Source organism: Convolutriloba macropyga, chromosome 11 (genome assembly GCF_964194025.1).
Source record: "Convolutriloba macropyga chromosome 11, txConMacr16.3, whole genome shotgun sequence".
Taxonomy (NCBI): domain Eukaryota; kingdom Metazoa; phylum Xenacoelomorpha; order Acoela; family Convolutidae; genus Convolutriloba; species Convolutriloba macropyga.
Window position 1 is genome coordinate 7614568 of NC_134478.1, and position 72089 is coordinate 7686656.

General features: G+C 36.3%; 3 protein-coding genes across 3 annotated transcripts in view; 1 reads left to right on the forward strand and 2 right to left on the reverse strand.

Annotated features, from left to right (window-relative positions):
- Window positions 1-9269: 9269 nt before the first annotated feature.
- LOC142349634 (uncharacterized) lies at window positions 9270-42085 on the reverse strand. Its single transcript, XM_075401340.1, has 8 exons — window positions 40963-42085; window positions 40803-40879; window positions 40603-40733; window positions 40348-40450; window positions 15480-15553; window positions 15241-15310; window positions 11558-11761; window positions 9270-11082 (listed from the first exon to the last, which is right to left on the reverse strand). The coding sequence occupies exons 1-8, from the start codon at window positions 41154-41156 to the stop codon at window positions 9611-9613; spliced, it is 2325 nt and encodes a 774-aa protein (XP_075257455.1). The 5' UTR covers window positions 41157-42085; the 3' UTR covers window positions 9270-9610.
- Window positions 42086-44990: 2905 nt separating this feature from the next.
- Window positions 44991-48548, reverse strand: LOC142349734 (uncharacterized). Its single transcript, XM_075401477.1, has 2 exons — window positions 48378-48548; window positions 44991-45410 (listed from the first exon to the last, which is right to left on the reverse strand). The coding sequence occupies exons 1-2, from the start codon at window positions 48546-48548 to the stop codon at window positions 44991-44993; spliced, it is 591 nt and encodes a 196-aa protein (XP_075257592.1).
- Window positions 48549-62102: 13554 nt separating this feature from the next.
- The window catches only part of LOC142349735 (chymotrypsinogen A-like), a 14700-nt gene continuing 4713 nt past the window's right edge, over window positions 62103-72089 (forward strand). Inside the window, exons 1-2 of the mRNA XM_075401478.1 lie at window positions 62103-62547; window positions 67972-68062. Coding sequence (XP_075257593.1) covers window positions 62310-62547; window positions 67972-68062 — 329 coding nt within the window. The 5' untranslated portion in view covers window positions 62103-62309. The remainder of the gene's footprint in view (window positions 62548-67971; window positions 68063-72089) is intronic.

Here is a 72089-nt window from a genome sequence, read left to right on the forward strand (position 1 = left end):
TCATAGCCTCATAACCAATAACCTATCCCCTATCTGAGCCTTTTCAAAAAACCCAGGTTCACTGCAGCAAAAACGTTATAACTCGCGAAAAAATAGTTGAAACTGCCCAAATTTTCGCGCTGCAAGGTTTTTCGAGCCGATAAAGCGATTCACCAATTTTGAGCTCAATCGGAGCATTTTAAAAATTGATTGACGCTGGGCCCCTCAATTTTGGAGACTTTTTGAAAATTCACGCACATGAAAATCCGATATTATTAGCTTAAAACATCCGCATGCTCAAGCTTTACACGCCCATATTAAAAATATTGAAAATTGTTTAGTAAAATGTTGAAATAATAGTAAAAAACTGAAGCCTACCAAACTCTTCTCAAATTTGCCAAAATAGAGCCAGATTTAGAACAGAAAAATAGTATCAAATAGCCGAATTATGAACCCATATCCAATATTCAGTCTCCCTAGTAGTTGTCTAAGCCTAATAAATCCATACAATCGCATAGAAATTCATAAATGTTGAAAAAAGTGAAAAAATCGAAAATTGCACATATTTCACAAAATTTGTTCCGAAATTCTAAAGTGAAAAACTCAATATATTATAGTCAAATAATGCATTAAACCACACCAATAGCTGCCACCAACATAGTACTCACTAGTATGACCCACAATTACTGTCAAAAATCAATTATCTTCAATCTATGTCAACTTATGCACCAAACATGACGCTCCACAAGTAAAAATTCAGTACATTTCACAGAAAAACTGGTATAAAACCTAAATCAACTCCAAACCTACCAAAATACTACCACTGATAGCCACAGATATCAGTACTAACAGTTAGCACCTGATTTAGGCCACTAGAGAATCACCAGACTGACACATGTTTCGACGAAGCTCAATTAGTGGAAAAATCATGCCTGAAAATTAGCATTTTGGACGCAAAAATCAATGTTCTGACCCGATAAATAGCTTCAAACCCTATAATTCACTAATATACATTAGTACCAAGCACAGGCAGTACCATTTTAACCATTCAATACCGATAATGTATGAACAGTGACGACTTATTCAGACCGAAATTTCATGATTCAAAAATAGCCAGGTTCAGATCACGAAAACAATCATAACTTTGCGAAAAATGCTTAAATTGCGCCAAATTTTTGCGCTGCAGGGTTTCTTGAGCCCCTGAAACGATCTACCAATTTTGAGCCCAATCGGAGCAATTTAAAAATTGAGTGACGCTGGAGCCCTCAATTTTTCGCAATTTTCGTTTTTTCAGACATCAGTAAAAAAGTTGACCCAAAAGTGTCCAAAAACCTGAATTTATTGCATAGTTATTCCCCACCGATGTCTACTGAGTGGGCCAAGCCAAAAAATTTGCCCAAAGTTCAATAAAAATTGAAAAATTCACATATTTACCACACCAGCCCTGATGCGGAAAAATCACCAAAATTACGAAAAAATTACATGTGAAAATTAGTACCAAATACTCTTCCAAACCAGTTCAAATTACACACAAGTGCTGCTAACAACCAGATTAAGTATCTAGAACCATTAGAACCAGTCTATGACCAATAATTGACAAGTAAACTAAAGTTAATGCCCAAAAATCAAAAAAGTCGTTGTCACCAAAATTTCACTTTCACAAATATGTCATTATAAAGTCACACACTGCAATTCAAATGTTACCACACGTTCACACACTTCACAGCTGCTAGTCCCAACAGTCAAATCCAATTAACAAAGCTACAATTGACAAATAATAAGTAAAAACTCACCTATAGATGAAACTAAACTACATGATGAATATAATTGCACCGACACTAGTCAATTCTCATCGGTGCTATCCTCAGCTACGGTACCACGACCACTAGTACACTAACCGGACTGACCCCTTGTCCTAGTAGAATGAGTCACGTACCGCTCAGCATCGTCCAACCTGTTTAAATGTCAATATAATGAACAAAAAGCCCGGAAATTACATAAAAAACACGATAATCTGCACAAAAAACAGCTAAATACTCACTTTGGAAAGTCCACAATTGGCTCACAATGGTACCGATACTCATTGTCGATGAATTTCCCGATGCACTGGATCAGTACAGCAGGAGCGGTGGCTTTAGCATTGATCGAATGCCTGTAACACACCCAGCCGCCCCCCATTTCCTCAGTATACTGCCAATAAATATTGACGTTGCATCCCAGGAAAGAAGCCATACCGACAAACTAAACAACAAAACCTCAAAGAGTACCTACCTACACATGCACATATCAAAATTTACAGTAATTACAATAAAACTTTACCCAGAACTCGGCCAACGACCCATTATCTTCACTCTCAGCAATCTCATACTCCGACACAAAGTACACTAACTGGTCCTTTACAAGCTCAGAGAATCCAGGCGAACGCATCTTGGCCACAATAGCCAAGCGTAGAGCGCGAACATTATGCTTGGGAACCTTCTTGTCTGCAACAAACCAAACAAATGTGAATTAAAGTAATAAAACTTGGTGAAAATTGCGACAAAACACAACAAATACCTGACTTCCGACCAGTTAAAGTGTAGTACAGAGCACTGAGAGCACACAGACCACCAACTTCGGCCCTCACACCAGCCGCACCAAGCAACTTTGGAGTTTTGAATGACACTATGTCCACATGCTCAGCATAAATGTCATTGTAAAACTCGTACCCCAATTCGGCACACACATTTGCACGAAGATTTGCACGGAAAAAAGTGCAGTGCACCTCTTTGCCGAACATCTTCTTCACGAAACATGGCACACACTCACGATTAGCTCTAAACAATAAGCATACACCACTTCACAACTAGTAAAATACTACAACTACTACACAAACTAAAGAAAAACAAATAAAAATATAATTAATTATTATAAACATATGCAATTACCTCTCAACAGCGGCCTGCAATCCTCCCATTGACCGTGGAAAGAAGAACCCAGCAGCTTTCAGGCGATCGACTTGTGACCTCACACGAGTAATGTGCTTTGCAGAAGCACTAAACCCAACATGAAGCGAAGCCAACTCCTGAGACACCATCTGCTGAGTTGGAATTTCCTTCACCTGAACTTGCATCTCGCTGCCCACCTTCACTTCCACTTTGTACATCAACACCTCCCGATGTACGGCCAATTCTGATGTTCCCACGTTCTTTGTCCCCAGTACCATATGTTCCGCTTTGTCCCGATAAGCTCGTCGCTCCTCAGATGACCGAACAAATGATGGATACATCCATTCAGACTGAGACAACGACTTGCTTCGCAAGAAAGTCAGAAAATCCTCATACTGGGCAACATCCATGATTCACAATAACTATCTGAAAGTTTCAAAATTGAGTCAAACTAGTTATTAAGCGAGCAGAAAACTAAAGTGTTAAGTGAAAAATGAACAATCACAGGAATGAAAACACACAAACAGAACAAATTACGCAATAATTGCCAAGGACATTTAAATACCATGCTATAATGACCGCTAATAGTTAATAACACATGCCGCAAAACACACAACAACGCTCTGAACACACAATTACACCCTTCACTAGCATTGACTTATTTACTACGCCTCTCTAATTCTTCCTTTTGTCCTCTACTTATATCCTCAACCCCCCCACAAAACAAGTCTTGATATACTAATTACTATGATATTAATAAGCACCTTATTAAATATTAGTAGCACCAAGTATATTAGTCAAAATATTAGGCTATATTACACCAAACTACAACTAAACATATACAGCTAAAAGTCAGTTAATAAGTTAAATAAATAAATATAAATAACTAGTTATACTGCCGTCTCCTCCATCTCAACTCCTCCCTCATCTTCCTGATCATCACTCTCTTCCCTCTCCCTCCTTCTTCCCACACATCTTCCTCTCCTTCTCCTTCTCCACAACCCAACAATCCCGAATAATATGAAAAATAATATGAATACTATCATTAATATTGAGTCCCAATTCCAACTACTTCCTCCGTCTTCTAAGCTAATATCTACAGTTGAACTATTATTGATATTACACCCTGGGTGCCGCGAACGAGACCAGTGAACCCGGTTCCTTGACACAAACCTGGTCCCGTTGCCGCAGCACCCCAGAGTGATATTATTCGGCCCGGCAGTAATATTGAAACACATATTGATATCAAATAATCTGAAAAACTCGAAAAAACATGTAAAGACTGCATAATTCGACCCCCCCAACCACTATCCCCATCATTAAACACCCATTATTCAACCAAATAACCACACTTCAACATTTTTAAACACCATACTCAGTAGTAATATCAATAAATACACACATCAGCACACATCACCTAAAAGTAGAGTACACCTGAAATAAACAAACATCACATAAACAAGTGCCATATTGAGAAAACTAGATCTAGAAGCCCGAGTAAAGTAACTAAATGAGCAAATAAACACCGGAAGACCAAATAGAGCCAGTTGAAACACTCAGAAGAACCACATCAGTAGAAGATTGTCCTGAAACATAGTCGATATTATTGAAATATGAAAATGTTACTCACAATTGCGTTAAATCTCTTACTTTTCGGCCCCACTTTTGAAACCCCGATTAATACAGAAGCAGCTCTGGATAAAGGCATCATCTTCCATAAAGAAGGAAAGATTCTGATTACCGAAAAGTTCATAAATGTGGAATTTTTAGTACCGTTTCCTCGCTATAATTTCACTATCAGACAACAAGTAGAGACTCTACTTAATGAACTCTCAAAAAATTGGATCACGCAATCGGAATTTTGCAACCTTACCCATAGCACTACTTACCGGAACCAAACAGCTGCCTTCAATGTTGATTGGCTTTACACAAAAATACTCAATGAAACCATAGAAGCCGAAATTGAAGTCCTCAAATTGTGCAACGAGACTGAAAAACTCCTTACCAGAGTCGAAGAAGACCCTCACACTCGACAAAAACGAGCCGCCCCGCTTGCAATAGCAGCCGCAATTGCTGGAATTGGACTCTTTGGTCCAGGAATTGCAATGAGTAGCGGAGGATGCGGTGGAATTACAGGAATTTTCGGATCTTGTCAGCGAACGTCCCAAAATGCTGAGAACATCGACAGATTAGCCAACAGTTTCAACAGCCTCAATGACTATGTAATGGAAATCGGCGCACAAACCGATGAGAAATTCTTCCTAGTTGCTGACGAACTTTCAAAGGTTTACAAAGTTCAAAACGAAATGCAAGAAAACCAGAACAGAAACTGGAAACTAGTAGAGGAACAGTTCGCAATTATAGATCATAATCTGAACGCACAAGCAACCTGCATGGAAATCCAATTATCACAGCAACAATTGAATTTTAACTTTGATACAGCAGCTTCATTACTTCTCACTCTTTATGCAGATATTAAAAGTTACAGAGCAGCCTTATATTCTTTTCGAATTAATGTTATAAACGCAATTCCTACTTTGCTTGACAAACGTCTTCCAATCTCCTTAGTGCCTCGTAAATCTTTGATAAAGATCCTTGATTCAGTCCATGATAGCCAAAAGAACGCCCCAGATCGTCTAACTTTGGCAATACCCATGACTGACATACTTTCGTACTACGATGCGAAATTAGTACAAGAGATTTCGACAGTTGAAGACGGACTTTTACTGACACTAGCCATTCCCCTAGCCTCTAGCCAGACAGTGTTTGAAGTTTATCGTGCAATAGTAATCCCTATGCCTCAGAAGGACTCCGTAGACGCCTTAAGATATCTAATAGAGGGAGAATACTTAGCAATCTCAGAAGGACAGATGGAAACCACAGTACTGACGAAAGCTCAGTATGACAACTGCCTTGGATCGCCACGATACAGAATCTGTCATGAGACAATGGAAACCCACCTAGGATTCTCCTCGTGTCTAGCAACCCTCAAGTTTCACCACACAATCTCAGCATTGAAAGTATGTGATACAGAGAAGGTTGTGTTACCCAACCCAGAACGAGCACAGAACCTCGGATATGGAATTTGGCTCCTCACATCAGCTTCAAGTGATTATACCCTTAGTGAGATTGGTATGGACGAAAATGGCCGACACATCAATGTTCCTCACAAAGGTTGTAACATCTGTTTAATCACATTAAAATGTGGACATACAATGTTCAGTGACAACATTAAGATTCGAGCTCATTTACAAAGTTGTCAGTACCTTCCAGCAACCAGAATTAATGTTAAATTACCAGATCCACTTGCCCATTTAATTGATTCAGTGCCTAACATACATGAACTTCCGAAATATGACTCTCCCACCGAAGCAAATCTCGATTTATTGAAGAAAGTTAAAACGGAATTTATTTACTCGAACAGAAAATTATCAACAGAGTCACTAGATGCCATAGCAAAGCCAATTACCACTGAAATGAAGACATTCAAGCCAGCACTAATTGATAAACTTGAATCTTACGTACCGATCAAACTTTCCCTTTCATTAACCATTATTGTTTTTATCGGAAATCTAGCGTTACATATTCTCTTCATGTTCTTATACTATAAAGTAGCCTTTGTACGAAGAATGGTACCAAATTTCATGAAGCTCAACGGAACCAATGTACCGCTAAACCCAGTAGTTTCCGTGCCCAAACATCTAAAAGCAGATGTAGTCACAACTCTTGCCAAACAACTCAAGCAACCTCCAACAGTCATATCTCCAGACCAACTTGGAACACTCAAGCGACGAAGACAAAATTCCATGCCAACAACTTCGGCTCTCTCATTGAACACCCTGGAACGGTTCAATACAGAAGACGAACTGGAGAATACAGCTCAAACCCAGAGGAAAGTATGCTTTGAGTTCTTGATAGTCTTATATAAGTTTGACAAGTATTATTCCTCTCACACATTAAGTATCCCTTCATTCATTAAGTTCTATAAATCAGTGCTCTATCCATGAAAACAACTAGTGCCTTAAACCATTCATTCAACCAGTATCCTTCTTATCCTGCTTCTAACAGTTTAGAGCCATTATTCAAAGAAATAACCATGATTATTTCCAGTGCTAATTCCCACTGTTCTTTTAACCGTCACTTTATCTTATGTCTTCACTCTTTTCTTCTGAATTAGCGCATTTTATCTCCCCTAAATGTTTCTTTAAAGCCTTTAACCTTGTCTCAACTTTCTTCATTTTAACTTTATTTTAACTTAACCTTTATTTCCCTTAACTTCTTTAACTCTTTTTAACCTTAAATGCTTTCGTTCAAAACTCTTTTCTAAGAAAACATAAATTGGGTGGCTCCAACAAAAATATGTTTATATCCTTATACTCGTGCAGATTATACGTTTTATAGAAAAATTGTAAAAACCCAGTTCCTTCTCAAAATTTTCATGGAAAATTTTCCTAAAGTCGGGTAGTGTCACGCCCCTATTTCGTCCCTCATAGTTACGTGATGATATTCCTTAAAATATCCATAAATAAGTGCTTTATATTAATTAATATTCATTTAGTTTTCAAGGCCATTTATAGCTAACATTTCCATCTAGGCCTGTAACCTCTAATTTGTTTATGTTTACAAAAAACAACCGCAGAGTGACAGTTTTACCAGCAAACATATCAAGTGCCTAAAAGCCTCAATATTTACTTTTTTGAGTTTCTTGAAGATAAATTCACATAATCAGTAAATAACTTCATGAGAGATTATGTACTTGGTGAAGTAATTATTCTGATAAAGTAGGTGCTAATACGGAATTGTATATGTACTGAACAAACACCAAGAGACGTACAAAAGCCGGAAATCGCCCTACTTGAAAATCAGTAAATATTTGCGAAGGACCAATACAACTGAAGGCACAAAACCTGCGGAACCCACTATCACCAGAGCACCAGCGAACCGACTCAGAAATCAGTTGATAAAAACTAAAACTTTCTTTCAATTATTGTGACATCTTTCTTAATTCTAACAGAGGAAATAATAAAAGATTGAACTGGCAATTCTTTTAAAATTCTTTCCAAGTCTGAGACTACTCGTCAGAAATAATGTTGAGATCATAGATACTCCTAAACCAAGGCAACTAGTGGATATATCGCACATCCGAACCGCTCAGTAAAAGGCTTTTCCTAGCTAACTTTATTAAAATATATCTGCTAAAAATCGCACTGTGAAACATCTAAATAAGACTTCGGAAAAATGGCAATAATTACTCTAGATTACCTCCATAATTTGTATCAATAACAACCCACATAAATACTCTAAAAATCAGTGCGTAACACAAGATTAAAAAACTGAACGGCAAGCCAGACATTGAACAAAACAAGTTTTTTCATTTGGCCTCGGAATACTGAAAACGTTCTATTAATAAATGAATACATGTTAGAAAAAGCATATACCTAATGAAGAAATAAAAATTTGAAAGAATGAAGGAACAAAAATTGGAAAATTTCAAAAATTTCCTGTGGAAAAGTCACCGATTAAAAAACAGACCATCATTACTCTTCGAATCTTAAGGACAGCTCCAACGTGCAATTTAAATTCATTGAATTGGGGAAAAAACTGAAGTACAATAAAAAAGCTACTCTCAGTTTAGAGTTACCAATTTCCTGTGGATGTAAAGTCACAACCCGACTTCGAGTGATTTTCACAATTTAATAGCAAACACAGTTGTTAATTGAAGTAATAACATGAACTTAAACCGACCAACGTCGTTCGACTTGCTCTCGAACGACAGCCTGAGCCATTTGATTCAGAGGGGTATGTAGCCTAGATAACTTATGGGTGCAAAAACAACCGGCTGGGGATTAGTTCGAATCACCGACCACCCGGATGGTAGTCTGAGACCTTCACCACTCAGCTAAAATTCCTTTGGTATCGTAATTAATATCCCGTCTTTATTAACAACATACTTCATTTCTGAATGACAGCAATTCAGATCACTGAAAATCAAGAAGTCAAGCGCAAAAAAATCAGAGAACGGTCTAGCAAAAATTTTGCATGAAAACCACACGCGATCAAACTTCGTTAGAGAGCAACTGAAATGAAAGTACACAATTTTTCGGAACTATTGTTTTGGACCACATAGTGTTTTTTATGCCCCAATTACAATTTGCGTTGTTATATAGTACCTTATGTAAAAAATAGCACGTGCGCCTGGGGGAGAAAAATCTTAAGCCCACTAAGCGGTGGGGTGAGTGGGTGGGAAAAAGAATATATCGAAATTTTTTCAAGCAAAAAAGTTTTCTTGAAATCGTTCCTTTCCTTATCACTCGCGTCTAGAAGTCGATGCTGTACGACTGCTTCTACACTAAAAATTACAAAATCTACACAAATTGTCAATTTCCTTCATTCGATAAATTAGCATATCATTGAAAATTAAGCATCGAATTGAAAATGATAACTAGCCCAGCTAGTGAATGCGATAACACGATAGAACTGAAAGTAAATACGAAAGAAATGAAACATAATTCCAAATGTAATGAGAAACAATTCAATGATTCGACGATTTCAGATAATGATACAAAGATAACAAATTTCTAGTAAACTGGTTGCAGTTTGTCTTGATTAGCACCCTGTATTAAATAAATTGTCCCTTTTTTCAAATTTTGACTCACTTCAAATTTATTTCCAGTTCCATTTTTTAAGTTGAAGTCGTATTGTATTTATAAACTCGCGCAATCGCTTTCAGTTTCGAATTCTTCAACAGTCTCTTGAACATTTGAAACGCCATTTTGCATTTGACAATCGTTGTTACCGATTCTCAACTCTTTCAAACTTTCTCGATCAAGCGTGACAAAATTATATTTAGTCAGCTTCTCAGCGTCCTCTTTGTCTACCGCCTCGTTCTCGTTAGAATTCACCAAATTATCCACCGAAAAATTGCGCATTTCATTTTCCGAGTTGTTCACAAATTTTTGCAGACTCACGGCAAGGTCTCGAACACAATTGTTTCTCACGAAATCAACCTCGTTTACATCGATATGATCTGAGTTTCGAAAACATTTCTCTGAGAAATAATTTTGCTGTGTATAATTAACCGCCTGAGTTTGATTAAAACTGCTAGACTGAAACCCACTTGAAGAGACGATTCCTCTAGAAAGCGGTAACTGCAGACAATTTTCTTCAATTCTAGACATCGGATGAAACTCGTGCGCGTATTTTGAACTTTGACCTGAATAAGAAGCTTCACTGGGAAAAATTGGGGTCACTTTTCGACAGTAGCCTTGAGTTGCAACTAAGTCATCCGGTTTTTGAGGGACTTCAACGTGAAAAGATTCTGGCTCTATCACTTCATCGTTTTGATGGCAAGATTCCCAACCGGCATTGAAACGTTCTAGGTCACTTTTAGCCAATAGTTCTGCAAAATTTGAGATGGGTTGAGCTACGGACTCAACACCCACAGGGAAACGCAGTACGGGATCATTTACAAGTTGCTGGCTTTCCCAGGGCGAAGTTTGCATAAAACTCGGCAAGACTGGTTGCATGTAAGACGAAATTGGGGGCAACGTCGCTATTTTCATCTGGGGATCTATTTGGCGATCTTGCTCCAACAACATAGCATTGTTATTTTCAAAACTGCCGATGTATGGGTTAAGCATTTCCATAGTATTAAGACCCGAATCATTTGAGTAGGCGGACGTCATCGAAAACGGTAGCAACGGTTGTGCGGTAGCAATTTCAAACGAGCTTTCGATGTGGTTAGTTTCGGTCAACGCTTGGTACGAGCTCACACTTTGCGAACTTGTAAACGAACTCTTATAGCCACCAAAAGTTCGACAAGATTCTTCAGTTTTCATAAGTTTTGCCATTCCATAGCTGATCAGATCGGGGCTTGTCGCCGCTTTTCTTTTGTTTGTTCTTTTGCAAATTGAAATGTGCTCTTCTATCTCACAACGATATCCAAAAATCGAACATGGAAGTGGAAATTGCAAATCGTCCGTCGTCCCTTTCTGACAGCTGTTTGAAGAGATCCCATCATTTGGAGACAAAGTGTTCTCTTCAAAATTTGAAGTTGGAACAGGAAATGAGTCGGTAACAAAGAGACGTTTGATGATGTCAATTCCCAATTTGAATTCCGGCCGGACCTTATCTAGATTCTGCTTTTTGAACCCTGCGTCTCGCATTGTCTCCCATTCTATAACCATCAAAAGGGAAAATGATTAAAAAATAGAATCCTTGAACTTGACGCTTGAATTGAGTAAAGAACTCTTAAATTGAAGTTTTCTATGTTTGTCGTCGAGAGAAAAGTAGGATTTGGAAGGTCCCGTGGCACTACTTCATTATGCCGGAAAGCTAAAACTTTGAGGCTTTTGTGGGCAACCAAGACAACAGCTTCAATAAGCCAAAAATGGATTTCTATTTTTTTCTTTTCGCTTAAGGTTAAATATAGAAACCAGAAACCAAATGTTTTCTTAAAAGCCGTCTCATCGAAAAGTTATATATTGCAATTTGTCTTTCTTAAACCTCAATTTGTTAAATAAGGGCCTTTTATGCTTTCATGCAACTACTTTCAACTTGGGCTTTCTTTCAGAAGAGACACGTTGTTAAAAACTATCGTGGAAAACAAGAAGTTTGAGAGTAAAGGTTCGGCGTTATTTCGAATAACTTACCGATATCTCCCAGGTCGTACATGGGAATTTCAGACAGACGACAGGGGTAAATCCACCGTAGATAGAACACGCAATCATCAGCAGCCTCTTTCTGCTCTTTAGCTGACAGGTTGCTCTTCATCACTAGAGGCCTGGACTCCCGTTTCAAAATGTGCAAACACTCCAATATGCTGCACAAGTCGAAAATGCGACGCTTCAGCTTGGCTGAAATCGCAGAGAAACCCAATTATACACATGATTATTTGTCAGATCAAAAAAGGCAGTTTCACAAAATAAGTGGGAAGTAGGACCACAACGTCTATAATTAGAGCATGATTACACGGCACGTATTGCTATATGAAATGCACGTTCAATAGCAATGTTAATATTTATAAAATGAGGAAAGTTAAATAACGCCAACTGGAAAGCCAGTGAGACCTCTATATTTGGCATATGTTGACCTGATAACAAAGACAACAGTAAATACGGCCAGAACAAGAATCACCTCGTTTTATTATATTGTCGAAAATATATTGTTAAAATAATAGAAACAGTAAACACCGTTTTCTCAACTGATATCAATGAACAAGTTCAGTTTAGTCTCTATAAAAAAACCAAGGTGACGAGGCAAAAGCATAGGAAAAAATGAAGAAAAATCTAAAACAACCGACTATCGCCGACCCAATTGCTCTCAAAAGACCGGCGAGCGGTTGGCTTCGTCAGTAGCCGGCTAAAATTTAGTGAGGCTAGCTTCAGCTTAACAGAAGCGGCGTGAGGTGAGTGGAGCGGGAGGGGGTCTTTGGCTGCACGGGTTGAGGAGACTGCATGGTCCTTATCAATGAGGGTCGACGGGGGGGGGGGGGGGTGTACCGCCCTTCACTAAGAACCGCCCTTCACACCTTGAAATTGTCTCATAAGAGTTTCAGTGAATCGCATACCTGGAGACTAATGAGCTGAAGGGCTCTAAGAAAACAGAATGCCCTCTGTGCGCTATCTGTTATCCTGTTTTTGAGGACGGAAATTCAAATGGTTCAGACGAATGTGTCAAATCGGTCAAGCGAAAAATTGCGTTAAAAAGACCAAAAAGGCTAATATAAATGATACAAACTTCTTTTGAGAGCAATTAAACATAGCCGGCAGATTGCCTGAAAATAGCCGCCGTTGACGCACACCGCGATTGAAAAACCAAAAGAAGCGATAGAAATTGACAATTTTTTCCAAAAAAAATGTTAGATTCGGTAAGCAGTTTCAGTTAGATTCCAAAACTATACTTAACTCAGCTGCCAAACTGAAAGTTTTTAAGTTCTTAATACTAATGTCAGCTAGCATTCGCTCCAATAAACTTAAGTTTACCTAATGCCTCAATGACCGGGCTTTATCGGTTTATCCTGTGTATTTTGATAAGACCTTGTTGCTCTTTTGGCATTGACCGTATTCACTACATTGCGTAACCCCCGTAACTCAATGGATGAAACAATTTAAAATCCATTCAGTTGAAAACAGTGTGTGAGTTATGTAAAACTTACGTAAAACGAAAGACGAAATCAAAAGATAGTGAATTTAAAAAAGGAGAGCGCCAAAATAACCGTTGAGAGGCTGACGGCGGCTATTAAAAAATACAAAAAATGGCGTGCAAGTAATGAAAACTAACCTCTAAGTAGCACATCAATTCAGTAGTACGACTTGTCTCTCATTAGAAAACCCACACACATCTCATGTTCACGCAACTTGCTTGCAAGGAAATGAAACGAAAAAAATTATTTGTAGAAGCAAAATTCAAAGAAAAATATGAAAACAGTGTGGGGGAAGTCAATAAAACAAAAATTGAGAAGACTTATTTGAGCCTAATTCCTGAAACAACAGTCAATTAACCTTAATTCAAAAACCCATTAAGATTTTTTTTGAAATCAACTCAAATTCAAAATCCATAAATTATAAACTGTAACCAATTAATAGGTTTCAAATAACATCAATGTGATGTCCTTACATGGCGCAAAAATTTTCAAAAACAATTATTCTGAAAACAATCGCATGCATATTGGGGGATTGAATGATTGAAAGGTAGCCAGAAAACGGCCTCAATGGCACTTGAGATCTGCAGTCTCAAAAAGATAGTAAAAGAAACAGACAAAAAGAAATTTCTTTCCTTAAATGCTGAAATGTTATAATCTGATTATGAATATGTATAATATTTTGCTGCTTCTATTAGGTGCTCTTACATAACCTTCAATTAGAGTGACACACATTCACTTGAACCTATCTCTGAATTAAAGTTAAGAAAAGTATTTAAGAGTGAGTAAGTCATTTTTGAGAGGTAAGTTAGGTTTGACCAGAAACTTCATCACGCGACAAAAACTCGCTCCACGCAGTGAAAAATGACGTCACGCACGCAATTCAGTAGCAATTGCATGAACGAATGATCAAAAAGCAGATTTGAAGTAGTTGTGACGTCATATGGTTGTAATAAAAATCTTGACGAGGAAATAAAAAAAACAGAAAACGAGGAGGCCAATAATAGCCCCAGCTGTCGCTGTGCTGCTATTAAGAAAGCAAAAAAATTGAAAACATTAAAAAATTGAAATTCAGATATCTTCTTTTGATAACTTGATCGTGATTTGTTTCTGCAAACAACACAGGCTGTAGAAAATAAATTTGAAGTTTTTTTTACCAAAACAGATTTAAGTTTTGAATACTCATGTTAGAGGAAAAAATATTGACGAGGAACACCACAGCCAACAGATTGCCGGAAAATAAATAGCCGCAAAGGTTCTTTCTAATTATAACCAACCACCCTCTCCTCAGATTAGCGGTCACATGAAGTATAGTCCCCACCCAATCATGGCAAACATAACCGACTAACGTTGGGCGAATTGCTTTCAAACGACCGTCGAGCAGATGGCTTCGGTAGTATTAATAATTAGGAAAAACAGCAAAAACAAACTCACTTTACGCTTTTTCGCTCCCTTTACTACGTGATTAAAATCACTAATCTAATTTGACTCCTAAGTGACATTAAGAAGTGGAAAAAAGTGTGAACAGACGATAAAGAAAGAGACAGCGCACCAGTAGAATCCAAACCCTCCGGAATGTAAAAAAAGATTGTAAACAATAGAGACTTAGTTTAACAAGAGCGCTGGGAACAAAGGCTGAAAAAAATGTGATTTCAAATTATATCCCCATTTAAATCAAATTTTGAACCAATTTTTTTAAGCAATAGAGCTTTATAATACTCTAGTTTCATTTAACTCTATTCAATTGCACACTTCTTAGTGCGTGATCAAATGCTCACAAAAAAAGAACGCCAAAAAACACAATGAAACCAATAATAAATAGCCGGCGATATTTATTATTGGTTTCATTGCAACGTACGTTCTGACAAAATTTTGGACACTTCCAGCACAAGCCGAGAGAGGAAAATTTTGAATACTCCGACAAATGATTACTTAAAATTCTTCAAAATTCAGTTATTATGCTCGACGAAACTTGTGTATTAGTCCTAAGCTTTAATCCAGGAAAACTCAAAAACATTTGATACAATACAATTAAGATTTTCAGGGTTCAAAGGATTACTTTACTTTGCAAAGGAAAATTGATTGTTTTGTAAAAATTGGCTTTACAAGTGACGAGGCTGCTATATAGTTGCACCCAATCAATACAAAGCAAATTAGACAATGAAATTGGACGGGTGTCTGAAGCAGACGTACCTTTTACTTTCTCATTTTCATTTGGTTTCCACATGGCACAAGAAGCCAAATGCATCGGAAGAACTTCTCTCTGTAATACAGATCTAAATTCTACAAAATATAACAATTCGGGGGGGGGGGGCGAGGAGGTTCAAGGTAGTCACTAATTAAACGGAGAACGCCCCCTTGTATCACTAAGACTTCAGTCTGTAATAAACATTTTGGTGAATGCGTTTTAGGAAAAAATATTAAATTCTTACGTTTGAAGAGAGAAAGAGCATGATCAGCTTAACACAGGATCCAGACATCAAATTGGACTTCGAAGCGTAGAAATCTGAAACGAGAAAAACAAGAAAACTTTCTTTTATGTCTCTTTGCTTTTGAATATAATTGGAATGTTTATTTGTTAGCACTTAATACGACTTCATTTGTAACGATTTAATAAGAACTTTAAATACGAACTATTATGCAACAGTGACAATTAATGAAGTCAGTGTTGCATAGTTCGTTGCTTACACCCCTTCAAGGCAGATTTACGGCAGGGGAGGGTGGGAGGGGAGGCTTAATAGAGGGACTGCAACTACCAAGTCAAACACATGAACACACGTGACATACAGCGTCTCGGATGAAATCACAAAATGCCAGGTGGCTAATCGTTTAGTATATCAATTTTGTCCAACTCTAATTTTTAGCCAATCTGTTCAAATTTTGTAATCTACTTAATTTGCTCAAGCGAATATCTCCTCAGACAGGAAAAACTTGTTTTCAGTATGATAGTGCTTTCTTTCAATGCAGCACCCAGCTTCCACGTATGGTTTCATATTTCATCATTAAGACGTAGTCCTCATGAGACCAAGTCTAATAAAAAATACACGAGAAATGTCAGGTGTTCACCTATATTTGAGCGCTTCAGCAACTATATGTGAAAAAGCAGGTTAGATTTGACAGTGCAGTTGAGTTGAGATGTTAGAAACGATAGGATGAGAGAATTGCACATATGATAGCACACACCACATGCTTACTTACAGGTTTATCCACTTCGGCTGGAAATACAGATACATAAAACGGACTATCAAATGACTCCAAAAGCTCCCAACGTTTTGATTAAAAGCGCTCTTGTATTCAGTTTGGCGTAAGTTAAAGATGAGGCAAGCTTTTGTCCAGGTTTACATGAACAAATGACGCATCACGTTAGGTGAATTAAATCTTGAATAATTTCAAAATAGCCTGTTTATTATTTTCACGACATAAAGACATTCGTAAGACTTTTTGTGCTAGCCCACATCCGAGGAGTCATATTAAATAATGATACGGGAATTACTAAAGATTTCGTGGGATTTCTCTACCAGACTAAATTTATAAAGAGCAGGCATTAAGCATAGCTGGTTAATCAGCCAAGAGACAACCTTTGACGCTTTGAATTGCGAATGAAAAAATAGATTCACAGCGTCAAGATTCTAAATTAAAGATTATTAAGTTTATTAGTTTTACTAATTACCACTTGGTATAATTTTTCACAACAAAAATAACTCAATTAACTCCTTTGTTTGACATATCTTTATGAAATCTTAGTTAATCGCTCAGTTCAAATCCTGAGCAGATCAATTTGTCATTTGGACACAACTTGAATTTGTAACCTACACAATGCCGCAGTATGATCCTCATGACCAGTCTGATCTTCGGTAGGTAATTTTAGTCTACCCGTACATTGGGTGAGATTACGAGGTAAGAAATATCCTCATTGCTTTATGGTTGTTGTCTGGCAGCCTTCATTAACGTATCTTCGCAAGCTGAAGAAGTTTCAATCCAGCGCTTTCTGATGGACTTTTTCTGATCGCAAATATGTTTCTGCTTCATAGACTTTCTTTCCTATCAATTTGCTACCAGAAAAAAGAGTTCGACATGGTGCTGCTTTGAAAAATATTAATTAAACAGTATTTATTAAAACATAGTAAAAGTTTGAATAAATACTGTCGCTCTTAATTTTTCTCTGATGTCTGTACTAAATGATTTCTTCACTCCTATTTTGGAATTGAGTCTTTTGTTACTAATACACTACATTTCGATCCATTGTCGACTAAATTCAGACCCAATACTCCCCACTATTACAACGGTGTCAGGTTAAAATACCCAAAACCATTTTACCCAATGCTATTATACCCCATGCCATTTTTCCCAACCAACCATTTTACCCAATACCAAATTAGCCTAAGAATTCAACATTTATAATAACCTGAATATTTCGCTACCCGTCAAAAAACAACACAGTATTAGGTGACCAACTGCACTTACACAATGATGCTATCCGTTAGGTACCAATCAACAATTAACAAATTATTATATTAGGTAATCAATTATACTGATTTTAAACAAGATGCAAATACCACAGTAAAATTGTATTAATTAAACCATTTTGAGGTATTGTTCTGAGCAACAGTTTGACAAAATTAAACGCACATAATGATAAATTACATGAGGTACATCCCAGCGAGATAGAATGGATTTGATCATTGACGGCAATGATTTCCACAGGAAATAAACAAAAACACATTGAAACTGTTCAAAATGGAACTCATACAAATGTAAGACGACTGCCATTACCGCACCGCTAAAGAACAATTATTTTACACACAAAAAATATTCCTGGGCACGCTGAACCGAAAAAAATTGTGGCAAAATGGGGAAAGCGGCCAGAACAGAGCAGAATCAACAAAATGATCATTGCGAGTAACTTTCAGCAAATTGCGTTAGAATTTGCAACACAATTGTCCCACCGAATGCGATCATCAATCAACCGGAGCCTCAGTATGCAAAAAGTAAAAGAAAATAAAAGCGAGTCGACATTTTGATATTCAGACATTTTGATAGACAATTTGATATTCCCGTACAACATTGAGAATTCTGTCTGTATGACACTGGTAAATTAGATAACGAGCCAATGTTTATTTTTGGAACCAGAGAAAATCTGCACTCACTGACAAACAACTCTTCGTGACTGTCCAATGACCCTTTTAAAATCACCCCTACTCAATTCTACCAGCTGTATACCGTACATAATCAGATTGGAGGTTCGTATTCTCCTTGTATTATTTGCCCAGTAACAAAAGGGAAACTCATATCAAAAACTACTAGTTGGGTTGAGTGAGTTCACGGTGGGCGTTGGATATCAAAAATTCTACTGAATTTCGAAGAGGCATCAATCAAAATGTTTGCTGAACATTATCCAACAAAGTTGTTATTTTCATCTTCAGGGTTTTAATAGAAGGATATCTGATATCGGCCTCAAAAAGTATGAAAACTAACGGTAAATTTAAACTTGACCAGCGATCGACCTCAGCTCTTATCTTTGTCTCCAGAATATACAGTTTCTGCCTCTCTCGATTTGGTTATTGAAGATACAAAAGTTTCGGAGGTCCTCAAATTAGAACAAAAATGTTTACAAATGATCGACTATCTGACTTATTATTTCCAGAAGACCAATATTAAGGGCGCATCACAAAAGAAGCGCATAACCCCTTGGAGCTTTTGTATCATAGCAGAGAGGCAGCTGAAGGCTTAGCAAGGACAAATGCTGTAGAAGTTCAGCATCTGGTGCCACAACTTTTTCAAGCCAACCATCCCTGTATCAGAAGATTTCATGAAAAAAATCTCTCGACGCTACACGTCAGAAGTTCAATGTCATTAAAGCGACAAGTGGAAATGAGACAGAAGCCGCAAAAAGTATCGGGTGATAAATAAAAACGTTGAAAGCATTGTAAAGAATTTGAGAGCCGAGAACTTCTTATTTGCGATCTTTGGCCTATTATACTCATTCGTTGTCTTCAATGCCATTTGTATGCTCTTTTCAATTGGTATTTGTCAATATAAAGTTAAGAAAAAACGCACCTCTGTAAGAGCTACAAGGCTTATTTTTTGACAAGAGGATGGGTACCAGTAGTTGTTTCATCGTTCTTTCACTAGCAGAGAGCAAAGAGCAGAGATCAGACACAATGCCCTGGAGTCTTGTTCAAGCTAAGGACTAACTTCTTAATTCAGTTGATCAGTCACCAATTTAAGACATTCGTAATTTATTTCCTAGCAATTGCATTGTAATAGTTTTAAACGGATGTAAAAACCGGAGAAGTCAATCAAATCAATGCTATTTGCAACTAAACAAGGGTAACTATGGAATTTGAAACTTTGAAGATAACGTTTCCCATGGATCAAGCTTTACAGCTTTAGTCCAATTTAGAGGCCATAAACTCAAAACGACAGCCAAAAACTGGATTCAGCCAACAGCTGAATTAATAAAGTTCAGCAGGACCCAAATAATTGCGACAAAGTTTCGTTGAGAACAATTAAACGTTTATCTTAGAATCCAAAGCCAAATTTATTTCTTAGACGGCTGCCCCCACCCAGCTTATTGGATGCATATTAATTTTTACGTGCCACAATTTTCCATAATGATTTACTATGTAAAGGAACGTGTTCTGTAACGGGGGGTATGACGTACTGGGGGCACAAACGGAAAAGATCCAGCCAATCTGTTTGTACCCCACACAAATTCGATGTTGTTAATTATCGATAATTGTATTGGTAACAGTAATTCGTCGTCAACAGATGGGATTTGTCGTCATCATTGAAGGGATTTTTGCTCTCCATAACTGTCACGCCCCTATTTCGTCCCTCATAGTTACGTGATGATATTCCTTAAAATATCCATAAATAATTGATATAAATTAGTTAATATTCATTTAGTTTCAAGGCCATTTATAGCTAACATTTCCATCTAGGCCTGTAACCTCTAATTTGTTTGTTTACAAAAAACAACCGCAGAGTGACAGTTTTATCAGCAAACATATCAAGTGCCTAAAAGCCTCAACATTTACTTTTTTGAGTTTCCTGAAGATAAATTCACATAATCAGTAAATAACTTCATGAGAGATTATGTACTTGGTGAAGTAATTATTCTGATAAAGTAGGTGCTAATACGGAACTTGTATATGTACTTAACAAACATCAAGAGACGTACAAGAGCCGGAAATCGCCCTACTTGAAAATCAGTAAGTATTTGCGAAGGACCAATACAACTCAAGGCACAATCTTGCGGAACCCACTATCAGCAGAACACCAGCGAACCGACTCAGAAATCAGTTGATAAAACTAAAACTTTCTTTCAATTATTGTGACATCTTTCTTAATTCTAACAGAGGAAATAATAAAAGATTGAACTGGCAATTCTTTTAAAATTCTTTCCAAGTCTGAGACTACTCGTCAGAAATAATGTTGAGATCGCAGATACTCCTAAACCAAGGCAAATAGTGGATATATCGCACATCCGAACCTCTCAGTAAAAGGCTTTTCCTAGCTAACTTTATTAAATATATCTGCTAAAAATCGCACTGTGAAACATCTAAATAAGACCTTGGAAAAATGGCAATAATTACTCTAGATTATCTCCATAATTTGTATCAATAACAACCCACATAAATACTCTAAAAATCAGTGCGTAACATGGTGACAGGAGTTATTAACTGTTTTCCAGTTTAACGGACCGATAATTCGATTAATTCCTTGATATTTTCGATATTTCCTTTCTTTATTCTGTTGTTTTCTTTCTTCTCTTCTTCTTCATTACCTTAAGAGCCTCCAATCATCCAGAACCACATCAAGCACTTCCTTTCCGAGCAAGATGATAACACAAAAAGCAGTAACAAAGGAAAGAATGGGTGGAAACTCTGTTTGTGTCTCTGTGGACTAAGTGTAACAGTAATACAAAAGTTTTTGAGTGGACAATAACTGGAACAAACTCAACCACAGCCGCCACAACGGACAAAAACAACACAGGGTATTTGCAAGCGAGGATATTGTGAGTAAATGAATTTGTAAAATTAATTTTGGTGCTTTATTTATGTCTATTTATAAAGAACAAATTCTCCCCGCTATTAATAATTGTCGCTCTTCCCCCAATTTTGTTGAACATATTGAAGGAAACCACATTAATTATACCCAAAACAACAGTAAAACGCAAGCTCAGATAGTAACCGCTTTTTCATCTTCAGTTTATAAGTCTATTGTTATTTTTGTGCTAGATAAAGACGATAAACGTGTAGCAATTTATTGGACAGCAAAAAGTTTAAATCAGAAATCTCGCAAATTTGGCCTTATTCGTAACAAACTTCAATCTGACAGAGATATTAACCTTGACAACATCATTACTGATTATCAGATAAAATCAGAATAAGCTAAATTACTGAAACCATCACTTAAACATTAATTGAAAGAGGGCAAAACAAAAGTTTAAACAAAAATAAAAAACAATTATATTTTATTTCCCCGCCCAGCTCCGGAGGTTAATGAATCAAACAGTGACTTCGGTCATTATGCTGTTGCCTATCTGAGTGCAGCTTCCACAGGGCCTGTGCGGTCGTGGTCCCCACGAATTTTCCTAAACTAAGGGGCACTCTTTAGAGGTGAGACTTCGGCGGCCCATACGGCTTCAACGATATAAGTCTGACGATTCCACCGGAGCTTTAGGAATAGGCTTATAAGCAGCCCTTCTTTATTATTTTCTGAACGAATGGTTTCAGTAGTTTCTTTTCTGATATTCTTGTGCTATTCATTTAACTGTTTTCATCTCTTAAAACCCCTTAATCTCTCCATTAAGTTAAGTTAAGTGTGCTATTTAATACTTTAGAACGAAAGTAAGACTGATTGAACGAACAGTATATAATCTAATCGGGTAAAAAGCAAAATGGCACACGCGCAGATCAACATCACGCCTTTTTCCGGATCAGAAACGGACAATTTTAACGAGTTTGAACAATTAATAACAGGTGCAATCGGAGTTGCAGCAATCGCAAACGCGCAACAAGCGAACTTTCTGCAATTACATTTAAAAGGAGACGCTTTACGATACTTCTTAACCCTACCAGAGGCTACCAGACTAGTTTTCGAAGACAGTATAACAGCTCTAAGAAATAGATTCACGCAGGATGACTTGAGAGAGATCAGAATTATAAAGTTAGAGAATCAAAAGTTTAATCCAAAAACAGACACTGTTAAAAATTTCTTAGTAAAGTTAAGAACAGAGGCCAATAAAGCATATCCAGCACCTGAAATAGTAGTAGCGCCAGCTGGACATGGTGACCCAGAAGCTCGTAGATTCGAAAGAGAGACAGCAGCAAGAGATTCTGCTCTTCAGATGTCAGAAAATCGAAAAAATGAGCAAATAAAGCGCTTCTTTATTAAGTCTATGCCAAATTGGCTCAAGCCTAAGCTCTTAGAAAGGCCAGACACAGATACAATAGATCAGTTATGCACCTTAGCTAGCCAACAAATTGCAATTAGGGAGATGTGCAACAGAGAAGAGTACTTCGACGACGGTTTTAATGAAATAACGGAAACAAATACTGATAAAATGTTAAAAGCAATAGCTACTATTTCAAATAATCAGAAAGAACTTGAGCAGAAACTTAAGCAGAGAACAGCACCTAAAAATGAGCCATCAGAACAAGGCCCATTAAACACATTCACACCACATCACCCTCAACAAGTCTACAAACAAAGTTAGACAAAATTTCCGCCCTCAATATCAGAATTATCGACCAAATTACCGTCAATATCAGTCTAATTATCGCCAATTCCAGCCAAATTATCGGCCCCAGCAACAGTACGCCCCCCGTGCTAACAATTACCGAGAGTTTAAACCACAATTTAATGCCCCTAGACCGTTTTATTATAACGAACAGCCACAAACTCGGAATTATTGGACCGAACCTTCAGATAGCCCCCCATTTGTTCACCCATCTTATGTTAATAGACCTGTTTATCGGTTCCCAACAAAAAATACCCCACAAAACCTTCGTAGACAGGGTATAGTTTACGATAGTCCAGCACAAGACCGATATGGTATGCAAAAAGCAAAAGAATTTAGTCGTGCTGGTGCACTCCAAAGCAGAAATATGAGAGGTATGAATTTCCCATTTAATCAACAAAAAAACTAATAAAGCCACCCAACTTTAAAAAACAAAATAAAAATTATAAAAGCTCAGTTAACCATTATAACGAAAGCACGTCTAGTCCTAGTTTAGATAAAGTAATAGAGCCAGTTTATAACAAAAATAATAAAAAGCGTAGAAAACGCAAAAGTAATAATAATAAAAGTAAAGTTAATAATTATGTGCAACTCCCAACGCAAGTACCTCAACCCGTACCAAAGCCAATACCACATGTTCAGCAACTATTTAGCATTGTCCCACTTTTAGGCAGAACATTATCCTATGTTAAAGTTAAATTTAATGGAGAATTAGAAAGACGCGCACTAGTCGATACAGGAGCATTTGCAAATGCGATAAGTCGTGAAATCTACAAGGAACTAATTAACACAAATATTAACTCAATAACAGAAATAGAAAAACCTGATCTAGATAAAGTTAAAATGGCAAACGGCAATATAGTTAAAATTGATAAAGCAATTAAAATTACATTTAAATTGGGCACTCAAACATTTACAGAAGATTTCCTTGTATTAATTGTCACAACTCCTGTAATCCTAGGCAACCCATTCCTTGTTTAACATAATGTTAGCATCTGCCCAGGACAAAGTTACATTAAATTCCCTGATCAAACACCACAAATAAATGAAATAAAGCCAGAAAAGCAACCCAGAAGAGTTGTAAAACGGAAAAAAAATTTGGAGTTTATACACAGAAAAAGCAAGTTTTACAGCCGAATCAACAAGCAGTATTAGAATGTAAGCTTTATGATAAACTAGAATCATTCACTGACCTTTGTGGAGTAATAATTCCAAACGAAATCTTTGAAAAAGATAGTGAAGTAATATTAACATCATCTCTAAGTAAAGTTGCTGAAAATAACACTCTCTACATCTATGTCCTGAACATTACTGACCACCCAATTACCATAAATAAAGGCGAAGAAATAGCCAAATTCTCATTCTTAACATCAGACCAAGCTGAAAAGTTGTTAGAAGTAGATCCTCAATTAATAAATGTTGCAAAAATGAGCGAAAATTACTTAACAGAAATAAATCAATTAATTCAAGTCACAGACACCCCGAAAAGAAAATCTCAGCCAGCGAAACCGGCCCCGGAATATGAAAAACTATGGTTCCCAACGCCTGAAACGTGCCCAGATCCGACAAATTTGTCGCCCTTGCAGAGATATATCTATGAGCAACTGCTAAAACTGCAAGAAATGGAGAAATTAGATCCAAACGGTAACCGTCAGGATAAAATAACATTTTTGAGCAAGTTTCCGTGGGAAAAATCAGCCCTTAATGATGAGCAAAAAGCAGTTGTAGGCGAATTATTAGTTGAATTTAGTGACATTTTCGCAAAACACAGATTTGACGTCGGATATAATACAGATTTGAAAATAAAGTTAACTCCAGAAAGAAGCATACCAATTTACGAACAAGGCCCTCCAACGCCCGTCCATTTGAGAAATGAGTTACAAGTAGAGCTCGCACTAATGCATTATTACGGACTGATAACAACTTTGTCTCAATCAAGATATAGTAGTCCACTTTTCGCTCAAAGAAAGAATTCAGGAAGACTCAGACTATTAATTGACTTTAGAAAAGTAAACCACTTGTTGAAAAACGACTACGTGAATACCAACTTCCCGATTTCCAACATGAGTGACGCAATAAATTACTTTGCCGGGAAAAAATTGTTCACAAAACTTAACTGTTCTCAAGCATATCATTGCGTGCAAATGGCAGATGATGTATCAGTGCAACTGCTAGCATTTAACTTTGCTTCGAGAACTTATGCTTATAAATGTCTTGCACAAGGATTGAATAAGTCAGTAAGAGGATTCAGTTCCTTTATTAGACATTACTTGGACCCATGCTTAGCTTCAGGAAATTGTACCCAGTTTATGGATGATATTGAAAATGCAGTAACAAACTTTGAACAATTGGTACCCCCTTTACGAGAAATCTTTACATGTATACGTCAATCCGGACTGAAACTGTCGCCCGAAAAGTGTGAAATAGCAACAGATACGATGAAATTCCTTGGAAATAACATCAGTGCAGAAGGAATATCACCAGAAAAATCAAAAATAACGAAATTTCTTGATAAATTTAAAATGCCGAAAACAACAAAGCAAGTAAAACGACTAATTGGCTTCACTCAATTTTTCCGTAATTACATACCTAATCTAGGTGAGAAACTAATGTCATTTTACAAGCTCCTGAAGAAGGATGTAGTAATAGAAACCACAGAAGAACATGTAAAAGCATTAGAAGTAATAAAGAAGGATCTAATGGAAGCAACAAATGTAACATTGCGATTGCCAAAACCAGGTCTACAGTATGTAATTCTTTGTGACGCTAGTTACCACGGTGCAGGTTTTGTACTTATGGTGGAAGACTACGTAAATGAAACAGGAAAGAAAGAAAAGAAAACATACGCTCCCGTTTCGTTTGGATCGCATTTGTTTAATGCTACACAATTAAAGTTCTCAATCTATTACAAAGAGTTCCTAGCTTTGTACTACGCGCTGGACTACTTTTCGCACTACATTTGGGGATCAAGTAAACAAGTAATTATACTCACTGACAACAAAAGCCTCACACAATTCTTCCAGTCAAAAATAATACCGCCATCTCTTTGGAATTGTTTAGACAGAATACTCGCATTTAATATAGTAATTGCTCACATTCCTGGACGCGCTAATTATGCAGCAGACTTTCTCTCGCGAATGGAGAATGATAAAACAGCAACAATGTCTTTAAAGTTAACAGATAGAATTCCAGTCAAAGAAATAGAAATTGATACAGAAGCACAAAACCCAGATGTTGAACTGAATGTACTATTTGATACTGAAAACTTTAGTGACGAAATTAATAACGACGAACTTGATGTACTTAAAAAACTTGGATATTATGAAGACTCCAAAAAACGTCAAAGTAACTTACCAGTAACAGAAATTCAAGGGCTATTAAAACTTAAAAGAAAAACAGAAATAAATTCAATTGAGTACCCAAATCCACTAGATGAGTTTCCAGATCTTACAGACAACCTAATTAGCCTTAATTTAGCAGCTGAGCAGCAAAAAGATGCAGACATTAGAACAGTAATAAATTGGATTCAACAAAATAATCAACAACCAGACTTAAAGTATGCTACAACAAGTTTAAAAAAGTATTACAAGCACTTAAACAGATTAATTCTTGAAGGGAATGTCTTATACCGGAATTTTTATGATGATACTGGAAAAGTACTTCATAAACAATTCTGTGTACCTAAGCATTTGTGGAAAGAGACTATATATAGGCTCCATAATTCACAAACAGCAGGTCATTTAGGCATCAAAGCAACAATTCAGGAATTTAGAAAGCGATTTTACTACCCAGGTTTCACCGATCAATTCATTAGCTTCATCAAAAACTGCCTTACTTGTCTACAATTGAACAGAGTACCAAAAAGCCATATTACACCAAAGTTACAACCAGTCAGTTCACTGCAATCATATCCGGGAGATATGCTTCAAATTGATTTAGTAGGCCCCCTAAAGTCATCGCAATATAAGTATGTTTTGAGTGCAATAGATGTTTTCACAAAGTACCTATTCGCAGTTCCATTAACAAATGGATATTCTGACACAGTAGCCCGAGAACTAGTAAAGGTGTTCTTCCAACACAGCTACATTCCTCAAACGATACTTAGTGACTTAGGAACCAACTTTACTTCTGAATTAATGTCAGAATTAGCAAGTTTATTAGAAGTAAAGCTAAAACATGCCTCACTAAAGCACCCTCAGACTATCTGAGCAGTAGAACGATCTCACGGTCCATTGAAACGAATTTTGAAACTTAATACTGAAGAACAATGGAAAGACTGACATAAATATGTTCCTCTTGCAACCTTTATCCATAATACTTCATATCATTCAGCGACAAATTGTTGTCCTTCAACTTTATTCCATGGCAGAGAACCCATAAAACCCCTTGACATACGGTTCTCCAGAAAAGTAATGGATGCAGTAGCAGTAAACTCTGACTTCGTAAATGAACTGCAAGTTGCCATGATGCAAAAGCTCGGGGAAAACAAAGAAAAAACTGACAACCGCATACTTGAAGTACAAAAAGTATTATGATCAAAAAGCATCAGCAAAACCCATTCCGGAAAAATCTTTCTGTTTACTTTTGAATCCTAAGTTATTAGAGCAATCGACAGTAATCGCTTCCCAAGTTCAGAAATGGCTACCGCTTTATAAAGTGGAAAAAGTCCTTACTGACTCTAACTACATCATTCGAAAAGTAAACACGAATTACACCCAATGTGTTCACCGCATCAGATTAAAACCAATTAAACCAAGTGAAACTCCTGAAGACCTCGAGGTTATTAACCCTACAAATTTTCAACCTGATCCATCTAGAAGGCAGCATATGGAACCAGATCTCTTCGATAAGCATATTCCAGAACTCATAAACGAACAGGAAAAGGAGACAAAACAAGCTACAAAAGAGAAACAGGACCCAGTCAGAGTTACCATAAATGTTCCCCTAGGTGGACCATTAGCAGGACCAGCAGTAGCAGCACCTCCAGCAGCCCCACCGGCCCCACCAAGGGTAGTAGCACCAGCAGTTAGACCACGAACTGCCCCAGTTCATCTTCCAGTATTTGACTCCTCAAGTTCAGATGAAGCAATTCCAAATCTTTTTGACGAAAATAGTAGTTCAGACGAAAATTTAGCTGACCTAAATCTGGACGCAGAACAAATTGCCCAAATACCAGTTAATCCGTTAATTGCTGACGAAATTAGACATCAGGAACCAGAAGTTCGTGTTCCTCTCGTATCATCTTCATCAGATGATGAAATGTTCCTACCAGCTCAACAGCCACAGCCGTCAATAGTACCATTTGATATTGAATCGCCCCCAGAAACACACGAAGAGCAATTTGCTTTAACTGATAGAAAAATAAGAGCCAGACCTTATAATCCAAAAAGAAAACCAGAGAAAAGTGCTTTCAAATCACCAGAATACCAACAGAAGAAAAATGTGCAAGGATTTAAAATAACTAGACAAAAACAGTTACATGATGAAGATAGATCTAATCCTCACCTAACCAACCCAGTTAGAAGATCAGGCAGTCCTAGACCGAAAAACGCTCGTGTAAGACTGGAACAAGAAAAACGTGAAGCAATAAAAGCATCAGCATAAGCATCAAAACAGTCAAATACTCCAAGTAGAGAGACAGAATTAGACCAAGTACAATCTAGCATAGCAAAATATTCAGGGAAAAAGCCCAGCAGTTCAACAAACAAACCAGTAACCAGATCTCAAACAAAAAAATCTTCACCAGGCTCATCTAATCAAAATTTAAACCATTTTAGTCAAGAAATAAATGCAACATATCTAAGTTCCCCAACAGATATCTTATATTCACCATACTCTTTTGCACACTGTATATCAGCAGACCTTGCAATGGCAAAGGGATCAGCCCGACAAGTCAAAAGCTGGTACCCAGCAGTCCCAAGTGCAATTAGACTTAGATATCCACCAGATATTGGCTCAGTTTTAATCTACTTCGACCCCATTTCCGAACGTTATATCTTCAGTTTAGTTACAAAATTCAGATACTACCACAAACCAACTTACGAATCTGTATTAGCAAGTCTCTATGAGCTGAGAGAAATAGTAATAGATGCAGGAATTTCACACTTAAGTCTTCCAAAACTCGCCAGTGGCTATGATAAATTAGATTTTAACATCATTTTTGAGCTTATATGTCAAGTCTTCGACCCTCTACCCATAACCATCTATATCCATTAGTATGTACAGACCCAGTACAGTCCAGCAGAACCCTTCATCCGCCCCAAAAGCGCAACAAGCCTGAGCAACTTAGCCCTAAAGCCCAAAAATCGCCAAAAAACCGAAAATTTTTGACCTCAAAATTCAGTTATTTTGATTTATCTCCAAAACTAATTGTCCGAACCTGGATTAACCTATTGTTCTGAAAAGCCCTCATCCAGTAGAAGCGATTCCAGCCATTATTGACCCCATTCGATCCGTTCTAAGTACCAAAAACTTAGCCTAAAATTGACCCTTCCGAAAATCCTAGGTTCACTTCAGAAAAATAGTCATAAAATTGTGAAAAATGCCCCGATCACCCCAAACTTTTGCGCTGCAGCATTTTTCAAGCCGAGGAACCGACATGCAAACTTTGAAGCGATTTGGAGAACTTTAAAAATTGAGTGACGCTGGAGCCCTCAATTTTTGACACTTTTCGAATCCGCTCGAATTCAATGATAACTCCCACAAAAAACCCCCAATTGACCCATTTTATAGCCCTAGACCATCCTACTGCTCACGCTTGACACCCCAGTACCCAAAAATCCCGTCAAAAATCAATAAAAGTTGAGTTATGACAAAAATACCGAACCCTACCAAAGTGCGTTAAAATTGATTAAAATGTAGTGTAAATTATACCCCATAAATATACCAAAAACTGTCCCGAATGCCCCCAGCAGCTACTCCCAACTGCCACCTACATGTTACAACCTCAAACAACCGTTAAAACTCAATATTTCCAAGTATATGTTGAAAAATGACGAAAAAACGAAAATCGCGCTTCTGCTTCAATCCTCCGCTTCAAAAATTTTTGTCATTTTATTCTTCACCTGACCCGATTAAAGCCACCTATACCCCCTACAACCCTAGTGAAACCCCCCACTGGCCTTGTAGTACCATAAAAACCAGTCCCAGCTCATCCCAGTATCAACCATGAAGACTTAAACCCAAATAAGCTCTGAAAGTGCCACAATTTTGTCAGGAAAAATTCAGTTATTTCCAGCTAGAGTCAATATTATTCACTTCTGACAGCAATTAACCATACCATCAGCACGCCCACATCTATAGCTCTCAGAATATGCACTCCCAGCCCCCTAGTGCCAATACAAGCTGAGAAAACACTGCCAAAATAACAAATCACAAAAATTTAAGCGTAATTTCCAGAAAAAGTGATCAAAAATGCATCTTAATACCCGAATATGCCCGATTTTATTGTTAATTCAGTTAGCCCTACTTATGAGCAGTCCAACCATAGCAATATCAATCATTTTGAACAAGTTTTTCATAGCCTCATAGCCAATAACCTATCCCCTATCTGAGCCTTTCCAAAAAACCCAGGTTCACTGCAGCAAAAACGTTATAACTCGTAAAAAAAAGTTGAAACCGACCAAATTTTTGCGCTGCAGGGTTTTTTGAGCCGATAAAGCGATTCACCAATTTTGAGCTCAATCGAAGCATTTTAAAAATTGAGTGACGCTGGGCCCCTCAATTTTGGAGACTTTTTGAAAATTTACGAACATGTTCATAAAATCCGAAATATTGATCGAAAATCTGATATTATTAGCTTAAAACATCTGCATGCTCAAGCTCTACACGCCCATATCAAAAATATTGAAAATTGTTAAGTAAAATGTTGAAATAATAGTAAAAAACTGAAGCCTACCAAACTCTTCTCAAATTTGTCAAAACAGAGCCAAAATTAGACTATAAAAATAGTATCAAATAGCCGAATTATGAGCCCATATTCAATATTCAGTCTCCCTAGTAGTTGTCCAAGCCTAATCAACCAATAAAATCGCATAGAAATTCATAAATGTTGAAAAAAGTGAAAAAATCGAAAATTGCACATATTTCACAAAATTTGGTCCGAAATTCTAAAGTGAAAAACTCAACATATTATAGTCAAATCATGCATTAAACCACACCAAAAGCTGCCACCAACATAGTACTCACTAGTATGACCAACAATTACCGCCAAAAATCAATCATCTTCAACCCATGTCAACTTATGCACAAAACATGACGCATCACAAGTAAAAATTCAGTAAATTTCACAGAAAATCTGGCATAAAACCTAAATTAAACAACTCCCAACCTACCAAAATGCTACCTCTGATACCCATAGATATCAGCACTAACAGTTAGCACCTGATTTAGGCCACTAGAGAATCACCAGACCGACACATGTCTCGAAGAAGCTCAATTAGTGGAAAAATCATGCCTGAAAATTAGCATTTTGGACGCAAAAATCAATGTTCTGACCCGATAAATAGCTTCAAACCCCATAATTCACTAATATACATTAGTACCAAGCACAGACAGTACCATTTTAACCATTCAATACCAAAAATGTATGAATAGTGAAGACTTATTTAGACCGAAATTTCATGATTCAAAAATAGCCAGGTTCAGATCACGAAAACAATCATAACTTTGCGAAAAATGCTTAAATTGCGCCAAACTTTTGCCCTGCAGGGTTTTTTAAGCCACTAAAACGACCTACCAATTTTGAGCCCGATTGGAGCAATTTAAAAATTGAGTGACGCTGGAGCCCTCAATTTTCCGCATTTTTCGATTTTTCAGACATCAGTAAAAAAAGTTGACCAAGAAGTGTCCAAAAACCTGAATTTATTGCATAGTTATTCCCCACCGATGTCTACTGAGTGGGCCAAGCCAAAAAAATTGCTCAAAGTTCAATAAAAATTGAAAAATTCACATATTTGCCACACTAGCCCTGATGCGGAAAAATGACCAAAATTACGAAGAAATTACATGTGAAAATTAGTACTAAATACTCTTCCAAACCAGTTCAAATTACACACAAGTGCTGCTAACAACCAGATTAAGTATCTAGAACCATTAGAACCAGTCTATGATCAATAATTTACAAGTAAATTAAAGTTAATGCCCAAAAATCAAAAAAGTCGTGATATCACCAGAATTTCACTTTCATAAATATGTCATTATAAAGTCACAAACCGCAATTAAAATGTTACCACATGCTCATAAACACCACAGCTCCTAGTTCCAATAGTAAAAACCAACTATCAAAGCTACAATTGACAAATAATAAGTAAAAGATGAAACCTATAGATGAAACTAAACTACATGATGAATATAATTGCACCGACACTAGTCAATTCTCATCGGCGCTATCCTCAGATACGGTACCACCACCACTAGTACACTGACCGGACTGACCCGTTGTCCTAGTAGAACGAGTCACGTACCGCTCAGCATCGTCCAACCTGTTTAAATGTCATCATAATAAACAAAAAGCCTCAAAATTACATAAAAAACACGATAAATCTTCACAAAAACAGCTAAATACTCACTTTGGAAAGTCCACGATTGGCTCACAATGGTACCGAGACTCATTGTCGATGAATTTCCCGATGCACTGGATCAGTACAGCAGGAGCGGTGGCTTTAGCATTGATCGAATGCCTGTAACACACCCAGCCGCCCCCCATTTCCTCAGTATACTGCCAATAGATGTTGACGTTGCATCCGAGGAAATAAGCCATACCGACAAACTAAATAGCAAAACCTCAAAGAGTACCTACCTACACATGCACTTATCAAAATTAACAGTAATTACAATAAAACTTTACCCAGAACTCGGCCAACGTCCCATTATCTTCACTCTCAGCAATCTCATACTCCGACACAAAGTACCCTAACTGGGCCTTTACAAGCTCAGAGAACCCAGGCGAACGCATCTTGGCCACAATAGCCAAGCGTAGAGCGCGAACATTATGCTTGGGAACCTTCCTGTCTGCAACAAACCAAACAAATGTGAATTAAAGTAATAAACTTAGTGAAAATTGCGACAAAACACAACAAATACCTGACTTCCGACCAGTTAAAGTGTAGTACAGAGCACTGAGAGCACACAGACCACCAACTTCGGCCCTCACACCAGCCGCACCGAGCCATTTTGGAGTTTTAAATGACACTATGTCCACATAATCAGCATAAATGTCATTGTAAAACTCGTACCCCAATTCGGCACACACATTTGCACGAAGATTTGCACGGAAAAAAGTGCAGTGCACCTCTTTGCCGAACATCTTCTTCACGAAACATGGCACACACTCACGATTAGCTCTAAACAATAAGCATACACCACTTCACAACTAGTAAAATACTACAACTACACAAACTAAAGAAAAACAAATAAAAATATAAATAACTATTATAAATATATGCAATTACCTCTCAACAGCGGCCTGCAATCCCCCCATTGACCGTGGAAAGAAGAACCCAGCAGCTTTCAGGCGATCGACTTGTGACCTCACATGAGTAATGTGCTTTGCAGAAGCACTAAACCCGACATGAAGCGAAGCCAACTCCTGAGACACCATCTGCTGAGTTGGAATTTCCTTCTCCTGAACTTGCATCTCGCTGCCCACCTTCACTTCCACTTTGTACACCAACACCTCCCGATGTACGGCCAATTCTGATGTTCCCACGTTCTTTGTCCTCAGTACCATATGTTCTGCTTTGTCCCGATAAGCTCGTCGCTCCTCAGATGACCGAACAAATGATGGATACATCCATTCAGATTGAGATAACGACTTGCTTCGCAAGAAAGTCAGAAAATCTTCATACTGGGCAACATCCATAATTCACAATAACTATCTGAAAGTTTAAAAAATTGAGTCAAACTAGTTATTAAGCAAGCAGAAAGTTAACGTGTTAAGTCAAAAATGAACAATCACAGGAATGAAAACACACAAACAGAACAAATTATGCAATAAATGCCAAGGACGTTTAAATACCATGCTATAACGACCGCTACTAGTTAAATAACACATGCCGTAAAACACACAACAACGCTCTGAACACACAATTACACCCTTCACTAACATTTACTTATTCACTACGCCTTTCTAATTCTTCCTTTTATCCACTACTTATATCCTCAATTCCTCCCACAAAACAAGTTTTGATATATACTAATTACTATGATATTAATCAGCACCTTATTAAATATTAGTAGCACCAAGTATATTAGTCAGTATATTAGGCTATATTACACCAAACTACAACTAAACATATACAGCTAAAAGTCAGTTAAAAAGTTAAATAAATAAATACAAATAACTAGTTATACTGCCGTCTCCTCCATCTCAACTCCTCCCTCATCTTCCTGATCTTCACTCTCTTCCCTCTCCCTCCTTCTTCCCACACATCTTCCTCTCCTTCTCCTTCTCCACATCCCAACAATCCCGAATAATACGAATAATAATATGAATACTATTAATAATATTGAGTCCCAATTCCAACTACTTCCTCCGTCTTCTAAGCTAATATCTACAGTTGAACTATTATTGATATTACACCCTGGGTGCCGCAAACGAGACCAGTGAACCCGGTTCCTTGACACAAACCTGGTCCCGTTGCCGCAGCACCCCAGAGTGATATTATTCGGGCCGGCAGTAATATTGAAACACATATTGATATCAAATAATCTGAAAAACTCGAAAAAATATGTACAGACTGCATAATTCGACCCCCCAACCACTATCCCCATCATCACACACCCATCATTCAACCAAATAACCACACTTCAACATGTTTAAACACCATATTCAGTAGTAATATCAATAAATACACACATCAGCACACATCACCTAAAAGTAGAGTACACCTGAAATAAACAAACATCACATAAACAAGTGCCATATTGAGAAAACTAGATCTAGAAGCCCGAGTAAAGTAACTAAATGAGCAAATAAACACCGGAAGACCAAATAGAGCCAGTTGAAACACTCAGAAGAGCCACATCAGTAGAAGATTGTCCTGAAACATAGTCGATATTATTGAAATACGAAAATGTTACTTACAATTGTGTTGAATCTCGTACTTTTCGGCCCCACTTTTGAGAATCCGATTAACACAGAAGCAGCTCTGGATAAAGGCATCATCTTCCATAAAGAAGGAAAGATTCTGATTACCGAAGAGTTCATAAATGTGGAATTTTTAGTACCGTTTCCTCGCTATAATTTCACTATCAGACAACAAGTAGAGACTCTACTTAATGAACTCTCGAAAAAATGGATCACGCAATCGGAATTTTGCAACCTTACCCATAGCACTACTTACCGGAACCAAACAGCTGCCTTCAATGTTGATTGGCTTTACACAAAAATACTCAATGAAACCATAGAAGCCGAAATTGAAGTCCTCAAATTGTGCAACGAGACTGAAAAACTCCTTACCAGAGTCGAAGAAGACCCTCACACTCGACAAAAACGAGCCGCCCCGCTTGCAATAGCAGCCGCAGTTGCTGGAATTGGACTCTTTGGTCCAGGAATCGCAATGAGTAGCGGAGGATGCGGTGGAATTACAGGAATTTTCGGATCTTGTCAGCGAACGTCCCAAAATGCTGAGAACATCGACAGATTAGCCAACAGTTTCAACAGCCTCAATGACTATGTAATGGAAATCGGCGCACAAACCGATGAGAAATTCTTCCTAGTTGCTGACCAACTTGCAAAGGTTTACAAAGTTCAAAACAAAATGCAAGAAAACCAGAACAGAAACTGGAAACTAGTAGAGGAACAGTTCACAATTATAGATCATAATCTGAACGCACTAGCAACCTGCATGGAAATCCAATTATCACAGCAACAATTGAATTTTAACTTTGATACAGCAGCTTCATTACTTCTCACTCTTTATGCAGCTATTAAAAGTTACAGAGCAGCCTTATATTCTTTTCGAATTAATATTATAAATGCCATTCCTACTTTGCTTGACAAACGCCTTCCAATCTCTTTAGTGCCTCGTAAATCTTTGATAAAGATCCTTGATTCAGTCCATGATAGCCAAAAGAACGCCCCAGATCGTCTAACTTTGGCAATACCCATGACTGACATACTTTCGTACTACGATGCGAAATTAGTACAAGAGTTTTCGACAGTTCAGGACGGACTTTTACTGACACTAGCCATTCTCCTAGCCTCTAGCCAGACAGTGTTCGAAGTTTATCGTGCAATAGTAATCCCTATGCCTCAAAAGGACTCCGTAGACGCCTTACGATATGTAATAGAGGGAGAGTACTTAGCAATCTCAGAAGAACAGATGGAAACCATAGTACTGACGAAAGCTCAGTATGATAACTGTCTTGGATCGCCACGATACCGAATCTGTCATGAGACAATGGAAACCCACCTAGGATTCTCCTCGTGTCTAGCAACCCTCAAGTTTCACCACACAATCTCAGCATTGAAAGTATGTGATACAGAGAAGGATGTGTTACCCAACCCAGAACGAGCACAGAACCTCGGATATGGAATTTGGCTCCTCACATCAGCTTCAAGTGATTATACCCTTAGTGAGATTGGTATGGACGAAAATGGCCGACACATCAATGGTCCTCACAAAGGTTGTAACATCTGTTTAATCACATTAAAATGTGGACATACAATGTTCAGTGACCATATTAAGATTCGAGCTGATTTACAAAGTTGTCAGTACCTTCCAGCAACCAGAATTAATGTTAAATTACCAGATCCACTTGCCCATTTAATTGATTCAGTGCCTAACATACATGAACTTCCGAAATATGACTCCCCCACCGAAGCAAATCTCGATTTATTGAAGAAAGTTAAAACGGAATTTATTTACTCGAACAGAAAATTATCAACAGAGTCACTAGATGCCATAGCAAAGCCAATTACCACTGAAATGAAGACATTCAAGCCAGCACTAATTGATAAACTTGAACCTTACGTACCGATCAAACTTTCCCTTTCATTAACCATTATTGTTTTTATCGGAAATCTAGCGTTACATATTTTCTTCATGTTCTTATACCATAAAGTAGCCTTTGTACGAAGAATGGTACCAAATTTCATGAAGCTCAACGGAACCAATGTACCGCTAAACCCAGTAGTTTCCGTGCCCAAACATCTAAAAGCAGATGTAGTCACAACTCTTGCCAAACAACAAGCAACCTCCAACAGTCATATCTCCAGAAGAACTTGGAACACTCAAGCGACGAAGACGAAATTCCATGCCAACAACTTCCGCTCTCTCATTGAACACCCTGGAACGGTTCAATACAGAAGACGAACTGGAGAATACAGCTCAAACCCCAGAGGAAAGTATGCTTTGAGTTCTTGATAGTCTTATATAAGTTTGACAAGTATTATTCCTCTCACACATTAAGTATCTCTTCATTCATTAAGCTTAACTAATTAGTGCTTCATAAGTTCAAACTAGTACCTCAATTCACAACCTAAACCAGTGCTTTAAACCATCCCTCCAGTTTGACCATATGTGTCTCCTCCTCAAAAGTTTAGAGCCATTATTCACAGAAATAATCATGATTATTCCCAGTGCTAATTCCCGCTGTTCTTTTAACCGTCACTTTATCTTTTGTCTTCACTTTTTATTCTGAATTAGCGCATTTTATCTCCCCTAAATGTTTCTTTAAAGCCTTTAACCTTGTCTCAAACTTCTTCATTTTAACTTTATCTTAACTTAACCTTTATTTCTCTTAACTTCTTTAACTCTTTTTAACCTTAAATGCTTTCGTTCAAAACTCTTTTCTAAGAAAACATAAATTGGGTGGCTCCAACAAAAATATGTTTATATCCTTATACTCGTGCAGATTATACGTTTTATAGAAAAATTGTAAAAACCCAGTTCCTTCTCAAAATTTTCATGGAAAATTTTCCTAAAGTCGGGTAGTGTCACGCCCCTATTTCGTCCCTCATAGTTACGTGATGATATTCCTTAAAATATCCATAAATAATTGATATAAACTAATTAATATTCATTTAGTTTCAAGGCCATTTATAACTAACATTTCCATCTAGGCCTGTAACCTCTAATTTGTTTATGTTTACAAAAAACAACCGCAGAGTGACAGTTTTATCAGCAAACATATCAAGTGCCTAAAAGCCTCAACATTTACTTTTTTGAGTTTCCTGAAGATAAATTCACATAATCAGTAAATAACTTCATGAGAGATTATGTACTTGGTGAAGTAATTATTCTGATAAAGTAGGTGCTAATACGGAACTTGTATATGTACTTAACAAACACCAAGAGACGTACAAAAGCCGGAAATCGCCCTACTTGAAAATCAGTAAATATTTGCGAAGGACCAATACAACTCAAGGCACAATCTTGCGGAACCCACTATCAGCAGAACACCGGCGAACCGACTCAGAAATCAGTTGATAAAACTAAAACTTTCTTTCAATTATTGTGACATCTTTCTTAATTCTAACAGAGGAAATAATAAAAGATTGAACTGGCAATTCTTTTAAAATTCTTTCCAAGTCTGAGACTACTCGTCAGAAATAATGTTGAGATCGCAGATACTCCTAAACCAAGGCAACTAGTGGATATATCGCACATCCGAACCACTCAGTAAAAGGCTTTTCCTAGCTAACTTTATTAAATATATCTGCTAAAAATCGCACTGTGAAACATCTAAATAAGACCTTGGAAAAATGGCAATAATTACTCTAGATTATCTCCATAATTTGTATCAATAACAACCCACATAAATACTCTAAAAATCAGTGCGTAACAATAACTTAACAAAAAGATTGATAAAACTGTTCTTGGACAAGATAAATATCAAATTGATGAAAACACGCATTATTCAACTGCCACATTTATATGCAAATTGTAATTTCTTACAGTTGAAGTCAGCGTTTAGTGATCAGGCAAAACATTTGGTTGATATGGAAAATTAAGCAGTTACAGTCTCGTTTCAAAAGTTTTCGATGCTTCTCAGCATCCGGTGAACACCTTCACGATGCATAAACAGAAAAACTCGTGACTTTAAAGAATATCCACTAAAAGAACATCAGAATGGCTTTAGACCTGAGCACTCAACAAAAACTCTCAATAATGTCACCAACGACATAAAAGGCCCTGATCAAAAGAAACCCTGCAACCGTACTCTGCTAGTTGCCTTAAACCTCACCTCCGCTTTCGACACGGTGGATCACAACCTACTACTGAGACGTACTCTAGGCACCACTACCGAATAGAGGTACCAAGAGGGTAAAAGAAGGGTCGCTTCATACTTACAGGGAGGCCAAGTTTGACACACACCTCACTATCAATAATTCACAATTAACAGTAAAGTCCAAAGTCAAAAGTAGTTGGTGCTACCTTCGATTGTATGCTCAATTTTGGAGAACATGTAGGGAGCACCAAAGAGAAATTACAAAAGCACAAAACATACTGGAAAAGATTGCTGGTAGCGGTTGGAGCTGAACAAGAGACACTCAGTGACTTACAAAGCTATCGGTCGGAGCTTCCTGAACTACGGTGGTCCTATTTGGACTTCCACAATCAGCGATACAAACTCGAGCCACCTGCAAACACAACAAAACATTGCTCTTCGGACAATTACTTGCTGTGTAAAAATATGTCTGACACCAATGACTTACACAATGAGGATGAAATACTTCCTGTTTAAGCTCACACAGAAATATTAGCAGAGCAATTTCTAGCCGTCAGTTCTCAGAGCTATCGCGCTGACCATAAACAACCTGTTCAACCAGTTTTTGGGCCATGAGAGTGACAGGGAATAATACTTAAAGGGACCGCGTGAAACAACAAACATGAAGAGCGACTAAATCGCAAAGAATACAAAAATGCGCTCAAAAGTATCCACCGACACACAGTCCATACTCAGTTGAACAAAGCAAGCAACTAGGTACACCTCCACCGAAGATAGAACAAACGCTGCCATAAATTGCACGTATCCAATTAGCACAACTGAGAACTGGATACTGCCCCCTGATAAACGCTTTACTGAGTAGGATCTGTAGCAATGTTGATAACCGCTGTCCAAAATGTGAAGTAGCACCACATAACGTAAACCACGATTTCAACTGCAATAAGAACACCACTTTGTTCGCTGCACTGAGTAACATTAAGTGCAGTAAAAACCAACAATTCTCTGAATATAAAGCTCATAAATGCTCAAATTATATTTATGTGAGGGTTGTTATATGAGGCCAATGCCGTCGTTTTCGAAAAAAAATTGAATGGTCAAAGTCGGCTGATGAAAAATACAGTCCAGATTCTAGTTTACTCTATTTCACGAGGTCGGGATAAACACGTAGCTCAGCCATTGTTTTTACTTCTAAGCTACTGTTTTATACTATACTTAGTGTTAGATAAATTCTCGAAAATGATTATTATCCTCTCCTCTTGAAGTTACAATGCCAGAGGAGAAATTTTGGTTTCCATGCCCCGAAATTCGGAGGTCACTACTATGAAAAATATTAAATAATACGCTAGAGTTCAATAATTAGCTTAGCGACCACTTACTTGCAAAAGGGTTGTTTGATGCAGTAATCAGCTTGTAGTTAATGCCATCCGGCGATAAGATTGAATCTAATTTCGTTCCAATATCAAACTCTCTTGCCAGCGACTAAAATAACAAATTCAGCTGCAAACGAGAAGGATCGAAATAACAATCAACACGAACCAGCGATATAATGTATCATGTCAAATAAAGAATTCGGTTGAAGGGCGAAATAAATCCTAGTTATAATTTAAATTTCTTTAAAATTTAAACGATACCTTGAAGAAAGACAAGACATGGACAAGGCTGGCTCCTTGCATCCACGTCAGCAAATTCTTTGAGACTTTCTCCATGATTCCCATTGATAGAAAAACAGAAACGATGTTGTTCAAATTCTTTGGAGGAACAGCTAAAATTATGAGAATCAGTATACAAATTTCTGATAACTGTTAATGTTCCAAGTTATTAGCTAATATACCGAGCTTTCTGGCTAATTCTTCGTTCGTTAATGTGGCTTTGCCCATTCTGAGATCGTTATCACAATGGCAAATTATTCTGAAACAAGACCATTGCAAGGTTACAAAGAGTCAAAAGAGTTAGCAATGAGCTATTATAAGTAATAACAATCATCTAATTACCTCTGGGAAAGAACTTTCGCATCTGTCGGACGATGCTCTGTCTTTAAAATCTTCTTTAGCATTTTACGATCGGGATATGCAACGTCACCTAGCGCAGCAACTCTGTCGAACTGCACGAAATTACCATTACCAGTGGATAGTGAGTCTTTATTACCGGATACACAATCCACTAAACTTGGTAAACAGCTTTGCATATTGATCACGAATTCAAATCTGACTGCAAATGATGTAGTTTAATAAACCCTGAAATTTGTCCCCGTTAGAAAATGGTAGTAGTAAGAATCAAACACCTTTTTTAGTGAAAAACAATGCATACAAACTAAAACAATGACAAATTTACAAAAACAGATGCAAAAAAACTTCAGCGGATTTTCACGCGTCTGGAAAACGGGGGTATGAAGGGATACAGAGCCCCCACTATGAACCATCAGAGCAGCGCATAAAAATTTACTGCGAAACATTATATTTTAAACTTACAGCAATATGCTAGGCTCTATCAAGCCATTCCATCAAACTCAATATGGTTTTCGAATAGGTGCGCTTTCATTCAACTCTTGGTTTACCTAGAATCTATTTATAAATCAATTGATTCAACAGAAACTATTGACATAATTTGTACTGACTATGAGAAAGCGTTTGATGTCGCTCACGGTATTCTTTTAACAAAGCTATTCAACCTTGGTGTCCGCGGGAAAATTATCAAATTACTACAACCTTACCCAATCGGAAGGACGCAAAGAGTTAGAATTAACAGTCATTTTTCTGAAAGCGTCAACGTTACAATTGGAGTTCCGCAGGGATCTCTTCTGGCATCTCTCTTTTTTGTAATCTACGTCGACGATTTACCAGACCAGAAACTTGCAGACCTGTTATCAAGCTCCTCTGTGCCGACGAAGCTAAATTCATAGCAGTTAAGTCTAGTCTGATTTGTCAAATGGATCTTACTCGGGTGATGAAATGGAGCGAACACTACAAACTTCCCTTAAACGTTGAAATATGGGTTCATATCTCGATATCTAATTCCATGCATCACTAGTTTTTCCGGTAAATTGATCGAAAAAATACACATACAGAAGGATTTAGGAGCTTATGTAACGAGTGCTCTTAAGTGGGAAAAGCACATCTTTTTGCATCAGAAATTGGTCCAGAAAAAGGGGTCTCGCGTAAAATCCTAACCCCAATTTCATGAAGGGTTGCAACGACGTAACCATAACGATATTAGAAAAAAATTTCTGGGACAAATTAAAAAATGGCCAATATAGTTGTTGTTGTTGTTGGGGATTTACAAATTTCACTGAGGGGATTTTCGTCCCAGTCGTCGTCTTAGAAAATTGTCTTATTATTTCTGCAGATCTGACAGTCACAGCATAGATACCAGCTACAGATGTTATTTTCGTCGAATCGCTCGTTTACAAACTTCCACATGAAATTTAAAACTCGATTTTCAAGGCCTTTTTTCGTATTAAATTCAATGTATTTTTCTATTCGATTTGCTAGTCTGCGTGTACGGAAAAAGAAATCATTTCTAGCCTTTTCAGTTCTGGTTTTCGGGAGCTTGAATAATTCATTTGTTCTCCCTTTTTCTGAATTTTGTTTCAGCATTGGTAAAACGCTATCGTCTTCTGTCAATTTCGATAAAAGTAGAATGTCATTTAGTTGCATGAACATTGGTAGTGGTAGTATGTTAAGAAGTCTCTGTTGATTTGGATACGGCATGGCTTTTCGTCCAAGGATCCATTTGACTACTTTCTTTTGAAATCTTTCAAGCTGTTGTAGCTCACCTCGGTTCGGATTTGTGCATGCAGAGCCATATAAGAGTACTGGCATAATTATTGACTTGTAGAGTCCGAGCTTGATTTACTTGAAGAGCTATGTTTCGTCGAAGTAGGTAGAGTACTTTGTTCGCTTTTTTCAGTCGCTCTTCGATGTGTGTCTTCCACGTCAGGTCATGGGAAACATAGATGCCGAGATCTTTGATGACTTTGGATGACTCTAGTTTAGTGCCCATAAGCTCGTAATTTTGTGTTTGATCTCTTATGCTCAGCATTGCACATTTGTCCATGGCTAATTTCATTTGATTTTCGTTTACCCACTGTTCAATACCATTGAGATCGTTTTGAATTTGCCAAAACGTTTTCTTCACTGCAAGAATTTTTAGGTCATCCGCGAAGATCAATGGGTCAGAGAAAACTAACACATCAGGTAGGTCATCAATGAATATGCAAAACAGGAGTGAAAATGCATAGTTTTTCCTTAAAAATAATTATATGGATGAGTCTTTATTAGCCTCAGAAGTTTTAAGATATTTTTACGACAAAGTTTTAGTATCGAAAAAAATACGGATCTTTTCCGTTTGTGCCCCCCCAGTACGTTATGCGTCCCCCAGTTACAAAGCACGTGCCATTACATAGTGAATCACTAAGTAAAAATTTTGCGTCTGGGGGGTGCAAATATAATGCGCCCACTAGGCAGGGGGGCACAAACGGAAAAGATCCAAAAATACTTTCAACGTTTTAAAAAATTTGCAGGACGAATAGGAGATAAATAATGAAGATAGACGACTTCACAATTGTTTTGCCTCATCTTCAGTTGCTTAATTATTAAAATCTGGTTTTCCTAAGGGAACAATTGTGTCATTCATGCATTTCTATTCCAAATCTATTCCATTCATTAAAATGTAGATCTTTTGATTCAGTTCTGTACAATAAAAAACAGTCTGTCTCCTTTAGGTTGTGTTTTTTTTAATTGTCAACAATTAACACTTACTTTTTTCCCAAATTTAGTTGCACAGTCTTCAAAATAAAATTTAAGTAGGCAGGTAAAAACTGCTGAGATTTCCTTCTAATTAGGCAAAGTCTAACAAAAAATTTCAGTCTCCAAGAATCCAACATAGTTTATCATCTCTTAGACTGAAAATATAAAACAAAGTTTTATTGACACCTGAGCTTTTGCTGAAATTGAAACTAAAAAAGGTGCTTTTTGGCTGATCACATAGCGTACAAGTCATCCGTGCGTCCTTGCGGTCCCATCTGAAAAAAAGGTTCCAACTTAAAACTTAGAGCAAGCAAAATTTTATTTCTGTACGAATTCAGGAATTCTCTTTACACAATTTTGCGTGTGAATTTTGCATCTCCCCTAATCTTCAAAAACAAAAGAAAGCTTTTAACTTGTCTTTACTCGTATATTTTCATTGATAAATGACCCGAGCTTCATTGTAAGCTAAGTTCAACAATGTTTAACAGATTTTTGTCTGATTTTTTGAAACTCAAATGTATAAATGTATATTTCACAAATATAACTAAGAAGTTACACATTCGGATATATGTAGTCGTAGTAGATAGGCTTTAGGACGAAACCAGGGGTGAAATTCACCCTTCAGTTTTCAGCTGCCACAATTTTCTTGGCAGGGTTACAGGAGCCACAGATACAGTGAACTCGCCGGGTACAGTGTTCCATCTCATTGTAGCTCCTATCGTAAAATTCGTGATACATTTTTGGCAGTCATGATTTCGTTAACTCATTCGCAGGTATGTGCTTGCTTAAGATGTTCATAAGTCGCGCAGTCCGTGTCCAAAAATTTGTATCGGTATTCTTCAACCTGTTAAAAGGAACTTCGAAGTTTTCGTTTTGCAGCGTTTCTGTTGAACTGGATTTAGGTTTGTCGTTGGAATCTAGAGCATACTTTTCTTGGTTTATGTTGAAGAGTAGAATATTGTGAAAATCGAGAAACAACGATACAGGCAGTACGTTGAGTTTTAGTAGTCGCTGTTTGTAGTCGTCATCTTTTCCGCATATCCACGCAGTGGCTTTGCGTTTCACTCTTTCAAATGACTTCAGGTCAGTTTTTGATACGTACCAGACATGGGAAGCGTAGGTCAGAACAAGCACTACGTAACCAACGTACGCATTCAGTTCTGTGACGGGATCGGCTTTGTGTGAACATTTTCTTTTCAAGAACCAGAAGGATCGCCAGGCCTTTGTTGTTCATCGAGAGCAATGATCACCCCAGGAGAGCTTTCTAGACATGATTACCCAAGGTCCTTTTGTCGTTGCACCACTTCGACTGAACCGCCGGTTTCGCATGAGGTGCTTCCTTTCGGACAAAGTATTTTGCTTTTCTTGACGTTAAGAGACATGTGGTTGTCTTTACTCCAGGTTTGAATCTCTTCAACAAGCCAATTTGCGTCAGTCTTGTTCTCCATGATGACTTTGAAGTCGTCAGCATAGCCATACGATGAGTACTTATCAACAGCTCTAGGAAGACCCCTAACGTAGGCAAGGAAGAGGAGAGGCCTTAGGATGGGCCCCTGGGGAACACCACTGGTCACATTCCTAAAACTTGACCTGACTTTGTTTACTTTGTCACATTGTTTACGTTCTCTAAGGTGGCTGCTTAATAGATTGAGCAGTTTTCCACCAAGGCTGGAGTCTTGTACCTCTTTGAGTAGCTGTTCATAGGCAACTTTGTCAAAAGCTTTTTGTAAGTCCACGTAGAGGGCATATACGTGTTCAATCTTTGCTGCGTCGTAGAGTTCATTCCTTTCTTATAGGTGCAGAAGGAGCTGCAGAACTGCCAAGCGTTTGTGGCGGAAACCAAATCGTCTTTTATCAAGCAGTGCTTCAATGATTGGATACAAGTGCTGGAAAATGACTCTTTCAAAAAATTTGGACACGTTTGTGAGCAGGCTAATCGGCCCCTCCTGACTTATATCGGCTTTGCCGTTCTCCTCATAGATGGGTGTCACTTTGCTGACTTTCTATTGGGATGGGAAAGATCCTTTGTTGATGCAGGTTTGAAAGACAAGGAGAAGCGATATAAATTTAGAATCACTATAATCATTTTGAAAATATGTAAGGATAAGTAGTGTTTCTTATTACATTATCGGAACTAAGTCAAACAAACCTAACATAGGCACGAAACTTCAGGTACTTACGTGGTACAACTTTTAACCCGGAACATGTAGTATGCTGTCAACATATAGGTGTTCAAAAACCAGTCAATATGCTTGCACGACTATACTATACCTGCAACAAAAAATATCACAAAATTTTGAATCATTGTCTAAATTCGGGCTATTTGTACTTAACATGTCTTTTTGTATTGGTCTTACAACATATAACAAAAATTTTTTATATCCAATTATGTAGTGGTAGTAGGAGAGGCTTTAGGGTCTCGCCCTTGGGTGTTTAACCCTTTCATTTATCATCTAGCACAAATTGTTTAAGGGGGTTACGTTTTCCACAGTTGCACAAGATTCTCCAGCTGCAGCTGTCAAGTTCATTGTAGCATCTCTGAAAAAAGTCATGTACATTTGCGTCAGAAGTTTCTTGCTCAGTGGTTTGTCCGTCGTTTTTCTCACAATGTTGTATAGTCTCGTTGCTCGAGTCCAGAAGTTTTCGTCGCATTTTTTCAGTCTGTGTTTCGGAACTTCAAATTCTTTGCTTTTTCTCGTTTTTGTTGCCTTAGAAATGGGTATCATCAAACTATTTATGCTGTAGTTTTCATTTATGACAGATAGCAGAAAAAGGAGATCAAATACATGGAGATCGGGAGTATATTGCGTCGGGTCAGTCGTGTTATTTAGTTATTTAGTTGTCCCTTGAACTGCATATCCATTTAGTGGCTGTTTTTTGTACTCACTCTATCGAGTGCCTTGGACTCAAGTTTGGAGGAGTAACACAACTGAGATGCATACGTGAGCACTGGTTTAACATAACCAATGAAAGCATAAAGCTTGGTTGGCAGGTATGCGATGGGTGAAAGGTTTCTCTTTAGTCCATAGAAGGATCTCCAGCCCTTGCTTACCCGTTTTCGGCAGTTTTCAGCCCAGGATAAGTTTGAATACTTGATTACCCCAGGGTTTTTTTGGTTTTTAACGATTTTGCCACTTTGATTTTCTTCAGTGTTTGGCATTTCACCACTGATTGACAGGATTTTGCTCTTGTTCAGGTTAAGGACCATGTCGATTTCGTTGCTCCATTTTTGAATGGATTTGGTTGCTTAATTAGCTTCTTCGAGATTTGATGCTATCACTTTGAACTCATCAGCGTATCCAAAAGCCGGTGTTTTTTGTACGCAGTTGGGTAAGGTGTTGATGTACACGATGAACATTAAAGGCCCCAGGATTGAGCCCTGTGGTACTCCACTGTTGACCTTGGACGTTTCAGACTTCTGTTGTCCAGTTTTAACCCTTTGTTGTTGGTCTGACAAGTAGCTTGCGAGCAGTTATTGCAATTTCTCACCAATTCCCATGTCTTCCAGCTTTGATATTAGATTTTGGGTGGGTCACCTTATCGAAAGCCTTGCGGAAGTCGATATATTGGGCGACAATTTCTTCGCATTCCTTGTTGTCCATGCGTTTGAAAATCTCATCAAGAAAGACTACTAGTTGCAGAACTACTGATCGAGCCTGTCGAAGGCCGTATTGTTCATCTCTGAGTTGGCGTTCGATCAGTGGGTACATCCTGGCGAATAGAATCTTCTTAAAGACTTTTTTGAGTTTTTGAGTAAGCATTTTGGACGGTATTGTGACATGTCAGCTCGGTCGATTTCTTTGTATATTGGTGTGATTGCCGAGATCTTCCAGCTAGTGGGAATTTTTTTGTTTAGACTGTTCTGGAAGACTAGTTTAAGGAATTTCGATAACGATGGTGAGTTCTTTAGAATGATGTTACCAATGTCATCTGGTCCACATGCGCCGTTTATCTGGAGCTCACGTATGGTTTCTTCGAGTTCGTTTTCGGAGATGGTAAAGTAATTGAGCTTTGGTTTGGGTACGTATAATCTTGCTGTATTTGCCCTTTGTTGATAAAGACATCGGAGAATAAATCGTTGAACAAATTGCATTTCTCGGTGTCGGTATGTGCTTTTGTCTTCTGGGACTGTCCGTTTGCAGTGATGGTGTTGTACATTTTGCCAGGGAATCATTTTATCTTGTGGAGAGATTTGAGGTATTTTTGCAAGTCGGACATACGTTTTCTTCTGAAGAGTTTTTCTTCGTACGCATTTTGGTCACTTAATATCAGGTCTTTGATGTCTTTTTCTTTCCTTTTCCTTTCAAGAGGAGAGATAGATTCGGTTTTCGTTCGTATTTATTTTTAATGGTTTTCAACGTTTTGTTTTGTTGGGAAGTGGGAGGGGTTACCCAGGGTAGAAGTTGGACTGGGTGATAGATAACACGGTGGATGTGGGTGTCGATGATCTCTGGGAGCTAATTGTACCATTGCGTCACTAGTTCATCAATGTTGCTATAACAGTGTGGTGTGAGTGGATGTTCAACAATGTAAGTATTTATTTCTTGCCAGACAATTTTTTGATACGCATGTTGGATTTTGGGTGGCAGTGGTTTGGTGGCTATGTCTGTCGATCTGGTGATTTGGAATGGTCGGTGGTCGGAGCATCATTTTCCGTTAACAGAATCCCCTGCTTCGAGTTTTGTATCTATTTGGACAATTTTGATGATTTCAGGTGACTGCGTGAGCAATACGTCTAAGGGTGGTTTGTCTCCATGTGGTAGAGCTTGTTGTAAATTCATTTCATCCAGATTGCGGACCACATTCTCCTCGTACATTTCCTCGGACGTCATGATCTCAAAATCAACTGTGTCAAAGTTTAGATCACCAGTGATGAAAATCGTTTATTGTTGGTCTGCTGCTGTTCTGTTTAGTTCGTTTAGAAAGGCTTCGAGATGGTTTCTGCAGGCTCTGTATTGACTGTTTTTCGGTGGGTTGTATATGCAGCAGAGTGTTGTTGGTTTTGGTTTCGTAGATAGTTCAACTCTGACGAGTTCCATGTCTTTTTCTTTCGACTGTGACCACATGTTTACTCTTTTGTGTGGCAGGTTTTTGAATACAATGAGTAATCCTCCATGTTTTGTTTCGTGGTAGCACGATGGTCTGTCCTTCTTATGGGTTTCGTATCAGCGGAGGAAGAGGGCTTCATCCGGTATGTCATCGGTCAGCCTGGTTTCGCTGAGGAAAAGAATGTCATATGCCAATTTGGGAATTTTTTTGCAAACGCTAGTCGTCTGTTGAAGTCGAGGAGGCTTCTAACGTTGATTAGCGTTTTGATTATTGGCTTTGGGTTTCCTAGTCAATCGAACTCGAATGACGAAACTTTATGTTTCGACTCTTCTTTGTTGTCTATAAAGACCCATTTGTTGTCCCTTCTCTGTTGTAGCCTCGGGTGTCAGATGAATAGTTCTCTTGGGTTGACCCTGGAATCTTCTACTCTCCTGCGGAGTTGGAGAACTTCATTTTCAGTCTGTTTTTCTTCTGGGTTGAGTTCCCGAGAGATGTAGACTGTTTTCACGTAGGCTGCCAATTTGTGTGCAGACGGAAGAAGTTTCCGTCTTTGGTGTTTGTTGCTGACCTTCACTAGGAGTCTTCGGCTTTCGTTTTGATCATATGTTCCAATGCGTTTGACATCATCAATTGGGCAGTTATCGACTGCTAGGAAGATAAATTGGTGCTTCATTTGTTGTACGTTTTCTTCATATCGTTCTCTTCTGGTTCTCGCCTTGGATTCAAGGATTCCAAGGAAGCGGATACCGTCGTAGTTTTCTTTGACTTCGTTGTTTCTTTTGGGTATCGACTCGTTTTGCGGTTTAGCAGAGATATGGGCCTTTGTTGGGTCTTGTGGTGGTTTTGCGTTAACTTCAGCTTTAATTTGGGCCATTTTTTATTTGACTTCTTTTACACATCGGGTGATTGCTTATGCATCTGCCCTTTCTCTTGTGCTTGCAATTTGGTCGAGCACACGATCGCGCTGATTGTTTTGTACGCAGGTGTTGCGCACAAGGAGAACATTCTGGCTAATATTCTGGATGCCATATACAGCCTTTTCGCTCATTCCAGTGCAGCTGGTTGTGTGATACATCGAGTCACCACAAGAGACACAGTGAAGACATCCTCGCAGTTGATGATCTTTATCAGACGGCGTAGGTTTCCACTTTTGCGTAGTACACAAGAAACGAAGCGGCTCTCGAGGATGGAAACCGGGTGCAGTTTTGTAAGTTCTGCTAGCAAGTTCAAATCGTTCTTCTTGTTTGGGAGGATAGGTCCTTAGGACACTCAAGGACTAGAATGCCCGTTTCGCGCAGTTTGAAGGACAGATCATGGGTACCCCTCTACGGGTGTAGACAATTGCGATGATGCGATTATTGATGTTAAGTTTCTTTAGGGTTGCTACCAGCTGGTCGGGGGTGAGGGGCCGGTGAGCTTTTATGATAGAGCAGTAGTTGCTTCTGTGTTCAGTAATGCTGTTATTGATAACGTTGTGCCAGATGATTTTTTTGTTTCTATTCTTGAGGACAAATTTGTTTTTAAGCAAATACTGTACAGTTTTTGTAGAATTTTTCGTGTTTTGGTTAATTGAGAGTCCAAATCTGGAGTATAAAATCGTCTCTAGCCGTTTCCTCGTCTTTTTTTCACATTTTTGCATAGATTGGTGATGCAGCTTGCTCCGACAATGGAAGCCTTTTCCGGTTTTGCATGAACTTCATCTGAAACTATTAATTAAGTAGATATTGTAGACAACATTCTTAAAAATTAGTATGATCGGATGTCGTTTTTCTGACAGCTCTTGAGCATGCTTGATTAAGGAAACCAAACATTTATCCTAAAAACTTATCACGTATGCTTACCTTGTTGGCCTTCTGTAATCAAACGCAGTTAATCAAACAATTTTAAACGAAACAGATTGTATTTGGACGAAGCGTCATTGTTCAAGAACGTTCAAAAAATCTGAAATATAGAAAAATGCATTTGTGGTCATGTGAAGACAGACAAAAACAAGGAGGTTTGTTAGTGTGCGTTTGCAAATGATGTTCCAACCCGAGCTCATCTACATTTTTGACTTAATTGTCAACCAAATGAGGAGATTACAAATAGAGATGTTTGAGTTTAAAACAGTCGTTGCACAACCTATCTACTAACTAACTTACATAAAGACATGCCTCATACAGCGCCAGTGAGATCTGGCATAAAGAGACTAGGAGACAAAAAAAACAAACAACAAAATTAGCAAAAACAAAAATTTCGCTGCAAAAACTGAAAATGTAAATTTAAAAGCACATAGTAACAACGTCAAAATGCAGTCAGATGAAACCTTAACTACTCAAATTTACTTTCTGCTTACTAGGAAACAGGATGGAAAGTTTTCTTAATGAGACTATGTGACAAGTTGACAAAGAGAAGAACAATGAAGGGCAATTCAAAAATTAATCACCTTTTTTTTAAGCCAAGAAATTTCAAAAGTCTTAAAAATCATCAGCTTTTAATAAATAATCCTTGATAAATTACAAAAAAGTTATTAAAAAACCAAGAAAACCTGTCTTTGGGTAGACTAGGCCGTAGGAACGAACTCAAGAAAAACTTAAAAAATTACAAACGATTTGCGAAAACTTAAACTATTGTTGCCATTAAAATCAGAAGCTATTGTCTGCGTATTATGTATTCTGAATTCCGTTCTTGTTTCTAACATTCAGCTGAAGGAATCATACTGAGAGATTAAATAAGTTTATTTGGGCCGCATTTGAAATACAATGCGATATTTTACTACGCGATTGTTCTGAAAGAAGAGAAAAAGAAACGAAAAAGTTGACCACTGAAAAAACACTTATAAAAACGCATATTGCCAACGAACAAAGCATTGGTGACAAATAAAATCATTGGATATGTTATTTTTTCAAATACACAAAATTGGACATGACCTCTCATTGATGAAAATAAATTACAATTTGACGAAAAGACCAACAAATACTAAAAAGCTTGAAAAAAATTTTAAAATGTATATCTTAAAAGCTTTAAGACTATTCGCTATAAACTGACTGCTTCGGGTAACATCACCAATTTACTCCTAAATTACAAGCTTAAGAGACCTGTCAGCAATTTACGGTTACCTAAAGAACAAAAACAGGCAAAAACAGAAAATTCAAGAAAAGATTGAACGAGAAAAGTGTCGAAGGCATTAAAAAATGGACTTTTCACTAAAAACTTTTCTATGATGTTCAATTAAATTGTTAAGAGCAATGGGATTTTTCTTTTTTAATTGATATAATTTCCAAAATCAAATATGAACAAATAAATTAGAACCACGAAGTTTTTGAGAAAACTCGTACTATCAACGGCATTAATTTCATTAGCTTTCAACGGAAGCATTTAAACACGCTAAAACGTGCCTCAATGGGAGAAAAAAATTGTTTTCTACTCATATTTTATAAATAAGACCTTACAAAAAGTTATTGATGATGAAAACAACAACAAAGACAGGCAGAAACCAAAAACTCAGTAGAAAAGTGCCAGAAGAAAGAATCAAAGCAATTTAAATCATAAGCTCTTCTCTGAAAGCTTTAAATATGATCTGTAAAATTTTTTTCGTAAACCAATGGGAACTATCAGTAATAGGATAATGTGATAAGATTTCAAAAAAGATCCAAAATAAGAAAAAGGACCCGAAAATATAAAATAATGTGAAAACTCGTGGAATTGAAGTTTTAAAAGTATTAGGTAGAAGATAAAACTACTTACCAGATTAATGTCGGCTGCACTAAAATTAAAAGGGGATCCTGTAAGTACTAAGGCTGTATAACAGTTCACGAAAAAAGTTTGGGATTCAATAAAGTTCAGAAAAATTTAGAAAAACTGTTTTTAAAGTCTTAACAGCCATTAAACCCAACGGAGATCAATAACTACGCTCAGAAATAACAGGATGGCAAGAAAAAGATGTTTGTCATGCATAGATAATCAAAAGTAAATTACAATGAAAACCATTGCGATTTGTTACTACGCGATTGTTCTGAAAGAAGAGAAAAAGAAACGAAAAAGTTGACCATTGAAAAACAATTATAAAAACGCATATTGCCAACGAACAAAGCATTGGTGACAAATAAAACCATTGGATATGTTATTTTTTCAAATACATAAAATTGGACATGACCTCTCATTGATGAAAATAATTTTTAATTTGACGGAAAGACCAACAAATACTGAATAGCTTGAAAAAAATTTGAAAATGTATATCTTAAAAGCTTTAAGACTATTCGCTATAAACTGACTGCTTCGGGTAACATCACCAATTTACTCCTAAATTACAAGCTTAGGAGACCTGTCAGCAATTTACGGTTACCTAAAGAACAAAAACAGGCAAAAACAGAAAATTCAAGAAAAAAATTGAACGAGAAAAGTGTCGAAGGCATTAAAAAATGGACTTTTCACTAAAAACTTTTCTATGATGTTCAATTAAATTGTTAAGAGCAATGGGATTTTTCATTTTTAATCGATATAATTTCCAAAATCAAATATGAACAAATAAATTAGATCCACGAAGCTTTTGAGAAAACTCGTACTATCAACGCCATTAAATTCATTAGCTTTCAACGGAAGCATTTAAACACGCTAAAACATGCCTCAATGGGAGAAAAAATTGTTCGCTACTCATATTTTATAAATAAGACCTTACAACAAATTTTTGATGATTAAAACAACAACAAAGACAGGCAGAAACCAAAAACTCAGTAGAAAAGTGCCAGAAGAAAGTATCGAAGCAATTTAAATCACAAGCTCTTCTCTGAAGCTTTAAATATGATCTGTAAAACTTTTTTCGTAAAACAATGGGAACTATCAGTAATAGGATAATGTGATAAGATTTCAAAAAGATCCAAAATAAGAAAAAGGACCCGAAAATATAAAATAATATGAAAACTCGTGCAATTGAAATTTTAAAAGTAATAGGTAGAAGATAAAAGCACTTACCATATTAATTTCGGCTGCACTAGAATTAAAATGGATCCTGTAATTACTAAGGCTGTATAAAAGTTCACGAAAAAAGTTTGGGGTTGAATAAAGTTCAGAAAAATTTAGAAAAACTGTTTTTAAAGTCTTAACAGCCATTAAACCCAAGAGAGCAATAACTACGCTCAGAAATATCAAGATGGCAAAAAAAATGATGTCTGTCATGCATAGATAATCAAAAGTAAATCACAATAAGTCTTAAGGTTATGAAAAAACAACAACAATAGCGAAAACTAGAATTCAGTAGAAAAGTGCTAGAAGAAAATTTCGAAGCCATTTAAACCTTTAGCTTTTCATCGAAAACATTATCTGTGATCCACTGTAAGTTTTTTCTAAGCCAATGAGATTAGCGCAATATTTGGATAATGTGTATAACATTCGGATAATATGATAAGAGTTCAAAAGTAACCAATAGTACGAAAATATCCATTTTTTTTAAAGTTTTGAATTCTTCAGCCATTGAAGTCAGATAACCAATAGTTAGAAGATGAAACTGCCAACCAGACTAATCTTAGTTGCAGTAGAAAGCAAGCGGGTTCTGTCCATACTGAGATTGAATAAGAGAACACAAAAATTTTAAGATTGATTATTGTTCAAAAAAATTTTTGAAAAATTATCTTTAAAATCTTAGCAGCCACTAAACTCAATAGATTTCAACGGAAGTCAAGAAATACGCTCAAATATGCCCAATGGGTGGTAGTACATTGATGCAGGTCATGCAGAGTTGATCAATAAGAGATCACAACAAGTCTGATGACTATGAAAACCAAATTAAAAAAAAACAGGCAAAAACCAAAAAATCAGTAGAAAAGTTTGAGAAGAAAATGTCAAAGCCATTTAAACCATAAGCTTTTCTCTGAAAACTTCATCTGTGATCCTCCAATTCTTTTACGCCAATAGGAGCTGTGAAATTTAGGATAATGTGATAAGATTTCAAACGTAACCAATAGTACGGAAAAATACAAAAAGTTTTAAAAATTTTCTGAAATCTTTTGTCATCGAAGTCATATAACTAAAATATGAGAGATAAAACAGCTAGCCAGATTAAATTTGGTTACAGGAGGACGGTGCTGTAATCACAGAGTTTGCTGTAATCACAGAGACTTACTAACATTTCACAATATCAAGTTCATGATTGGTAAATGTTCAAAAATCTTAACAGCCATTAGCTGTCCACTCAAAGTACTAGATATGTTCACTTAAATCTCATTACAGAACATATTGAACTGTTAATCAATGAGCCCATGAAAAAAGAACATGAGCAATTCCTTGAAAACATTTGTTTTTGTTCATTGGGCTTCATTTGACTGTAAAGGAGGTTTGTCATTAACGGAACCTCGACCACTGAAAAAACGTTTATAAAAACGCATATTGCCAACGAACAAAGTATTGGTGACAAATAAAATCATTGGATATGTTATTTTTTCAAATACACAAAATTGGACATGACCTCTCATTGATGAAAATTAATTACAATTTGACGAAAAGACCAACAAATACTAAAAAGGTTGAAAAAAAATTGAAAATGTATATCTTAAAAGCTTTAAGACTATTCGCTATAAACTGACTGCTTCGGGTAACATCACCAATTTACTCCTAAATTACAAGCTTAAGAGACCTGTCAGCAATTTACGGTTACCTAAAGAACAAAAACAGGCACAAATGAAAATTCAAGACAAAAATTCAACGAGAAAAGTGTCGAAGGCATTAAAAAATGGACTTTTCACTAAAAACTTTTCTATGATGTTCAATTAAATTGTTAACAGCAATGGGATTTTTCTTTTTTAATCGATATAACTTCAAAAATCAAATATGAACAAATAAATTAAAACCACGAAGTTTTTGAGAAAACTCGTACTATCAACGGTATTAAATTCATTAGCTTTCAACGGAAGCATTTAAACACGCTAAAACATGCCACAATGGGAGACAAAAATTGTTTTCTACTCATATTTTATAAACAAGACCTTACAACAAATTATTGATGATGAAAACAACAACAAAGACAGGCAGAAACCAAAAACTCAGTAGAAAAGTGCCAGAAGAAAGTATCGAAGCAATTTAAATCATAAGCTCTTCTCTGAGAGCTTTAAATATGATCTGTAAAACTTTTTTCGTAAACCAATGGGAACTATCAGTAATAGGATAACGTGATAAGATTTCAAAAAGATCCAAAATAAGAAAAAGGACCCGAAAATATAAAATAATTTGAAAACTCATGGAATTGAAGTTATAAAAGTATTAGGTAGAAGATAAAACTACTTACCAGATTAATGTCGGCTGCACTAGAATTAAAAGGGGATCCTGTAAGTACTAAGGCTGTATAACAGTTCACGAAAAAAGTTTGGGATTCAATAAAGTTCAGAAAAATTTAGAAAAACTGTTTTTAAAGTCTTAACAGCCATTAAACCCAACGGAGATCAATAACTACGCTCAGAAATAACAGGATGGCAAGAAAAAGATGTTTGTCATGCATAGATAATCAAAAGTAAATTACAATGAAAACCATTGCGATTTGTTACTACGCGATTGTTCTGAAAGAAGAGAAAAAGAAACGAAAAAGTTGACCATTGAAAAACAATTATAAAAACGCATATTGCCAACGAACAAAGCATTGGTGACAAATAAAACCATTGGATATGTTATTTTTTCAAATACATAAAATTGGACATGACCTCTCATTGATGAAAATAATTTTTAATTTGACGGAAAGACCAACAAATACTGAATAGCTTGAAAAAAATTTGAAAATGTATATCTTAAAAACTTTAAGACTATTCGCTATAAGCTGACTGCTTCGGGTAAAAGCACCAATTCACTCCTAAATTACAAGCCTAAGAGACCTGTCAGCAATTTACGGTTACCTAAAGAACAAAAACAGGCAAAAACAGAAAATTCAAGAAAAAAATTGAACGAGAAAAGTGTCGAAGGCATTAAAAAATGGACTTTTCACTAAAAACTTTTCTATGATGTTCAATTAAATTGTTAAGAGCAATGGGATTTTTCTTTTTTAATCGATATAACTTCAAAAATCAAATATGAACAAATAAATTAAAACCACGAAGTTTTTGAGAAAACTCGTACTATCAACGGCATTAAATTCATTAGCTTTCAACGGAAGCATTTAAACACGCTAAAACATGCCACAATGGGAGAAAAAAATTGTTTTCTACTCATATTTTATAAAAAAGACCTTACAACAAATTATTGATGATGAAAACAACAACAAAGACAGGCAGAAACCAAAAACTCAGTAGAAAAGTGCCAGAAGAAAGTATCGAAGCAATTTAAATCATAAGCTCTTCTCTGAGAGCTTTAAATATGATCTGTAAAACTTTTTTCGTAAACCAATGGGAACTATCAGTAATAGGATAACGTGATAAGATTTCAAAAAGATCCAAAATAAGAAGAAGGACCCGAAAATATAAAATAATTTGAAAACTCATGGAATTGAAGTTATAAAAGTATAAGGTAGAAGATAAAACTACTTACCAGATTAATGTCGGCTGCACTAGAATTAAAAGGGGATCCTGTAAGTACTAAGGCTGTATAACAGTTCACGAAAAAAGTTTGGGATTCAGTAAAGTTCAGAAAAATTTAGAAAAACTGTTTTTAAAGTCTTAACAGCCATTAAACCCAACGGAGATCAATAACTACGCTCAGAAATAACAGGATGGCAAGAAAAAGATGTTTGTCATGCATAGATAATCAAAAGTAAATTACAATGAAAACCATTGCGATTTGTTACTACGCGATTGTTCTGAAAGAAGAGAAAAAGAAACGAAAAAGTTGACCATTGAAAAACAATTATAAAAACGCATATTGCCAACGAACAAAGCATTGGTGACAAATAAAATCATTGGATATGTTATTTTTTCAATTACATAAAATTGGACATGACCTCTCATTGATGAAAATAATTTTTAGTTTGACGGAAAGACCAACAAAAACTGAATAGCTTGAAAAAAATTTGAAAATGTATATCTTAAAAACTTTAAGACTATTCGCTATAAGCTGACTGCTTCGGGTAAAAGCACCAATTCACTCCTAAATTACAAGCCTAAGAGACCTGTCAGCAATTTACGGTTACCTAAAGAACAAAAACAGGCAAAAACAGAAAATTCAAGAAAAAATTGAACGAGAAAAGTGTCGAAGGCATTAAAAAATGGACTTCTCACTAAGAACTTTTCTATGATGTTCAATTAAATTGTTAAGAGCAATGGGATTTTTCTTTTTTAATCGATATAACTTCAAAAATCAAATTTGAACAAATAAATTAGAACCACGAACTTTTTGAGAAAACTTGTACTATCAACGGCATTAAATTCATTAGCTTTCAACGGCAGCATTTAAACAAGCTAAAACATGCCTCAATGGCAGAAAAAATGTTTTCTACTCATATTTTATAGATAAGACCTTACAACAAATTATTGATGATGAAAACAACAACAAAGACAGGCAGAAACCAAAAACTCAGTAGAAAAGTGCCAGAAGAAAGTATCGAAGCAATTTGAATCACAAGCTCTTCTCTGAAGCTTTAAATATGATCTGTAAAACTTTTTTCGTAAAACAATGGGAACTATCAGTAAAAGGATAATGTGATAAGATTTCAAAAAGATCCAAAATAAGAAAAAGGACCCGAAATTACAAACTAATATGAAAACTCTTGCAATTGAAGTTTTAAAAGTAATAGGTAGAAGATAAAACCACTTACCACATTAATGTCGGCTGCACTAGAATTAAAAAGGGATCCTGTAAGTACTAAGGCTGTATAAAACTTCACGAAAAAACTTTAGGGTTCAATATAGTTCAGAAAAATTTAGAAAAACTGTTTTTAAAGTCTTAACAGCCATTAAACCCAACGGAGATCAATAACTACGCTCAGAAATATCAAGATGGCAAGAAAATGATGTTTGTCATGCCTAGATAATCAAAAGTAAATCCCAATAAGTCTTAAGGTATTGAAAAACAACAACAATAGCGAAAACTAGAATTCAGTAGAAAAGTGCTAGAAGAAAATTTCGAAGCCATTTAAACCTTTAGCTTTTCATCGAAAACATTATCTGTGATCCACTGTAAGTCTTTTCTAAGCCAATGAGATTAGCACAAAATTTGGATAATGTGTATAACATTCGGATAATATGATAAGAGTTCAAAAGTAACCAATAGTACGAAATTATCCATTTTTTTTAAAGTTTTGAATTATTCTGCCATTGAAGTCAGATAACCAATAGTCAAAAGATAAAACCGCCAACCAGACTAATCTTAGTTGCAGTAGAAGGCAAGCGGGTTCTGTCCATACTGAGATCGAATAAGAGTTCACAAAAATTTTAAGATTGATTAATGTTCAAAAAAATTTTTGAAAAATTATCTTTAAAATCTTAGCAGCCACTAAACTCAATAGATTTCAACGGAAGTCAACAAATACGCTCAAATATGCCCAATGGGTGGTAGTACATTGATGCTTGTCATGCAGAGTTGATCAATAAGACATCACAGCAAGTCTGATGACTAAGAAAACAAAAATAAAAAAAACAGGCAAAAACAAAAAAATCAGTAGAAAAGTGCGAGAAGAAAATGTCAAAGTCATTTAAACCATAAGCATTTCTCTGAAAACTTCATCTGTGATCCTCCGAAATTTTTCTTTTCGCCAATAGGAGCTGTGAACTTTAGGATGATGTGATAAGATTTCAAAAGTAACCAATAGTACGGAAAAATACAAAAAGTTTTAAAAATTTTTTGAAATCTTTTGTCATCGAAGTCATATAACTAAAATATGAAAGAAAAAACAGCTAGCCAGATTAAATTTGGTTACAGGAGGACGGTGCTGTAATCACAGAGGTTGTTGTAATCACAGAGACTTACTAACATTTCACGATATCAAGTTTATGATTGGTAAATGTTCAAAAGTCTTAACAGCCATTAGCTGTCCACTCAAAGTACTAGATATGTTCACTTAAATCTCATTACGGAACATATTGAACTGTTAATCAATGAGCCCATGAAAAAAGAACACGAGCAATTCCTTGAAAACATTTGTTTTTGTTCATTGGGCTTCATTTGACTGTAAAGGAGGTTTGTCATTAACGGAACCTCGATATGAAAAGTGACTTGTCTCTAGGTGACTTAAAAAACAAAAAAAAATAGAAAAGATTTATAAAAAAGAGATCTCAATTGGAATTAGAATTTTTTTGATGGTGAACCTCACTATGAGACCAGAACTGGTCTTTTTTATCGCCTTTAGTCTATTAGGAACACAAAATTATTTCATTTTTTGCCGTGAAATTTAAGTTTGAAATACTATTTTTATAAAAAATATCTTAGTTTGAAGACAAATCACATTTAAAGTGAACAAAGATCTCGTGTTCACACAAAATTTCAATCCTGCATAACTTTTTGAAATCTTTTTAATTTTGTATTCTGCGTTTGACCAGCTTTTTAATGATACCACTCACATTTCTCTGCGATGGATATATCGATCAGCCAAAATTGACTGAACAGAAAACCCATTTGAGTATATAGTTCCTCCCCCCAAGTGGGGTCGGAACAATTAGAATTTACTAATGTTGGATGTTTTTTTTATTGGATGTTTCTGTTGTCTTACTTGTGTACTTGTGGTCTCAATGTTTAGTCTATAAAAAACAATTCCTATTAGTCCTACATTGTGGCTTTGTTATGATAATATTTAATTTTTTGGCTCCGAATCATACCCAGGTTCTGGTCCAGATCCAAATTGCGCTATGATCAGACCCAATTGAGCGCACACCCCTGTGTTCCCAGACCGAAGTTACAGGGTCTGGAAAGCGGTTCGAGCGCACAATAGTCTGGACCATGGTATGATTTCGGTCTGATCAGAGGTCAATTCGGTCTATAAGGTCTGATCATAGTCTTGTTAGTCTGGACCATGGTCTGGGTTCGGTCTGATCAGAAGTCAATTCGGTCTGGAAGGTCTGATCACAGTCTTTATAGTCTGGACCATGGTCTGGGTTCCGTCTGATCCGAGGTCAATTCGGTCTGGAAGGTCTGATTTCGCGTGCATTTTTTTTTCAATTTTTTTGTTTTTTTTTATTGAGGAATGTTGGCTCTGCCAAGGGGCAACAATATAGCTGCGTTCCGATCAGACTCATCTAAAGTCCGATGACTCTGATCAGAAACAGGGAGTCCAGCTGATAGCAAATGCCGGTCCCCTCAAGAGGAAATTTTGATTAACTGCCACGATGCTTCTTGTGGAAAGCTGTCTAAGTTCATCCATTGAGTCAGAAATATGAACTAGGGGGTATGGTAACTAAAATTTTTTACTCAACAGTTAGGTTTCGTTTTCATTAGCAATATTTTCAGAATTGGCTTTTCCTTAGATGATTTTAATACTGCAAACACCAGTTTTTATAAAATTAATATATTATAGCAAAATTAAGAGATTAGTTCACAACTAAAATCTTTCTCTGATTAGACTATTTTGAGCGCACTTGAGTCTGATCATAGTCTGATTAAGGTCTGGGAAATGGTCTGAAATTGAGTCTGGACCATGGTCTGATCATATTCTGTGTATAGTCTGGACAAAGGTCTGAATTTTGGTCTGATCATAAGCGCAATATAGTCTGGACAGTGGTCTGGGTTCGGTCTGATCAGAGGACATTTTGGTCTGGAAAGTCTGATCAGAGATCATTTTGGTCTGGAAGGTCTGATCAGAGGTAACTTCGGTCTGGAAAGTCTGATCAGAGGTCATTTAAGTCTGCAGAGTCTGATCATAGCTCAATTTGGGTCTGGACCTAAACCTGGGTAGCTAACATTTTCAATGACAGAGATGTTGTTTGTTTTAAAAAACGTTGTGTGAGTTTGCGAATCTTGCCTTAATTTGTAGTTCTATTGTCTTTTAATTTGTTGTCATTCTTATGAAGTGCTGTCATTCCTAGTGATTCTTAAAACAATAAATCTTGGAAAAAGAAATTAGATTTTTTTCCGCATATAGGGTCATGGGCTTTGTTGACTGTGTTAACAACAATCAAGTGAACACGAATCTGTGATTTTTAATGGTATGCTGTGCTACAGAATACAAACATTTTCTTTAGTTTGGATCGGAATTCTACAATCCGGTGGAAAAAATTACTCCATTTTTCAGTGTTGGGCTCTGAGTAACCCGGGTTTTGTAGCAGATGATTTTCACTGGTAATAATAGCATAGCTTTCACGAAGCAGATTGAATCATTGTGAAACGCATGTTTTGCTATTTCAGAAAAATAAACATTTGCGAGATTGATTTTGGTACTCTTAACCTTGGTTTTATTGAATAGGTTATGTCAGGTTAATTGAACTAATTATTTTCATCAAATACGATCAGCTTTCTTGTAAACTTGAAATCATTCTTTTGAACCCTACAGAGTACTTGAAATCCGTTTAACACAGCAGTTTGAGGTAAAACTGAAAACTTTTGTCAATATACCATTTCGTGATCGAAATACTAGTACAAAAAATTTGGTCGATCAATAAAACCTGCCTCTTTAGTACAAATTCTCTCATGATTTTCATTTTATTTTGTGATTGATTGATAAATTCAGAATGCTAAAACTATCAAATGAAACGTTAAAAGCAATTATTTTGACTTTTAGTTTAGCAATTTCAAATTCTGCCAAATTTCATATCAAGTCTTTAATTATTAACGGCGTTCCAAGTTCCCCTCGACTGTTCTTCGTTATGGTATCCCTGGAAAACAAGAGAGGTGTAGGCAACTGTGGGGGGACTCTAATCAACAGGTCATGGGTTCTCACAGCCGCTCATTGTTTACAGGGATTTACAGGTAAGTTATTGGTATTGCATGTTGTCTGTACCTTAGTTGCCCGGAACCCAGCTTTGGGTTCAAAATAAGGGTTTCAACCAATCAAATAGCCCCAATAACCATTTTTAACAATTGGGTACGAGGGGAAACGTATGATTGGAGAGCAGACCAGAACAATGAGGAGCAGTTTGATAAATCAGAGTGCAGATTTGAAAAAAAGTTGATACATACGACCATTGAAGATTTTTTGTTCTAGCTTTCTACGAGCAACAACAACGTCAAACGTGAACGGACTACAAATTCCAATGAGAAAAATAAAAAAAAATAAAAGCCAAAAAGATATTTTTTTTTGTTAAAAATTTTAATACGCCCAATCTGAATATTCATTTTTTAAGATCAAAAAACCTCAACGAACAGTCTTTCAAACTTGGAGAAGGTTATCAAGCTGATTTTTTTAAAAACTCAACACTATTCGAAGGAATTAAAATAAAAAACATAGCATGACAAGTCCTGAATTTTTACAATCCAAAAAAATTGAATATTAACAAGTCCTCACTATCAATGACATCAGACGAACAACTCTTGATGATTCGCCAAGCATATATCTGTACATATAGAAAAATGAAGAAAACAAAAAAACTTAAAAATAAGTTTCACACTTTTCTCTCCGAAAAGCAGCAGTCATTAAAGCACGTACCAATCCATTTGAAAACACGTTTTGCAAAGGAAAACTCTCATTATTTAGACTTAGTGAAAAGACCAAAGCAACAACATACGAGGGAGGAAATGGAAAAATGGTTAAAGTTTTCTGAGAAAAGGTAAGCTGATCTTAAAAACAGATGCTAGCGCTCAATTCAAAGGTGACCAGGAAAAATAAAAACAAAACAAACATGAAAATCAATAACAGCACTAAAAAATTACTTATATTGCTCTAAAACAAACAGTGTCAGTGAGAATGAACATTATAAACGTTCGGAAATTTAAATAAAACCATTATTTCTCGATATAAAAAAAGCAAACATAATACTTACTACTATCACTTAAAGACAGACAGAAAGAAAATCTCAAGAAATTAGTAAGTTTTTTTGAAGAATTATATAGCCAAGGTTTAAGAAATCAGTAGCTATAAACTAAAACAAAAAACGTGCATCAAATGAAGCCTTAGGAGAAAGCCAGATATGTGCATGGGCAGGATATCAAAAAAAAAACAAAAATAAAGACAAGACTGAAAAATTCACCAAAAAAAGTGTAAAACAACTAGTTTTAAAGTTATAAATACCATGAACTATTTACTGTAACAACTAAACGACTCCAAGTAATTCTCAATAGAAAACAGGCACGCTTTGGCCTAATAACGTTTTTGCAACAGATCTTCATAAACGAAAATTACGGCAAAAGTTTAAATTTAATTTCATTTTGAGAAAATGATAGATTAAATAATATATTGAAAAATCTTTAGATGATAACTGAATCACCTCACTAGATGCACCCATTGACAACCACACAATTCACTTTTGTTAAAGGTAGGCATCAAATTGTCACAAAGACCACTAAACCCGGGCAAATCTCAACAATATATATTCTTAGTTGTATCGAAATCATAAGAACAAAAGGTATCAACTGATTTAAATCAAACAAATGTAGTTACAGGTTTCTTTAGTGTCTCCTTAGAGTGTCCAAAACAATTTTCATTATCAAATCATAATACAGTATGACAAAGGAAACAACAAATTTGGGCGTAGCAGAAAAAAATACTGTTTTTGTTTGAAAACAATTTTAATTTATGTTAATTTCATAAAAACCAAGAGCTATGAATTGAAAAAATTAACTGCTTTCATTTGCGTCTCAAAAAATTGATTTGGAATTGTCATTAACGATTCCAACTGAATTCAAAAACATTTAACAGCCATTAAACTTTGAGCGAACTCAAAAATTATCTGTTTTTTTTTTAAATGAAAACAGTGCTTAAAAGTCAACAACATGTAGCTGCCCATACGTTTGAAATCAGTTTGAAAAAATTTCATACCTTGAAAAACCTGATTTTTGGTTTTAATACCACTGTAGTGTAACTAAAATATTAAATCGTTTCTTCAACATGACATACCATTGACATAAAGAAAAACAAAAATCTGCAAACAGTTCTGAAAAAACAGAATTCGGCCCGAAACAATCCACATAAATTGAATCAATAAACAACATTGATTAGTCATTTCCAACCTAAACAATGCCTAGATGTTTTCAAAACAACTCGACAAAAACTTGCTTCCTTTCTAATAACTTACTCAACTTATTGACTTAAAATAGCTGCGATGGTTTCTCATGACTCTGATTGGGATGGAATAAAAAGAAAAAAATGGATTGTTTTCTTAATTTTAATGATCACAAAAGGCAAGTTTTGTTTTTTATCGGGTTTCTTGATTAGGGCCGTTTGTCTCCTTAATGAATGAATAAAGGCTCTAAATCTAATATTAAATACTTTTAGACCTCATGATAATTACTTAAAAAAAGAAGATTTATCTAACGGGTTTATCTCGTTTAAATTGTGATTCCGACCTTTAGATGTTAAACTCGCTTATTTCAGTTTTTTTGCTGACCAACTGCTTTCTATGCGCTGATCAGGTACAATGGTTGATAAATGAAACGAGCAAACAGAAATCAAAAAGTTTTCACGCTTATTGTTTTAAAAGTCGGCAAAAACACATAAAACTATTAGACATTCCTTCAAAGTTATTTTAAAACTAATAGGAATCTTTAAAATTATTAGACACCAGAGAACCTTTAAATAGACGCAACGAACTAATATACACCTATAAACCTGCAACTATGCGCAAAAAAATGTTGATTAGAAAAATAAAAGACCCCTGTAAACCTGCAAAAGACGCCAAAAACTGTCGACCAATTGAGGAAACTTTCAGAAAAACATAATGGACATCAAAACAGATGCAGAATTGAGGGACTTTTCAGAAAAAACGCTAGACACCTGTAATCCTGTAAATAGACGCAAAATTATTAGGCAAACTCAATTTAACAAATCATTTGCTGAATTCAAGGTAACTAATTAAACCAAATTTAGCAAGAAAAAAAACAGTAATCAATAAACATTTGAGTTTTTACCGAAATTTCCCTCTCTCTAATCTTATCTTATGAACAATTAAAAGGATTCAATAAGTTGTTCCAGGACAAACCTTCGTTTTATAGATAGAAAAAATTACCTAAATGCAAGATTTTTTGATGCAGCCAATTCAACCACAGAGCACAAAAAAGAAAAATTTGAAACCGAGGTATTTTTTAAAAATTAAACTATTTGCCAAATTTTTATAAAATTTTCTCAAAACAGTGATGCTGGAATACGAAAAAGCCCGAAAAACCAAAGAATAAATAGCGAGGCGACGATAAAGAATATCAGCTGATGCTATTTTCATTTTCCGTCACCCTCAAACGAAACAGGTATTTTTCAGGAATTAATTTGCCAAATTTTCTGAAAAATGACTAAACGATTCTTTAGGTGATGCCAATTCCATTTCCCGACTTACAATTTGCATCAAATACAAACATTGTGATAAATTGGAACCCTATATTTTATTGTTAAGTGACTCTGCTTGAACTCACTGAGAATTTTTGGCGTTTATCCAGAATCGCGAAGCGGTTCGAGATATTAAGTCAGAATTTCGAGGTACAGGTTTTCGAGGAACACAAAAAGGCACAGGTTTTAAAATGACGAAATCCAACCGAAGTCAACTTCTGGCTAAGTAGCAACTTCTGGCATTTTAACTTCAGGCACTGCAGACTTTCGGGATTATAAAATGTGCAGGTGAGTGTTTTAAGGAATTTAATTAACCTGTAAACAACTTTTAATCACTTAATTCCTATCAATTACTAAACGCGCTTTAAGTTAGGCTTAATTGAGTATTATAGATACATTCAGTGCAAAAATGAGATACATTCAGTGCGAAATAGAGTTACCTTGCGTGCGAAAGATCAAGAAGATTTGTGAGATTTATCAAGAAGATTTATCTAGAAGATAAATCAAGAAGATTCGTGATACTTAGCGCGTGAAAAATAGGATACACTGCTTGTATCTCAATTTCGCAGTTAAATTTTGGGCACTTTTGCGAACACGGGTTGCGAAATTCCCTTCAATTTGCATGTTTTTGCTAAAATTTCTATTTTTGCAATCTGTTTGCTTTTTCATTGCATTAATATAGGAAAAACGAACAAGAGATGCACAGATCGGACAAATTTGCCCTTTATGAATTGGGTATATCTCTGCGGCGTAATGTCGATCGGTCAAAATTGACTCAACAAAAATAACAAGGGAAGCAGGGTAGCATAAAGTTTCTACTCCCCATTAAATTCGAGTGGTGAGACAAATAGCAAAATAGCGATTGAGTCAAAGCAATAATTTAGCAACCAAATTGGAGTTAAATTTAAGCATCGCGCTACTATCACGTGTTAAAGTTTAAGGTTTGTATCAATGTTGGGGACTTTCTGTCCCATTATAGCCACCCTTGGAACTATAGTGTGGTGTAATTATGGCCAATATGGTGTAATTACCATGATTGAGGGGTATAGGTTATCTTTCTGACTTCTAAAGAAACCAAATTGTTGTTTTGTTGTCACCTGTACTGAGAGCCCATAAGCCATGCAATGCCATGCTGATTACACGTTAACTAGGATGGACGATAACTACAAAACCGATGATAATCGACACTTATCTCAAACTTTAATGAGGAAAACGACGACGGAGCTGGCTGTGATGCTTAAAACACTCACGAGCACATTTTAAAATGCCGAAAGTCTGCAGTGCCAGAAATCAAAATGCCAGAAGTTGCTACTTAGCCAGAAGTTGAATTTCGTTGACTTTTGTCAATTTAAAACGTGCGCGTTTCGTGTTTTAAGAATGGTTAAGTGACTCTGCAGAAGTCACTTCGAAATTCTGACTTAATATCTCGAACCGCTTCGCGGTTCTCGATAAACGCCAGAAGTTCTCAGTAACTTCAAGCAGAGTCACTTAACCATTACTTCACAAACGCATGTGCAAAAGCTGGGATTTGGTTTATTAAGAAAAAGGGATCTTTTCCGTTTGTGCCCCCCCCCCCCAGTACGTTATCCCCCCCCCCCCCCAACAGTGACAGAGCACGTGCCATTACATAGTAATTAATTATGTAAAAATTTGGCACGTGCGTCTTCCGTGGGCTGCAAATGTTATGCACCCACTAAGCTGGGGGGGGGGGGCACAAACCGAAAAGATCCAGAAAAAGCTTGAGAAAATAGAAGTTTTGCTCACGTGTCAAACTGAAACAAAACTACAAACCTGACTGTCTCTTTTATTGTTTTTATTTGACGTCACTGATTTTTTATTATCCCAATTAACTCAAATTTTTTATATTATTAATATGGTTGCTAATTCACTGTTCTTGATGTCTGATCCAATCTGATTTTCAGTTCAACAGGCAAGTGTGGTCTATGGTGATTTTTCTGACCAATCAGCACAACAGAAAACTGTCAGAGTAATACGCTGGTTCTTCCCACGATCGTTAGTAAAAATTTCACAATTTTCCTCGCTGAAAATTCACTTACGGTTTTTTGCAACAATTTAATTTGTTCGCATTAAACTGATTAATTTTGCTAACTTTTTGACATAATTTTTGGATAAATTTTGACAACTCGCTCTTAGTAAAATTTCTGCGAAAATATGCATAAAACGTTTGAGTTTAAGAAAGAATGCAAAGTAGATCGCTCATTCTAAAGCCTGAGGGAGAAACAATGAAGTCATACATTTTTTTTACGTTTTAGTTCAACTAGTAACGAGGAGGCTCGGTAAAGTGCGTACGCACATAATATTCCGACTCCGCACATCCATATTCTAGACTTAATTGGCTATCAAATGATGAACGATAGATAACTTTCAAAAGCATACATATCGTTCAAGAAACCACTAAAGTAATAAAAAATACCACTGCCACGCTAGACGACCGATAAAAATTTTTGTTAATAGGATTATCAGAAAAAGCCAATAGTAAAAATCTTTATTTCCAAACCTTAATTTCCACCAAAGATCGATGTCTATATTTAAAAAAAATAACAACATCGAACTCGCCACAGATAAAACCTAAACAAAACAAATCAACCTAAACTTCATTAGAAAAATTATGGGATCTGTCCTCAAACGACTGGTTAACCGATCGACAAAAAGAGCGTGAAAGGTGCGAAGTTCAAAAATGCGTTTCTGTTATTGAAAACAAATAATTTCAAAGTTAAGATTAGTAATAGATATTAACGTAGTAACAGAAGTAACAAAGCCGAGAGACAAATGGTTGAAATTATAACCGGTATAAACATTAATTCATAGCTCACCGGAAACTCGTTGTGACCTGTATTTAATGAGACAAAGCCACAAGTCGACTGAAAACAGCTAAAAACGTCGAAGTTCAAAAAAGTTATTGAAGACAAATGTCTTCAAAAGTAATAACAGATTCAAGATTTCAAAAAAAATAATTGAATTGCAACGCCTCAGGAAGATAATTGGGCATGCTAATATTAAGACTATGTCACGAGTCTACAAAGTAAAAAAAAGTACAGGTAGAAGCCCAAACACCACAAAAAATTTTAAGACAACAGTGTTCAAGGCATTACATTTAAAAAATTTTATTGGCAAGAACTCCAAATCATCACTTGTTTCTCGTCTGAACATCAACTGTCTTCCTTAAAAAAAGTCTATGGGGATATGACAACAACGATAAATCTCAAACATTGAACGGCATAGAAATATCGAACATTTTATATGACATTAATTGGTCCAAACCATCCAAACATTGAACTATGTTTTCTATCAATTGTCCATTGGAGCTGTCAAAGAGTTGTCAACTTGACAAGCAAACAAAACGAACCTATTAAATGTGCAATTATGCTCAGAAATAGAAAAAGTTTCAAAACTCGCAGCATCAAACCAGGAAAACGTTAGTTAAATATCAGACCGTTACCGACATTAAATATTAACCCACAGGGAATGAGTTAATTTTCGTTTTACTGAGATTAATTCATGAGTTGAGAGAAATAACCTAAAACAGTGGAAAATTTCAAAAAATTCACCGACATTTTCTTAAAACAAATATATTCAAAGTCATAATAGTCAACAGATAGTTCTGAAGGTATTGCCTAGATTCACTTATATCTCTGAAACAAACCAATTGTGACATTGATTGCAGACATTAAACCTTTAGACAATAGAAAGAATTAGAACTGAAAGCAAAACATAAGAAGTTCAAAAAATTTTTACGAAAACAATTGGTCAGAGCCATAAAAACCATGACCTTAACTCTCAAATAATAATATTTGTTTGTTGGGTTTTATTTCTGGTATATATTATCTGTCAAAGATTAAGCATTGATTTAAAGATCCTGTCATTAAATTGCATAAAATCTATATGCGGAAAGATTTTAAAGAAGGCCTCGCCCCATTGAATTCTGAAAATGTTTTAACGTAAGGATCCATGGTGAGATCAAGATCAGCCGTGATTTTGCTGCACGTCTCGAAAAGTACTCAATTGATCTAATGGTTGCGAAATAAAACAATTCTTAAGCAAAATTTTTCAGATTATCAAAAATATATCATGCATTTTCTGTAATTATCGAGTTTAAATTTTCGGAAAACTGGCAAAATTGTAATTGCAGACTCTTAAAGACTCCCAGAACCAGTGGGATTACAACAAGCACTTTTTTGAGCGCTTACGAAAAAAATGACCACAGTTTTAAGGTGTCTATTTCCGGTAAATTTAAAGAAAGTGGGCTAAAAATCTAATTGGTCCCATTTTTGACAAAAAACGTTTGATTTTGAGAAATTTAGCATAAGTTCTCGCCAAAAAACTCGGATCGAAAATATCAGCAACCCTCCTCTATCTTTAAAGATAAAATCTATCTCATTACCGTCAACATTTTTAACACATTTTTATCAAATTTGACAAAAAATTTGGACAAAATTACGGAAAATGTGAATAAAAACTACCGAATATCATCTCCTATTCACGAAATTTTAAACATCGATTACTCCCTATAAAAAGCAAAAATAAAAAAAATGTTTTTAACTCCATATTCTATGCTGAACGGGCTTTCCACTCACAACTCTCTACGATGATTATTTCGATCGGCCAAAGTTGACTGAACAGAAAAACCCATTTGAGTATATAGTTCCTCCCCCACTAAAGTGGGTCGGAACAATGAACCCCCAAGGAATTAAATCCCCTCGGAAAAAGATACTCACAGAAATAAACCCCTATTTCGAAAATGAATATCGGCCGTGATAATTGGTACAGTTGAGATAGTTTCATATCAAGTCCCTCGGTCCGAAACCGAAATTTACTGCAGCTGAAAATTCTTCTTTTTTATGAATTTAGAAGTGATTACCCTCTGATGGTCATTGAAAGTAAGGGTTGGTTACCGTGTTTCCAGTCCAATGAAGCCATTCTTGTTGAATGCATTTATCTCTCACTGACTCGCTTCCGAGTTAAGAACAAAAGTTAATCTTGTAAGATCTGGCAAGATTCTTGCAAGCTTCTTACAAAAGTTGTAAAATCCTATAAATCCTCTTATAAGATTCGCACTAGATCTTATACGATTAACTTTTTCCGTGATTCTTGCAAGATGACAATTTGATTGACAAATGGATTGCTATACCAGATCTTGTTTGGGACACTTGGATACGAGAAGTTAATTATATCTCAACAAAAAGAACTTGTATTCGCAACCTTAACCGCTGATTGATTCTTCTAACCACAGTTAGTCAGTAATTTAGTATTTATGTGGCACTAATTCCAACCAGGGAAAAATTAAAAAGAACATTTAAAGTGTTGCTCAATGAAAGTTAAAAGCGAAATTAATGCAAAACATAATAACTGAATTTAAAAGGATTTTTATTGAACTCACCAAATGAGAGGGGATTCTTCTCGTAAGCAATGTCATCCAACAGTAGGGTACATGAGCCCAGTTCATTAACGCGAGGAAATTTAAAAAAACGATTTTTAAAAACGAAAGGCTGAGGGAGAGAGGAAGAAACGTCAGAGATCGGAGAAAACGTTAAGATTGGCAATAAGAAATAATCAGCAAACATTTAAAATTTAGATCACTATATACCAAGATTATTTGATAATGGAGACCACGCAGATTGCAAGAATTCAAAATTGCTAGCAAAAAAAATTAAAAGGAAAGAGTTTTGAGTTCAAAAAATAGAAATGCCGTGATGGAAAGTTTTATTCTACGTTGATTAAAATAACACGATTTTGTGCCTAATGAGGTTCTAAAGTGCACTCTATCAGACATAGTGTTTTATAGCCGTTCCGAGATTCAAAGTCAAAATTTTTTCGAGACGCAGCCGGTATTGAAAAAACAGCTGAAAGACAGCCAGCTTTTTTTTTTAGATTTTGTGCCTGCTCTTTACTTATTCAAGAAAAAGCTCAGCTTGAACTCGAGAACTGCGATTAAAATGTACCCAAAATTACCAAAAATGAACGCCTGAAAGTCAAAAATTGCTTTAAAAATGAACTTTTATTGAAGACGCGTGGTGTAAAA

Bases quoted from the DNA above. Each gene is read 5' to 3' on its own strand.
- LOC142349634 (XM_075401340.1), bottom strand. From the start codon at position 41,156: ATGCAAAGCTGTTTACCAAGTTTAGTGGATTGTGTATCCGGTAATAAA. The intron at 40,880-40,962 runs GTAATTAGATGA...GTCTTGTTTCAG, and splicing joins GCGAAAGTTCTTTCCCAGAG to AATAATTTGCCATTGTGATA. The intron at 15,554-40,347 runs GTAAGTGGTCGC...TTCTCGTTTCAG, and splicing joins ATCAAACAACCCTTTTGCAA to ATTTCTACGCTTCGAAGTCC.
- LOC142349734 (XM_075401477.1), bottom strand. From the start codon at position 48,548: ATGACGTCCGAGGAAATGTACGAGGAGAATGTGGTCCGCAATCTGGAT. The intron at 45,411-48,377 runs GTTAACGGAAAA...GCCTATGAACAG, and splicing joins AACTCGAAGCAGGGGATTCT to CTACTCAAAGAGGTACAAGA.